This window comes from Lactuca saligna, chromosome 8 (assembly GCF_052625555.1).
Source record: "Lactuca saligna cultivar CGN05327 chromosome 8, ASM5262555v1, whole genome shotgun sequence".
NCBI classification, from domain to species: Eukaryota; Viridiplantae; Streptophyta; class Magnoliopsida; order Asterales; family Asteraceae; genus Lactuca; species Lactuca saligna.
In genome coordinates, this window is record NC_136424.1 from 133,979,971 (window position 1) to 134,052,059 (window position 72,089).

Genomic DNA, 72,089 nt, shown 5'->3' on the forward strand with positions numbered 1-72,089 from the left:
TGATGATGATGATGATGATGATGATGATGATGATGATGGTGACCAGAAACGAGGGGGTTTTTGGGTAACGTACATAGAGGACGGAAGGGAGGAAGAAGAAGCGAGAAGAACGATTCAGAGTTGATACTCGATTTGGATATTGGATCCCGCTAAAATGGAAGGGAGGCGGCCAAATAAATATAAAACCCTAAACTAAAAAGGCAAAAAAAAGGGAAACTGAAAGAGGCCAAAAAAAATTGAAAATAGGGGGGAAAATGGACTCGAACTCAGGTACATTATAAACATAATCATTGACTTCACCACTTGATTGGGAATGCCACATCCATAATCTTATGGTCCACTAAATGTTTTAACCACTTCGTCTACCGTTTTATTATTATTATTATTATTATTATTATTATTATTATTATCATCATCATCATCATCATCATCATCATCATCATTATTATTATTATTATTAATATTACAATTATAATTATTATTATTATTATTATTATTATTATTATTATTATTATTATTATTATTATTATTCATTATTCGAGTCTTAAATTTTTTTTTAGATAAATTTTCTAACATATTTAAGACACGAACAATTAACTTTCTAAAAAGGGTCAACATAGATCGATCCCAGCCAAGGGCTCTGCCCCTTGGACCCCATCAGGGGCTCCCGCCCCTGTGACCCCACTCTAGCAGGCGCTACCCTCAGATCCCCGTTTAGGGGCTTCTCCCCTAAATAATAATGGTGATGGTGAAATTGGTGGTGGTGATGGTGATGGTGATGGTGATAGTGATGGTGATAGTGATGGTGATGATGATGATGATGATGGTGATGGTGATGGTGGTGATGAGTATGATGATGATGATGATGATGACTATTGATAGTGTAATGGTGGTGGTGGTGGTGATGGTGATGGTGATGATGATGATGATGATGGTGGTGGTGGTGGTGGTGGTGGTGATGGAGATGGTGATGGTGATGGTGATGGTGACGGTCACGGTGATGGTGATGACCGTGATCGTGATGGTGGTGATGGCCATGGTGATAATGATGACGATACTGATGGTGATGGTGGTGATGGTGATGGTGTTGATGAGGATGATGATGATAATGATGATGAAGATGACTATTGATAGTGTAATGGTGATGGTGATGGTGGTGGTGGTGGTGATGGAGATGGTGATGGTGGTGATGGTGATGGTGATGGTGATGGAGATGGTGATGGTAATGGTGGTGATGGTGATGGTGATAGTGATGGTGATGGTGATGATGGTGGTGGTGATCATCACGATGATGGTGGTGATAGTGGTGGTGGTGGTGATGGTGATGGTGATGGTCGTGATGAGGATGATGATGATGATGATGACTATTAATAGTGTGATGGTGATGGTGGTGGTGGTGGTGGTGGTGATGGAGATGGTGATGGTGGTGATGGTGATGGTGATGGTAATGATGATGGAGATAGTGATGCTGATGGTGATGGAGTTGATGGTGATGGTGGTGATCGTGATGGTGATGGTGGTGATGGTGATGGTGATAATGATGGTGATAGTGATGGTGATGGTGATGGTGATGGTGATGGTGATGGTGATGGTGATGGTGATGGTGATGGTGATGATGATGGTGGTGGTGGTGATGATGGTTATGGTGGTGATGGTGATGGTGATGGTGGGGATGAGGATGATGATGATGATGATGATGACGATGACTATTGATAGTGTGATGGTGATGGTGATGGTAATGGTGATGGTGGTGTTGGTGGTGATGATGGAGATGGTGATGGTGGTGATGGAGATGATGATGGTGATTGTGGTGATCGTGATGGTGATGGTGGTGATGGTGATGGCTATGGTGATGGTGATGTGATGGTGATGGTGGTTATGGTGATGGTGATGGTGATGGTGATGGTGGTGATGAGAATGATGACGATGATGATAATGATGATGATGACGATGACTATTGATAGTGTGATGGTGATGGTGTTGGTGGTGGTGGTGGTGGTGATGGAGATGGTGATGGTGATGATGATAATGATGGTGATAGTGATGGTGATGGTGATGGTGATGATGATGGTGGTGATGGTGATGGTGATGGTGATGGTGATGGTGATGGTGATGGTGATGGTGATGGTGATGGTGATGGTGATGGTGGTGATGAGGATGATGATGATGATGATGATGACAATGACTATTGATAGTGTGATGGTGATGATGATGGTGGTGGTGGTGGTGATGGAGATGATGATGGTGGTGATGGTGATGGTGATGGAGATGGTGATGGAGATGGTGATGGTGATGGGGATGGTGGTGATGGTGATGGTGGTTATCGTGATGGTGATGGTGGTGATGGTGATGGTGATAATGATGGTGATAGTGATGGTGATGGTGATGGTAAAGTTTACGGGATTTCATTCTTCATTAGTTTTATTTTAATTAATAGAACTATTATACATTACACTGGAGGATTCCAAGGATGTGACATCCCCATTTTCACAGCCAGAAAAGACCGATTTTATTTATGCTTTATAAAAATCATAGTACCTCTTTTAATAAAAATGTTGCGGAATTTGTTCTCAGTGAAACATGATAAATATGTTATCAAAGCATTTCCGAAGAAAAGTATTTTTTTTTTTTCATTTTAAAACATTTGGGATGTCATTGTCAATATAGAAACATAAGCATAAACAGAACTTACATTCATTATCACTAGTGATTTATATCTCCTTAATCTCTCAGTGTAATGTGACTTCATATCAACACCTGTGATATAAATAAACAGAGTGGGTCAGGATGGGAAACCTGGTGAGTACATAGGGTTTTCAACCCACAATAAATAAGTTTATTAACTTTATCAAACCAAACAAACCCGATTTCCCGTTCCTGTTATCCTCACTTTACGTCCTTAAAACATCTAACACAAGGGACCTAGTCTAAGGGACTTTCATCGGTGTGACAACACATGTTTCGAGGGTTCCTCAGAAATTCATGTCAAATAAGGCAACCATGTGGGGGATGGAGTACTGCTGGTGAGCACACAGTTCAAATAAACACACAATTCAAATAAACACCTACAAGTTGTGAGCCTGCTAGCGTTCCACTAGACTGTCTAGAATAGTCTGTGGTCGTCATCTATACTCCGCTAGATGACTGGATCATCAATAACATCTATAACGAGGCCTCTTGTTATTTTAATTGGTCACACAACAACTATTACATTTACCCATGTTTTACCCAACATATTTTGTAGATATAAAATACATATACAATTTAAGTCAATTAAAACATACATAAATTTGTTCATCCGACATAGATAGAAAGTATACAGATAATAGGCTCACACAGCACGTAATTTATATAAAATACTTCATATCTATATGTAAGATGAAAGTAACTATGAACTCACTTGAAAAGGTGGTGAATGCAAACTCAGATAATGCTTCGCTTCTTAAAAATAATTTCCTTCAACGAAACCTAATATTATTATCACTAGAGTTTAGTCTATTATTCGTCGAAACTAATTAATAGTCTATATTTTATTACTATTATATAAGCATTAAACAATACTTATATAACCCATAATAATAGCCACATACTTATTATAAGTTCCTAATAACGTTACTATAATTAAATAAACGATATATTAAAAATAGCGTAGGCGTAGTTCACTTACAACGAGTTTTACAGAAAACCGGGATTTGCATGGAGTAGCATTCCTGAGCCGAAAATCTCTTCTTCTCGGAGCCGTCGAGCACTCCGCGGCTTCCGCCTCGTGCTAGAGAGGTTCCCTAGGCTTTTCGGGGTGTTTCGGGGCTAGAGAGAGGTTCTAGAGAGAGAGAGAGTAAAGAGAAGAAAGAATGTGAAATGTGTGAAAAAATGAGGGTGAGAGAGGTTCTATTTATAGGGTGAAAATTGTTGAATTTGGTGCCACATGTCACCATCTAGTGGCAAGACTTGGGGAGAAAGCAATGGCCGAGATTATGCCACATCACCCATTTTCGTACAACACACTTTCAGCTTCTAAAATCCGTAACTTTCTCATACGACCTCTATTTTTGACGTTATTTATATCCACACGTAGGTAAGAATAAGATCTACAACTTTCATTTTAACTCCGTCAGCTAATTCTTGACCGATCTTACATTTAACAGTACGAGGAGATTATATACTGTTAAACGTCCGCCTAAATTTCATAACTTCTACATACGGACTCTATTTTCGTCTGTCTTTTTACCATTGAGTTCCTATTAATGAGATCTTCAATTATCATTTAGGTCGCGTAGGCCAAAAACCGCTCGAACTAAAATTCAAGTTTCGGGTCGTGCACTGCTATGCTAAATCTTAGAAAAATCATAACTTCCTCATACGAAGTCAGATTTGTGCGTTCTTTTTATGGACGCTCTCAGATTATCATATTCTACGTCTTTTGTTTAGATTACTAAGGCTAAAAAGTCATCTACCGTAAATTCACAATTTACGTCTCCCGGTGCCATGCTGGTTTTGCTGTAAAACTTCAACGAGCTCGGATTTCGGTGTTCTTTATATGTATGGAACCCTTGAACATATACTACAACTTGGTTAAGATTAATCCTTCTAAATAATATTCCATCAAAAACTCATTTTTGATACTTATCATCTCTAAATTGACTAGCCCGAATTTGCGGGCGTTACAATTATCTCCCCATTAGGATGATTACGTCCCGGAATCATCAACGACACTAGGCTGTATAATGACTATATACGTTATCTCTTTATCCTAGGTAATAATTGTAACTTCTATGTTCCTTCGAATGAGTATCTAATTCTTGGACTTCTCGACTGCAAGCGGTGGTCAATCTTGCACTTGCTCCTTATCTCACGTTAGACTCAAATTATGACCGTCAAGTAACAATCTCAATCCTTACTGGATACGAACTTAAGATAAGTTCTTTTATTACTACAATGGAACGATGTGCCATATTCTAATGATCTATCATCGTATGTTGTAATTCTTAGACTCATGTCTCTTAGAGTCTTCCAGAACAGACTATACTTTCCTTCATGTTCTAATCTTTTCTTAAAGGTAACATTTCTAGCTACAAGCAACTATCGCGATACCTCTACCGATCGCTTTGATTATCTTTTATTTCAATCTTCCGGCTTAAGTCAGATGGTACATCAAACTTGGTTCTCTGAACCACGTAACATATTCATCGTAGTCGGACCCAATTCGATATGACCACTAGGGTTGGAATAACAATCATCCTTTTAGTCATTACCGAAACGATGGTAACGAAATATTTGAATAGAACTGAAACGACCTAAAAATTTTGTTTTTCAATATAATCAAAACCATAATCTGAGTATCATAACATAACAACATACACGATGTATCCCAAATCATAATAAAATACTGTGCGGAAAGCTGTATCATACTATATCAAATCAAAAAAACTAAAACCATCCCCAGGATAAAAGCTGGCTGTAGTGTGTGCGATGCTATCACCCTGAGCTCTTCCCTTTGCTTGCGGAAGTACCTGAAACCAAAACTGAAACTGTAAGCACGAAGCTTAGTGAGCTCCCCCAAACTACCACATACCATACAATAATATATAAACACATATTGGGCCTAGCCCACTACATCGGGCCGAAGCCCGGAAGCTGCATCGGACCGAAGGTCGGAACTGACTGGGACCTTGTCCCCTGCATCGGACCGAAGTCCGGGACTGACTGCATCAGACCGAGTCCGGAACTAACTGCATCGGACCAAAGTCCGGAACTAACTGCATCGGACCAAAGTCCGGAACTAACTGCATCGGACCTAAGTCCGGAACTAACTGCATCGGACCAAAGTCCGGAACCGACTGACTGAACATGGCATAGCATAACACATCAACTAACATGAACATATATATACTGCATACTACCTCGGGCCGTAGCCCGGAACACATAACACTTAGCACATAAAACATGGCACACAAAACCTGTCTGAGCCACGAAGGCATCAAACATACTAGATACTGCATCGGACCTAAGTCTGGAAACTACTGCTAACTGAACGGGCCGGCATTGTGGCCTTAGACCCGTTCCTACTGGAAGGAAACTCACCTCGTAAGCTGACTGCTGAGTGTGTGGCTCTGGAAGCTAACGGCTGCTGCTCCTGTACCTCCCCGGCTACAAGTCCATAAAAACACTCAATCAAATACTAAACACTGCACTTGGGGTAAAATGACACTTTTACCCTAGGTCAAAGTCAACTCTCTTTTGGGCTGACTCGCCGAGTTGGGCCGCCCAACTCGCCGAGTCCTACACTCACTTTTCAGTCCTACTCACTACTACTCGTCGAGTATGGCATCGACTCGACGAGTACCCTCTTGATCCAAGAACTCAGACAATCTTCATCCGACTCGCCGAGCCGTATGAACAAACTCAACGAGTTGTTCTTGATCTTAAGAAGATTGCCTTGGACTCGCCGAGTTGTATGAACAACTCGCCGAGTCCCTCCATCATTGAGTCTACCCTCAACTCGCTGAGTCCACTCTCTAACTCACTGGATCCACTCGACACTGCTAAAAAGGAAGGAATCGGGGACTCGCGACTCGACTCGCCGAGTCGTTCTCCCCGACTCGCCGAGTTGCCGCCATGCAACTGTTTTTCACTCGATTTTACTTGAATCCAACACATACAATTGATAGATCTGAGTCCAATAAGCTGATTTACCACGTAAAGTTTCCAACTTTACGTGTACAACCACATGAATAAGGGAAATAAGGCAAAAGGGTGCATAAAAGGGATAGATCTAGGGTTCATATGCAAAGTAACTCCGAAAAGGCAGTGGATCTAGGCTCTACAACACCCAATCATTCAGATCTAAAGATATCTCGACTTATTAGGGCCTTCATGCAAACATAAGGCTTGGAACAAGCATCAACTAGATCTTGGAAGAGTTCTAATGGAGGTTTAAAGCATATAACAAGAGGGGAAGTCCGAAAATACCTCAAATAACTCAGATTTGCCCTTGGATCTTTGCACAACTCTTCTTCTCCTTGCTCCTTTCTTATTCTCCTTCTTCAAGCCTTCACAAATCACACAAAAATCACTTATAAGCTCTCAAGGTGGATTAGGGTTCTTCCTTACAGTGTTCTCAGGGTGAGGGAGGCGAGAATGGGGCTATAAGGTGGCCTAATAGTGGGCAACCCGGGGATTTAGGGTTTCACCCAGACGGATGGACTCGCCGAGTCCGGGATATGGACTCGCCGAGTCCCCGGCTCACGCGTGCTCGAAGTCGCGACCCTACTCGGCGAGTCAGGCTATGAAATCGCCGAGTCCCTCTTGCAAAACTTAAAACAATTACTAATGAATTAACATACTGGGAACGGGTCGTTACAATTCTCCCCCACTTATCTCAGACTTCGTCCTCGAAGTCTGCTATGGCTGGTTCTGCAAATATCTCCGGGTAGTGCGCTCTCATCTCCTCCTCAGCCTCCCACGTCCATTCAGACCCCTTCCGGTGCTGCCACTGCACCTTCACTAGCTGAATTGCCTTGTTCTTCAAGGTCTTGATCTTCCGATCCAGAATCGCGACCGGCCTCTCAATATAATTCAGGCTGCTATCAACCTGAATATCCTCTAGGGGAACGACTGCTGACTCATCCACCAAACACTTCCTCAACTGCGACACGTGGAAGGTGTTGTGGATCTGACTAAGCTCCTCAGGAAGATCCAGTCGATAAGCAACCCGACCCACCCGGGCCAAAACCCTAAAAGGACCAATAAATCTGGGGCCCAACTTGCCCCTCTTCCGGAACCTGATGACACCCTTCCAAGGTGAGACCTTTAGAAGAACCATATCTCCCACCTGGAACTCCAAGTCCGAACGCCTCCTGTCAGCATAGCTCTTCTGCCGACTCTGCGCAGTCTGCAGCCTACTACGGACCTGCTGGATCAACTCAGTCGTCTTGAGCACCACTTATGTGCTCCCGATGACTCGCTGACCGACCTCGCCCCAACAAATCGGAGTCCTGCACTTCCTGCCATATAACATCTCAAAAGGAGGTCGATCAATGCTCGCATGATAACTGTTGTTATACGAGAATTCCGCTAACGGAAGATACGTATCCCAACTGCCCCCAAAATCTAGAACACATGCCCTCAGCATGTCCTCAAGATTCTGAATCGTCCTCTCGCTCTGCCCGTCAGTCTGAGGGTGGAAAGCGGTGCTGAAATGGAGACGAGTACCCATCTCGTCGTGGAACCGCTTCCAGAATCTAGACGTGAAACGAACATCTCGGTCCGACACCACGGATACCGGCACTCCATGACGTGCCACAATCTCACGCACATAGATATCGGCTAACTTTTCCGCCGATATACTCTCCTGAATCGGAATAAAATGGGCACTCTTCGTCAACCGATCCACTACTACCCATATCGAGTCCACTCCACGTGCGGTCCTGGGGAGTTTGGTGATAAAATCCATGGTGAAATCCTCCCATTTCCACACGGGAATGTCTAATGGTTGCATCTTGCCGTAAGGTCTCTGGTGCTCCGCCTTGACCTTCCGGCAGGTCAAGCATCTCTCAACATACCAAGCGACGTCCCGCTTCATGTAGGGCCACCAATAATCAGGTCGAAGGTCTCGATACATTTTCGTCGCCCCTGGGTGGATAGAAAATCGAGACTTATGAGCCTCGTCCATCAATATCTGCCGCACTCCACCCCAGTACGGTACCCACACTCTCCCGTGAAGCGTCAACAAACCCCGACTGTCGTAATCAAACGAAGCTATTCGGCCCACTATCCTCTCACACTTCTGTCTCTCCTCCTTGAGACCCTCCATCTAAGCCTCCTTGATCCGTTCCAACAACGGAGTGATCACTGTCATCCTCATACACAGATCCCTGATAGGGGCCGCCGACACTTTGTGGCTTAGGGCGTCGGCCACCACGTTGGCCTTCCCTGGATGATAAAGGATCTCATAATCATAATCCTTCAGTACGTCCAACCACCTCCTCTGCCTCATGTTCAGACTCGGCTGATCCATAAGATATCGCAAGCTCTTGTGATCCGTGTATATAGTACAGCGGACCCCATAAAGGTAATGTCTCCAAATCTTGAGGGCAAACACAACTGCCCCCAGCTCCAAATCGTGGGTAGGATAATTAGCCTCGTGAGGCTTCAACTGTCTCGAGGCATAAGCTACCACATGGCCTCGCTGCATCAATACTGCTCCCATACCTGTGATCGAAGCATCACAATAGACTACGAAGTCCTCTACTCCCTCTGGCAAGGTAAGGATCGGAGCCTCGCACAATTTCTGTCTGAGAGTCTCGAACGCCGCCTGCTGCTCAGGCCCTCAACGAAATACCCTGACTTCTTGGTTAGTCGGGTGAGCGGCACTGCTATCTTGGAGAAGTCCTGAATAAATCTCCGATAATACCCTGCCAACCCCAGGAAGCTCCGAATCTCAGATGGAGACTTCGGGACCTCCCACTGCATCACGGCCTCTATCTTGGCCGGATCTACCAAAATACCCTTCTGGTTGACGAGATGACCAAGGAACTGCACCTCGCGCAACCAAAACTCACACTTGGAGAACTTTGCGAAAAGTCTCTCCCTCCTCAAAGTCTCCAACACCTCCCGCAGGTGCTCCTCGTGCTGCCCCTATGTCTTGGAATATACCAAGATGTCGTCTATGAATACTATCACCGACCGATCCAGCATCGGTCTGCACACGCGGTTCATGAGGTCCATGAACGCGGCTGGGGCATTGGTGAGCCCAAATGGCATCACCACGAACTCATAATGACCATACCGGGTCCTGAAAGCAGTCTTCTGTACATCCTCATCTCTAACCCTCATCTGATGATAACCGGAGCGTAGATCGATCTTGGAGAACCAAGACGCTCCCTGAAGCTGATCAAACAAGTCATCTATCCTCGGAAGTGGGTAACGGTTCTTCACCGTTACCTTGTTCAACTCCCGATAATCAATGCACATACGATGCGACCCATCCTTCTTCCTCACAAATAAGATCGGCGCTCCCCAAGGCGAACTGCTCGGCTGAATGAAACCCTTGTCTAACAGCTCCTGAAGCTGTGTAGACAACTCCTGCATCTCAGGGGGAGCTAGTCGATACGGTGCCTTGGCTATCGGAGCCGCACCAGGAACTAGGTCGATCCTGAACTCAACCTGCCTCTCAGGAGGTATCCCCGGAAAATCCTCGGGAAACACATCTGGGTAGTCTCGAACAATAGGAACATCATCAACTGTCGTCTTGCCCTTCTCCCGGGCATCCAAGACGTAAGCTACAAAACCGGCGCAACCCTGCTGAACATAGCGCCTCGCCCTTGCGGCGGAACAAAAGATCGGTCCTCGCTGTGGCCTCTCGCCCAGAATCACTAACTCTCCCCCACTTGGAGTGCGAACCCTCACTAGCTGAAGCTCACAATCAATCACCGCCCCATTGGGGCTTAGCCAATCCATGCCCACAATAACTTTATTCCCTCGCAGGGGAATAGGAACCAGGTCTACTGAAAACTGCTCATCAAATATCTGAAGGGAACACCCTCTATGTACTCTGCCGACCCTCACAGTCCTATCATCTGCTATCTCGACCTTTAATGGACAATCCAGCTCCCCTGGAGCTCTGCTAAATCTCTTGCTAAGCGCAAGCGATACGAATGATCGGGTAGCCCCCGAATCGAACAATACCAAAGCAGAGATGCCGTTCACCGAGAACGACCCTAAATAAAACATATCATCAAGTAATATTCAAACGATAAAATAATGAAAAGATGAAGGAAAGATACATACCCGTCACCACATCCGGAGTCGCTCGCGCCTCCTCTGCTGTCATCTGAAACGCCCTGCTCTTCACCACTGGCGCATCAGATCGGCCCTGACGGCCATCTGTAATCCTCAAGGTGGCAGGGGCAGGTGCAACCACCTTCCCTGCTGCAGCTAAACTGGGACACTGGGACTTTTTATGTCCCTTCTGATTGCACTGAAAGCAAATCAGATCTGATGCTGTAACCGTAGTAGCAGGGGCCGTATAATCCCTACTCAAATGCCCAATCCGACCGCACTTGTAGCAGCCGGAACTCCCTGCCTTGCACGCCCCCTCGTGCAATCTCCCACACTTGCCACATCGACCGTGGCTCTGCTGACTCCTGGACCTGTGATCTGAAACCTTGGGCTTTTTGCCCACACTGCCTGAACCCGAAACCGCCTCCGGTTTCCTCTTCTTCTCCATCTCGAGATCAATCTCCCTCTCCCTAGCTCTAGCAATCATGTTGTCCAGCGTTTTACAACTGGACCGGCTCACAAACATGCGGATATCACTCCGCAACATCTCGTGATAACGGGCCTTCTTCATCTCCTCATCGGTTGCATACTGGGGAACAAGAAGGGCCCTCTCCCTGAACTTGGCGGTGATCTCCGCCACTGTCTCGGTAATCTGGGTAAGGTCCTGAAACTCCCTAGCTAGCTGCTGCACCTCAATGACCGGTGCAAACTCCGCCCTAAACCTAGTAGAGAAATCAGTCCAGGTCATGGCATCCAATGCTGCATCATCCCCGATGGCATGTCCAACCTCCTCCCACCAATCCCGTGCCCTATCCTTCAGAAGACAGGACGCCAATCTGACCTTGTCCCCCTCGGGACACCTGCTAGTGCGGAAAGCGTTGGCCATATCCGCCAACCATCTGGTACTTGCTATGGGGTCCCGCGCCCCATGATAGTCTGGAGCTCCGCATGCCCTGAACTCCCTGAACGTAAGTGTGCGCGACCCCATCATGGCCGCCATCTCAGCACGGAAACAACCCAATCTCTCATCCATCAGCTCTAAAATACCCTCCTTGATCGAACCGAAGATCACAGGAGTCTGCTCCAGTATGATGCGGGTAACCTCAGAAGAAAGGAACTCTCTGGTCTGCTCATCCATCTGCCCGACCTCCGGGCCTGATCCCGATCCTGATCCCCCTCCGGCATCTGAGCTGCCGACTGCTGGTCTCGGGCGCAAAACTACCATTCTGAAACATATCATAACAACATCAGAACACTGAAATATCTCAAGGGATCGTGATACTACTCCTAGCTTCCTGGTCTTGTCTTGGCCTTCCTTGATTCGAGTACGGATCCTCTGCTTTCAGTAGTACGGGCCCATACTACCTTCCACATCTATCCGTACTTTCCTCAAGAACTGCCTTGACTCCGCCAAGTCACTTCTACTACTGCTATTCTCTGCTACTCTCATCCTAGGCTTGCCCTAGGGAAACCTCAGACTTAACACAACTGGTCCTCAGCTGCTGAAGGTCTCCTCATAATGCCAATTAGCGACCACCTAAACACCATCACATGTGATGAGGATCAGATAATCCTTCAAGTAAAAGACCCGTCCCTATAACGGTTGGACTCAAACAAGAGCTGCGCAATAGAGCCAGTTCCAGCACTCTGGGATTATTCAACCCTGTCCACATGTGGTGTGACGTGTTCACCTAATGGCTAACTCCCATCACTCAGAACCCCACAAAGCACGAAGCAAGCAGCATTCGGACCAGGGAAACAGACTCAAGCAAAACTATTCTCGTAACAAGAAACGGCACTAGCATAGGATGCTAAGCTCCCACTATCAGGCATAACCTAATCAGGCTATCCTACTACTGTCTACCCAATTCTAGCATGCAATACTCATAAAGTTGTAACATATAAAGCAGGCACGTAAGGCATTCTCCTAGCTCCTTAGTCCTATACTAGCATGCTGTTCTACTGAAACTGAAACTGAACAAATAACTTGTATGGGTAATTTGGGAGTACTTACTTGAGCTCGGCTGACCGGATGCACACACCTCTATCTTGTTAAAAACAATTTCTTTCTTTCTAAGTGCTTTCAAAATTCTTTTTGTAAAACGTTTTTATTTAATAAAATCTTTTATTTCCCTTAGTTTGAGTTCAGATACACCCGGAAGTGAATCCGAATCCCTCAAACCAGGGCTCTGATACCAACTTGAAACGACCCAAAAATTTTGTTTTTCAATATAATCAAAACCATAATCTGAGTATCATAACATAACAACATACGCGATGTATCCCAAATCATAATAAAATACTGTGCGGAAAGCTGTATCATACTATATCAAATCAAAACAACTAAAACCATCCCCAGGATAAAAGCTGGATGTAGTGTGTGCGATGCTATCACCCCGAGCTCTTCCCTTTGCTTGCGGAAGTACCTGAAACCAAAACTGAAACTGTAAGCACGAAGCTTAGTGAGCTCCCCCAAACTAACACATACCATACAATAATATATAAACACATATTGGGCCTAGCCCACTACATCGGGCCGGAAGCCCGGAAGCCGCATCGGACCGAAGGCCGGAACTGACTAAGACCTTGTCCCCTGCATCGGACTGAAGTCCGGGACTGACTGCATCGGACCGAGTCCAGAACTAACTGCATCGGACCAAAGTCCGGAACTAACTGAATCGGACCTAAGTCCGGAACTAACTGCATCGGACCGAAGTCCGGAACCGACTGACTGAACATGGCATAGCATAACACATCAACTAACATGAACATATATATACTGCATACTACCTCGGGCCGTAGCCCGGAACGCATAACACTTAGCACATAAAACATGGCACACAAAACCTGTCTAAGCCACGAAGGCATCAAACATACTAGATACTACATCGGACCTAAGTCCGAAAACTACTGCTAACTGAACGGGCCGGCATTGTGGCCTTAGACCTGTTCCTACTGGAAGGAAACTCACCTCATAAGCTGACTGCTGAGTGTGTGGCTCTGGAAGCTAACGGCTGCTGCTCCTGTACCTCCCCGGCTACAAGTCCATAAACACACTCAATCAAATACTAAACATTGCACTTGGGGTAATATGACTCTTTTACCCTAGGTCAAAGTCAACTCTCTTTTGGGCTGACTCGCCGAGTTGGGCCGCCCAACTCGCCGAGTCCTACACTCACTTTTCAGTCCTACTCACTGCTACTCGTCGAGTATGGCATCGACTCGACGAGTACCCTCTTGATCCAAGAACTCAGACAATCTTCATCCGACTCGCCGAGCCGTATGAATAAACTCAACGAGTTGTTCTTGATCTTAAGAAGATTGCCTTGGACTCGCCGAGTTGTATGAACAACTCGCCGAGTCCCTCCATCACTGAGTCTACCCTAAACTCGCTGAGTCCACTCTCTAACTCACTGGATCCACTAGACACTGCTAAAAAGGAAGGAATCGGGGACTCGCGACTCGACTCGCCGAGTCGTTCTCCCCGACTCGCCGATTTGCCGCCATGCAACTGTTTTTCACTCGATTTTACTTGAATCCAACACATACAATTGATAGATATGAGTCCAATAAGCTGATTTACCACGTAAAGTTTCCAACTTTACGTGTACAACCACATGAATAAGGGAAATAAGGCAAAAAGGTGCATAAAAGGGATAGATCTAGGGTTCATATGCAAAGTAACTCCAAAAAGGCAGTGGATCTGGGCTCTACAACACCCAATCATTCAGATCTTAAGATATCTCGACTTATTAGGGCCTTCATGCAAACATAAGGCTTGGAATAAGCATCAACTAGATATTGGAAGAGTTCTAATGGAGGTTTAAAGCATATAACAAGAGGGGAAGTCCGAAAATACCTCAAATAACTCAGATTTGCCCTTGGATCTTTGCACAACTCTTCTTCTCCTTGCTCCTTTCTTATTCTCCTTCTTCAAGCCTTCACAAATCACACAAAAATCACTTATAAGCTCTCAAGGTGGATTAGGGTTCTTCCTTACAGTGTTCTCAGGGTGAGGGAGGCGAGAATGGGGCTATAAGGTGGCTTAAATAGTGGGCAACCCGGGGATTTAGGGTTTCACCCAGACGGATGGACTCGCCGAGTCCGGGATATGGACTCGCCGATTCCCCGGCTCACGTGTGCTCGAAGTCGCGACCCTACTCGGCGAGTCAGGCTATGAACTCGCCGAGTCCCTCTTGCAAAACTTAAAACAATTACTAATGAATTAACATACCGGGAACGGGTCGTTACAAGAACGGTATCAATTACTAGTTTCTTGGTAACCTTGTGACTTTCCCTGATCTAAGCGTGAGTCCTGTGCTTCCGGTAGTATAGGCCTCTACTACCTTTCACACCTACTCATACTTGTCCCAAGTATTGTTTCATAGTTCTCCAAGTCATTATCACATAAAAAATTTTAACAGATAAAAATGTGTCCAAGGAATCATATAATTTTCCCTAGACTCTACTAAGACTTCTTCCATGCGGATCTTCAATCATTAATTATGCTTCACTCGGTTGGTGATGGAAATGTTATACGATGGGATAACTTCATGGATTATACCAAAAATATTTCTTTCTACTAATCAAACATGTACTTCTCCCATACTAGACGTATTATATTTTAGAGGCATTCTAAAGGCATGATATCACTCTTACGATATCTTTTGCTAGGTACCATTCAGTATCGTAAGCCTTCTCATTTCCTCCATTCACTCAATTCACTACGAGTCTTCACCATGATGTTCAGTACACCAAAGCAGACGTTCGGTGTATCGAGACGAGAATATAGATAGAGGAAGATTTAGATACGTATTCCTCCTTATTACTCCAAAAAGTTACATGCCAGTTCTAACATCGTAATTAAACGTTTAGAAATCTGAACACATAAAATTTCCAGATCCGATCGGCAACAAACCATAGATCTGATCAAATAATAGCATAAAGCATAACAAATCATTTAGCATATAAAAACATTTAGGCATCTTCGCTAATTAAGCTAGTGCTTGTATCTATTTAGGTGTACTACCTAAAATATATTGGACACACTCCTCACGATCATCACTTAGCATTCTTAGTTTAAGTGTAGAAATGAATCCATATTCCGAGTTCGCCTAAACTAATGCTCTGATACCAACTGTGACATCCCCATTTTCTCGGCCAGAAAAGACCGATTTTGTTTATGCTTTATAAAAACCAGAGTATCTCTTTTAATAAAAACGTTATGGAATTTGTTCCCAGTAAAACATGATAAATATGTTATCAAAGCATTTCCGAAGAAAAGTATTTTTTATTTATTTTAAATCATTTGGGATGTCATCGTACAGAAACATAAGCATAAACATAACTTATATTCATTATCACTAGTGATTTATATCTCCTTGATCTCTCAGTGTAATGTGACTTCATATCAACACCTGTGATATAAATAAACTAAGTGGGTCAGGTTGAGAAACCTGGTGAGTACATAGGGTTTTCAACCCACAATAAATAAGTTTATTAACTTTATCAAACCAAACAAACCCGATTACCCATTCCTATTATCCTCACTTTGCGTCCCTAAAACATCTAACACAAGGGACCTATCCTAAGGGACTTTCATTAGTGTGACAACACATGCTTCGGAGGTTCCTCAGCAATTCATGTCAAATAAGGCAACCATGTGGGGGATGGAGTACTATTGGTGAGCACACAATTCAAATAAACACACAGTTCAAATAAACACCTTCAGGTTGCGAGTCTGCTAGCGTTCCACTAGACTGTATAGAATAGTCTGTGGTCATCATCTATACTCCGCTAGATGACTGGATCATCAATAACATCTATAACGAGGCCTCTCGTTATTTTATTTGGTCACACACCAACTATTACATCTACCCATGTTTTACCCAACATATTTTGTAGATAAAAAATACATATACAGTTTAAGTCAACTAAAACATGTATGAATTTGTTCATCCAGCATAGATAGGAAGTATACAGATAATATGCACACACAACATGTAATTTATATAAAATACTTCATATCTATATGTAAGATGAAAGTAACTATGCACTCACTTGAATAGGTGGTGAATGCAAACTCAGACAGCGCTTTGCTTCTTAAAAATAATTTCCTTCGACGAAACCTAGTATTATTACCACTAGAGTTTAGTCTATTATTCATCAAAACTAATTAATAATCTAGATTTTATTACTATTATATAAACATTAAACAATACTTATATCACCCATAATAATATCCACATACTTATTATAAGTTCCTAATAACGTTACTATAATTAAATAAACGATATATTAAAAATAGCGTAGGCGTAGCTCACTTACAACGGGTTTTATAGAAAACCGGGATTTGCTTGGAGTAACATTCCCGAGCTGAAAATCTCTTCTTCTCGGAGCCGTCGAGCACTCTGGGGCTTCTGCCTCGTGCTAGGGAGGTTCCCTAGGCTTTTCGGGGGGTTTTGGGGCTAGAGAGAGGTTCTAGAAAGAGAGTAAAGAAAAGAAAGAATGAGAAATATGTGAAGAAAATGAAGGGGAGAGAGGCTCTGTTTATAGGGTGAAAATAGATGAACTTGGTGCCACATGTTACCATCTAGTGGCAAGACTTGGAGAGAAAACAATGGCCAAGATTGTGCCACATCACCCATTTTCGCAAAGCACACTTCCGACTTCTAAAATCCGTAACTTTCACTTAAGATGTCCGTTTTTGACATTCTTTAAATCCGCACGTAGGTAAAAATAAGATCTATAACTTTCATTTTGACTCCGTCGGCTAGATCTCGATCGATCTTAAATTTAACAGTACGAGGAGATTATACTGTTTGATGTCTGCGTAAAATTCATGACTTCTACATACGGACTCTGTTTTTTTCTGTCTTTTTACCGTTGAGTTCCTATTAATGAGATCTTCAATTCTCATTTAGGCCGCGTAGGCCAAAAATCGCTCGAACTAAAATTCTAGTTTCGGGTCGTGCACTACTATGTTAAATCTTAGAAAAATCATAACTTCCTCATACGAAGTCAGATTTGGACGTTCTTTTTATGGACGCTCTCAGATTATCATATTCTACGGCTTTTGTTTAGATTACTAAGGCTAAAAAGTCATCTACCGTAAATTCACTATTTACGTCTCCCGGTGTCGTGCCGTAGGGTGAGCATTTGGACTGGACCGGACCGGCTCTTGGATCGAACCGGTTATGGAGAATTTTGTGGACCATGAACCGGACCAGATGAGTCGTGTCGGTGTCCTTGTCCAGGTCGAGGTCCGGGCTTCCGGTTTTTGGACCGGTTTGGACCGGTATAACTTTAATTGCATAAAGTATAAGTAATATACATTGATGCATAATATTATAACTTGCAGAATTAATACGTTTCCGTTTCATGCATAACTAATCTACATTGATGTATAATATTATAACTTGCAAAAATTAATTTTCTAAATAAAAGCAATTAACATATAAATCAAGTTTACCGACAAAAGTTATACAATTTTAAGACAAACATAAAAAAGTATTACCGTAACAACAAAAATCATAGTTTAAACTTTAAAATCAATCAAACTAACAAACTTCATAAACTCAATCTAATCTTCCATAAAAAATCTGAATTTTTTCAGCTTTGATAACTCTACTTTGAAGGATTGTAACTCAGTGAATATAATACCAAAATAAACAAAATTATAGTCTAAATTCATCTATAAACTATAAACTAAATTTTGGAAAAAAACGGAGGTCAATCCGACTTAAAACAAATTAGTTATGGGTGTTTAAAAATGTCACATATTACAAAATCTTGCTGAAAAGCTGAATTTTTTCAGCTTTGATAGCTCTACTTTGAAGGATTGTAACTCATTAAATATAATACCAAAATAAACAAAATTATAGTCTAAATTCATCTAAAAACTGTAAACTAAATGTTGGAAAAAACTGGAGGTCAATCCGCCTTAAAACGAATGAGTTATGGGTGTCTAAAAAACATCACATATTACAAAATCTTGCTGAAAAGCTGAATTTTTTCATCTTTGATAGCTCTATTTTGAAGGATTGTAAATCAGTGAACACAATACCAAAATAAACATATTTATAGTCTAAATTCATCTACAAACTTTCAACTAAATGTTGCAAAAAAACCAGAGATCAATCTAACTTAAAACGAATGATTTATGGGTGTTTAAAAAATGTCACAGATTACAAAATCTTACTAAAAAGCTGAATTTTTTCAGCTGTGATAGCTCTAATTTGAAGGATTGTAACTCAGTGAATATAATATCAAAATAAACAAAATTATAGTCTAAATTCATCTACAAACTGTAAAATAAATGTTGGAAAAGACCGGAGGTCAATCCGACTTAAAACGAATGAAGTATGGTTGTTTAAAAAACATCACATATTACGTGTCCAACCGGTTCTAAACCCAGTAATAACCGGACCGAACTGGGAAAAAAACCAGACTGGACCGGATAGAAATCTTAGAACCGAGAACCGGCCCGGGGGTCCGAAAAAACGGTCAGGTCTGGTCCGGTTCACCGGTCCGGTCCGGTCCACCGGTCCAAATGCTCACCCCTACCGTGTCGGTTTTGCCGTAAAACTTCGACGAGTCATAACTTCTTCGTTATAAATCGGATTTTGGTTTTCTTTATCTGTACGAAACCCTTGTAACATATACTACAACTTGGGTAAGATTAATCATTCTAAATAATATTCCATCAAAAACTCATTTTTGATGTTCATCGTCTCTAAATTGACTAGCCCGGATTTGCGGGCGTTACAAAGGATACAATACATGGTTTTATTTTAAGTGATAAAAATACTATACATACAGGTGGTAACCATTGTTTTCAAACAAAACATTCCATACATACTGGTGGTAACCAGGGGTTTCAAACAGAACATTCAATACATTACTGGTGATAGCCAGGGTTTTCCTTCAAGGGGTTTTCATACCAAACAACGATATACGATACAGCTGGTGGTAACCAGGCATACGAACTAGTACATTATACACTACTACATAACATAGTAACAAACACATTTGTTAGAAAATATTGGATTTTCTTGGAAAGCATACAAACATTTTTACCGATTCAATGGCAGGTTATCATTACAAAAACATTCTTATGCATTCACCAACTTAATGTTGATACTCTTTCAAAAATCGCTTGTTTTCTCCAGAAATCAGTAGATAGGTACTCCAGCAGGCTTTTAAGAAGACGGAGCGTATAGAGTCACATCTTTTATATTTTGTTATACTTTTGATGTATACAACTATGTATCAAACAGATGTAAATACCTATATTTTCAATGTAATGGTTGTATTTACTTTGGTTACTATGATGCAATTGTTGTGATACTGTACATGACATCCTCCACCCCTGAACGTTTCCGCTGTTTCAATTTGGGGGTGTGACAACTTATGCCATATCCAGATCTTTCTTTCGATCATCTCTATTGTCCATATCTATTCCTCTATCATAAGGCAACGACATAATGGTAGTGGTGGCAGACCGTAGTGATGGTCGCAAATGGTAGTGATAGGCTATGATGGTGGTGGTAGTGTCGGACGATGATGACAAATAGAAAATGTGTGTGTGTGTGTGTGTGTTTTGAAGAAAAACCTAAACCTATGAAGAGTATATTTGTTCATAAGTGTGTGTTCCTAAGTATGTTTGTGTGTGTGTTCTTGATGGATGAATAACAAGCATATTTCTTGACTCTGTGTGTTATGGGTGGCATTAGAAATGGATTAAACTTATTTGTGAAGCAATTCAATATATTTCTCAAATTAATTCTCAACGGATATACATTTATGGTTTGCATTATACTCTAAGACAAGTATTGAACTAATCATTTCATATGACATGATGATTTCGGGTAGGATACTTGGTACCAAGAACAAAATACCAATGTTTACAAGCCAATGAGGTTCTATGTCCTATCATTTTTCATGAAGGTCGTCTATTTCAAAGGCCAACAACGATTGTGATGTTATTGACCATCTCGTGGATACCACTTGGAATTTTGCCATCCAAAGTTAGAATTTACACCACCATATTTTTGGGTATATTTTTACCCAAAAATATTTCTTTCTATTATTGAATGATTCTTGGAATCAAGATACTCGTAAAGGGTAACCCTCCACCTCCTCCAAAACAAGGTGAAAGTGGGATACTTTTTGTATGTAACCATCGAACTACAGTGGACCCTGTTATCGTAAGAAGAAAAATCAGTTGTGTCACATATAGTATCATCAAATTATAAAAAAAATAATTTCTCCAGTAAAAGCAGTAGGGTTGTCAAGGGATAGAGAGGTAGACGCTACCTACATCAAGGAAATGCTTAAAGAAGGTGACCTAGTTGTATTCCCTGAGGGAACTACATGTAAGGAGCCATATTTTCTATGATTTAGTGCTCTCTTTGCAGAGCTCACTGAGAAGATTGTTCCGTAGCAGTTAATACAAAACAAAACTTATTTTATGGGACAACGGTTCGTGGATACAAGTTTTTGGACCCGTATTTTGTGTTCATGGATCATAGGCCTATTTACGAGATAACTTTATTGAACTAACTACCATTAGAGCTCACTTGTAAAGGTGGAAAGCCTGGAATCAGATTAGCAAATTATATTCAAAAGACAATAGGTGAGGCGTTGAGGTTTGAGTGCACTCGTTTGACTAGGAGGGACAAGTGTGAAATGTTGGCCAGAACGAATGGAAGTGTTGATAGGGACAAAGATCATTCTTGAGAGAAAAAAGTGGATCATCAATGCATATGCACCTTTTATCCATAGGTTTCTTGAATGTTATACTCCATTAATGGTTGTTTTTTTGCTAAAACTTTTTATATGTTCCTTTTTTGTTAAGTTTTTTACTCTTTTTGCTTCAAATTGTTCCAAATCTCACCTATGTATAAATGTATGTGTCCATCTCCATCTGTTTTCTAGTTTTGTAAGACGTATTGTTGAAATAATAACTAATGCTGCTCTTTTATTTCACCAATATATGTTTTTATTTATTAGGAACTTTGATATGGAAGTCCCTTAGTTTAGAAAACTTTGTTTGGTTTAGTCTTGACGATGAATTTTGGTGTGTTAATGCCCAACATTTGGGCTCTTTTTTTTTTTTTGTCAAAACGCCATTTAGCAAGTCATCCTATAACATCCGGTGACACATCTTTCATTAATTCCCATTCTCTTCTCTGTTTCTTTCATTTCATTGTCGTTAGACATCGAGAACACAAATACCCATCACCTTTACACCAAAACGGAAGTCTGCTCCATTTCTCCAGAAAGATCATCATTGTTACCCATATTTCTCTCCATTATCAAAGCTTTTTAGGGTTTCATTGTTATCAGAATATCGATTAAAGAAGAAGATGATAATCAGTATTGATAGTGTAAGTCGAATAAAGAAGAAAATCATCACAGATAAGGTATTTAGAGTTTTGGACTAGATTTTGAATTTTTTTCCTTTGATTTCTTAGTTGAAATGACTTTATGTAACCTTGATTTTATGTAGGAGTGAAGAATGGCCTCATCAGATGAAGAATGGAGTGACCCATTTGTTTCTTGGAATGAACCTTTCACTGGGTTAAACGAGATGGACTTTCAACTACATGGTATTTACATGGACCATGAACCAGAGGATGAGTTCATCACCACACTAGATAATTATTAGGAAAATTTCTTGAATGTATTACTTAATGATGGTAGACTACGTAATGCAAGTATGTCTGATTAAATGAGAGCACGATTATATCATGAAAATGACTGGGAAAGTGATAAAGATGATGATGAAGAAGTACAACCTAAGTATAGGGTTATTGATCCCAACATCAGGTGGGACAAGTTGGAACCAAAACTTGGTGATATATTTGAATCCTCCAATAAACTTAAATTCTATGATGCAAACTATTCTGTGTCCCATGGGTATCAAATATATTTTGCTAAGTATTATAATGTTCGAATTGTTATAATTTGTGAGAAAAGAAATGAAGACAACCATACCCCTTTCAGATTGCATGCTTCTTGGATGTACATGGAAAGGTCATTACAAATCAAACCTATGACTAGGATCCATAAATGCTATAGGTTATTCACATTTAGTTCAATTGTGTCTCCTGAATGGATTGGGAGACATTACATGACTGAGATTGCAAACAAGCCAAAGATTAAGCTTATGGAAATGATAAATGATATTTAACATACATTTAGATGTGATGTGTTTATTGGCTAATATAGGAGGGACAAATGGGCAAAAGATTTAACTGAAGGAAAGTTAACTGAACATTATGCAATAATATGGAACTACTCCTATGAGCTATTAAGATTAAACCGCGGGTCTACTTCCAAAGCTGGTGTCATCAACAACCCCGAGGGAAAGAGATATTTCCATAGATTTTATATATGTTTTAAGGCTTTAAGTAGTGCATGGAAAAATGATTGGTTTAGATGGATGCTTCTTGAAAGACGAGGTGAAAGGTGAACTGTTGACAACAATTGGAAGGGATGAAAAAAACAACTCTATCTAACAGCTTGGGTTGTCGTAGATGTGGAGAATAAGCCTAATTGGACTTGGTTTTTGAGGCTCATACATAATGATCTAATGTTAGATGGTGGTAGAGGTTTGGTTATCATATCAGATCAACATAAGGTACTATTATTTGCTATGTTTTGTATTAATATAAAATGTACTTATATGCTTCAGTGCTTGCTGGAAGATGTGAAAGAGATTTTGCCACATGTGGAGCACAAACAATGTGCTAGACATATTTATGTAACTTTAGGAAGGCTTACACCAGATTAGCATTCAAAAGACTTTTCTAGGCTTCAACAATGAGTTGCGTAGAAGTAGACTTCAAGAAACATATGGGTGAAATAAAGAAGCCTAGTCCTAGTACATATGAGTATTTGATGTCCAAACAACCTAGAACTTGGTGCAGATTTTACTTTACTCCAGGGTTTACATGTGAAGCAGTTAAGAATAGAATCTAAGAATGCTTCAACTCCATCATAAAAGTAGCTAGGAAAAAGCCTTTTATAACAATGTTTGGGGAGATAAGAATCTACATAATGGATAAGTTTGCTCATATGACTGATAAGTGTAACAAATGGAAATCCAATGTGTGCCCAAATGTGTTGAAAAAAATGAACCTTTGAAGGAAGTATATAAGGTATGTATTACTTAGCCAATTGCATTTGTATTTTATAAATCGATGCTCTTATGTTAATGTTATAAAATTTATGTGCCAATTTTAGGTTTTGGATGGTTATTCATAGCCAAGGTTTAGTGTTTGAAGCTAGGTTCAATTATGAAAGTTTCAAGGTAGACTTGGAAGCCAAGACTTGTACATGCATGATTTGGGATCTTTCTAGAATCCCTTGTGTTCATGAAAATGCTTCCATTAACTATATCCGTAAGACAACTGATGAATATGTTACTGAGTGCTTCTCAAAAGATAGGTTTATTGAATGTTACCAAACTAACATAATGCCTGTCAGTGGGAACAATTTGTGGGAACAAAATCCATTCCAAAATCCTTTGTCACCAATAGCTAGGAGAATGCCATGAAGACCTTCCACTAAAAGAAGAAGGCATTCATAACTGTGAGGTGTGGTAATTGCTTTGAATTGGGAAGTTACAAACAAAGTTGCACAAATGAAACAAGGCTAAGAGTTCCACAAGCACCCTAAAGTTGGGTAGGGCAAGAAAAAATCAGGAGGAACATGAAAGTGCCACAACTGAAATTCCAATGAATCAAAATGTAGATCCTAATCAAGCATTTGGTTTTAGGAGAAGTTGATGCTTGAAGAACGGACCACACTTTGAAAGTGATTCTTAGTAACATTATTTTTTTAGAATGTATTACTGTCTTTGTTACATTTTGATGTTTTTTTTCCTGGTTTGCTTTTTTTTTTTTTTTTTTTTTACTTTTATTCTTTAACAATAAATGTAATTCTTAACAATTGTTAACCGTGTTCTATAAGAATTAATGTAAATTTTTGTTTTTTATTCTTCAATTGATGATTCAAGAATTTGTTATTCAACAAGAAGTTTTTAAAGTCATGATCAAGAAATAGGTTCAATAATAATTTTTTTTTATTTTATGGTTCAAGAATATTTTTATTTTTGAATAAACTCATAAACATATTCTGTCAGAATGTTCGAATTAAAAGAATTATAATTTGTAAAATCAGATTTGTAAAATTAATAGAATCTATCATCCCTTAAAATATGTATTTTTTTATTAAATATATATTAATTGACTAAAATACCCTTGTAATTAAATTAGATGGTATTTTTTTAATTAGATTTAATTCATAATATATATTAATCACTTTCTTAAAATAAGTAAAATGATTGACCCACAATCATTCTTATATACATACAATCATTCTTATATACATACAATAATTAGTTAGAATATATATATATATATATATATATATATATATATATATATATATATATATATATATATATATATATACACACACAAACACAAAATTAATTTGACAAATTTGTGGTAAATCAATTGCCTAGCCTGCACGCTTGTTATATTTTCAAAATCCAATAGGTTAAGGCCATCTGGTATGGTAGAGAGAACCACGCTTAAAGGCTAATGTAACACCTCTATCCACACGTGAACACCACCCCCAATGCAGAGTGGGTGTGTTGTGGCGTGACTCCGACCATGGGAGAAGACGACGAAGCTGATTGGTTAGTGCTCTCTTTGCCTGTTCTTCTTTCTATGACCGTTGAAGATTTTTTTAAAGAGTGTATTAGATGTTTTAAATCTGTAGTTGTAGAGTAGAAATAGAGAAAAGAGTTGGACAATGTGTAGGGATGAAGAAGACAACAAAATAAAAGACTTGACAGCTTTGGTCCCTGAAGTCTTGGCTGATTACACCTTCCACCCTAAATCAAATATTTTATGCTTAAATAATGATTTTCAAAAATTACATATCATACCCTTTCAATTATCTGTTTTCAATTTCTAATATAACTTTAAATATTTATTGAATTTTAAAATTATGTTTTTATTTAATTTTAATTTACTTTATATAATTAAAATATTTATTTATGTTTAATAAGTGTGTTTTTATTTAATATAATGTGTTTTTAATTTTAAGGTAATGTGTGTTTTTTATTTAAATTGTGGTTTTATATTGTTTGATATTCAATATAATGTTAAAAAGATAAGAAAGTAAAAAAGAAAAAATTGAGTGGTAACCGTTTCCGATGTTTATTGTGTTGGTGGTGGATTGGTGGTAGAATTGATGCAGTGAATATGTGTCAGTATTTTTTTCGGTGGATTGAGTGTGACCACTCCACACAGACAGTGGGGGAACCAGTAATTTTAATATGGGTGTGTACAAACATTGTCAATATATTATATATAGTTATCCAATATTGGATATTAAAAAACATGTTATCATCCATTTAGTTGGGGTATAATAACATGAAACATGCTTACAAATTATAAATATATATATATATATATATATATATATATATATATATATATATATATATATATATATATATATATATATATATATAAAACAATGTTTTGGGGTACTGGAGTACCCTCAACGACCTATCTAGCTCTGCCACTACCAAGAGCGTAATGATTGAATGTATCAACATCAATCGTATTTTTGCTAATAATTTCACTTCTACCTCTTTGTTAATTCCGCTGACCCAATTCATACCCATTAACCACAATGTCATTTTTTTCTTCACTAATGTAATTCCCATTAAACTCAATCACGAGTCATATAAGTTGCCTTTATTTTTGATTTTTTTTTATTATTATTTATTATTTTTTTAAGCGCAAGTCACACATAAAAAATTATTTTCTATTTTTTCTTTGTTGGTCAACAAGTCTTAAATGCAATTGCTTTTTTCTCTAACCCAATTTTAATTTATGGACTTATCATAGTATTAAAAAAATTTCTTATATATTAAAAAGTTATATTTAAGGGTCCATTTTTATATTTCGTACGATGCCTTTAAAATCAAAGAGATGACCAATCATGACAAGAGTACTAAAATATTATTAATTTTATCAAATGTGACACATATCATTATTTATTATTAATAGGAAGGTGAATATAATTAAACGTGGAATATATTCTATTTTATATAATAGTATTAACTCATATATTACTTATCAGATAGAGATTAACTCATATGGCTATGAATAAAAACAACATAAACTAACAGCATACCAAAAACCTTACTTATGTCACACAAATTCAAATTTTATTAGACAAATTTAAAGTACATATCTCCACATATCCGTCCTCATGGCACTGCCATCAAGACCAATCAGCAAACTTCATAGGCAAAGACATAACCCAAACCAACAATAGGGAAGAAAACAACATAAACCCACAACATACTAAACATTATTTTTGTCATTAAACCTCACATTTTATTCAACAAACCTTAACAGATCTCACCCTACTGCACTGGCAGCAACAGTGACATCAAACTCCGTAGGCAACAAATCCCAACGCAAACTTGGTATCCAGTCAGCTTGAAAAATTGCTAGTCGTATCGCACTTGCCACTGTTGCGCTTGCAGCTGCTGTAAAATGTATCCCTTCTCTGTCATCATGAACACAATTATTAGACGATATATCAAGTGTTTGTATTCAATAAGCTATGTAACAAGAGTGAGGCCGCAAAAAAGATACTGATACTGATACTGATATTCGACGGGCTTTGGAACCGACTTTTGGTTCCAAAATCTGGTTCCCGTTCTTAATTTTATGATTAAGCGTTATTTTTTAATAAAATATTGTTTTTGTCATTGATATAATAAATAAATCAATTTAAATCATTGAATTACCCTTTCTTCAAATTCATGTTCTAACAAAAAGTTAATGTGAGTATGTTACTAGGATGGTTAAGCAAAACTTATGTACATATGGGCTTAATGGGACAATCTCATTTTTCTTATTTTTTCTATTAAGTCGTTTTTTTTAGTAATAAAGAAATACCATATATTAGGTCATGTCCATATGAAGTCCCTAAGATAACAAAAGAAGTAGGAACATACTTGTCTAAACACAGACTAATAAATGAAAAGATAAACTAAAATTTAGGAACAAATAAAACATATATACTTACAGAAAGCTGGTTGTCAACCAGTCAGGTCGTTGTTGAATTAAGTTGAAAAGATCAATAGCCTTTATATTCATTTCTTTGCATAAGCTTAGACAAGCATCAGAGTATATTCCGCACTTTTCGTTTTTACGATTCTCAATACTGGTTTTATAGAAGAACAGTTGTAAGATCAAACGAGAATTGATAATTAGAAGCAAGATTAAATAATTAAAAAAAACACTTATGATAGTAATATATAATCAGCCCAGAACTTCTTTCATCTGTTCCTCGTTCACTGGAGGGGCAGTAAGAAATATTAGGCGTGTGGTCTCTGAAAGGCTCTGGTAAGAAAGAGTTGGTTGTATTAAAATCAATTAACTTACGGATGTATACTAATGTGCGTTTGTATTAATACTAGTAAATGATAATTATATGTTAATATATCAAAATATATTAATTATGTGAAAATTTACCTGTAGATGGGTAGCAATGATCCTCATGTTTTGAACATATTCATCAAGTGGTACATGCGAACTTGGGACGTCTGGATCATAAAGTACTGAATCGTTACCTCCAAAATAAACAATCACCAGAGATGGTTTTACCGGATCATCCTAAAAACGAGAAAAAAAAATTAAAACAAGAATGCTATTTTCAAAAAAAAAAATAATGGGAAATAATAATATGAATTTGTTTTGAAGTTGACAACTAAACCGAAGAAATTACCATTGGGAAAACTTGCTCCACTACTTCACGAGCTTGCCTTGAATTCCAACCAGAATATCCTCGCATGAATACATCTGCCTATATATATCATTTGCAAGTGATCAAAGAGATTTAAATATGTACAGAAATTAACAAATACATGATACAAGTATCGAATAACTAATCACATTTAATGCGTCATAAGATTCTATAAAATAATGTAATTTAGTACTCTTTATAAGGTCATACGATTCTAAACCAACCCCAGATGCCATCTGATCATCCTAATGGATTATATATATATATCAACTTTTTAAGAGATGTGCTGAATTAATGACAAGTTTGAGCCTTAAGTTGTGAGCTACAAATAACTTCCATGCACTCCATCATGGTTTTGAGTTGATTATGAGGTTATTGGGCTAGTTTATAATATTATGGATAATTAAGTGGTTTATAAGAATATAAATATAAGAAATATAAATCAGATTTAAAATCCAACCTTGCGAGCGTAATAGTGTGAAAGATCCGCAGCCCAGCCTTCTTGAAAAAATCCCAATTGAACGATTGAAGAACCGAACAACACAAACTGTGGCCTCGCTGGTCCGACCATTGTTTCAAGCTCTACTAATTAACCTCGGATCACTTCCGCAGGTAACAAGTGTAAAGTGTTGTGTAGTACTGGGGGTATTGCGCTTGGATTTATAGGGTTGAAGTGCAGACCATATGCCACCTAACACCGACTGGTTGAAGAAGTATATTTGTTTTTTGAGCCAAGTCGTATGATTAATTCGATTATAATAAATGATTTTATTTAAAAAATGGATACCCATTTCATCGGTTTGATATTGTATTATGTATATAAAAATAGGGATAGTCGTTGAGAGAAAATAAGAAATGAGAAGTGTATACACAAAATGATCAATAAAATAATCAGTTATTTAATAGAATAATTTTAGGAAAATATATTAATTTGGAAAATAATATGTATTGTCTATTAGAGCTAGACATTATTTATCATTTTGGTTTACAAAATTAATCGTTTTCTAATCAGTACAAGAAAATTCCTTTTTAATGACCAATTATTAGTGACCACCTAAATTACAGTCATTAATATGATCATTTTTTTAACCGGCAAATTTTTTAAATAATACCACTGCTTAGCAAGTTGCTAGACGGACAGGAGAACAACAAAAATACAACTAGCGTTACAACATGATTAATGATCTCACACACAACTTAATGGGCATATACACCATTCAGCCCATACGTAACTATAACTTGTTCTCATATGCTTTAACCAGGTGTGCACTAAGGATTTAACGTCATTAAAATTCTTTAACGGGGAGGTGCTTACATTCTTAAACATCAAGTCGATCACATCTCGATCGATTTCCATAGTAGCCATATCGTACCATAGCAGATACTAATGAAATTATTTCTCCTTTTCCTACATCTTCCCCAGTTTTTAACAAAGTTGATAAGGTCTCTAATAGCATGAAACTGGGGTTGAGAGATGGCACACCACTTGAACACCAACTTCCATACTGTAACCGTCGCAGGACAGTGAAGTAAAATATGTGCAGCATCTTCGATTTCATGTGAGCATAGAAAACATCTCTCTTCTATCCCTAGCACTCCCTTTCTGATTAGTGCATTATTGGACGGAATTCGACCGAGATTAGCTCTCCATACAAAAGCTGAGACCTTGATTGGGATGTCATGTGTCCAAGGAATAATTACATCATTAATCGCCGGTTCCATATTATCTAATTTGGATATGATAAAGCCTACATAGTAGTCCCCATCTTTTGTTAAGGCGCACCTCCATATATCCTTACCTGCTGTTGGGCGAAAGTCTTCAAGGGCAGTTAAGAGCGTATGAAGGCTATGTATCTGATCATCAGTTGTAGGGGGCGATTTCCATTCCCACGTTGGACCTACCAATTGTACCCTCTCCTTAATCGCACATGATTTTCTTCTCTCCAATTGGAGGGGATTTAGCTTTAAAGGGTTCCCCACCACACCATGCGTCCATCCAAAAGAGAGTGTCATCACCTTCTTTAACCTATTTCTTGAAAATATCATTGAAGCTGAGTCCCGCCTTCTATAATTCCTGTATTACCCCTGCAAAGTTATTCCAAATGCTTAGGATAGTTCTTTTTTATAGTCTCTCAGCCAGTTTACCATTTAAATTATGAATACCCATGATTACTCTTCTCTAAAGTGATGTTGTGTTATTCTTCAAACACCACGACCATTTAACTATCATTCCAAGGTTAATAGCACGAAGAGAACCCAATCCCAAACCTCCTTTCTCCTTTGGTGTGATAACTTTTTCCCATGATATTGCAAGGTTAATATCATCATTCAGTGACCATTTATTAAGTTGTCATTGAATTTTTGTAATACTACAAGTTTAGTGACCAATTCTATGATGGTCGTCACTCACCGTTCACCAACCGTAGAAAAAAAGATCATATTTTAATATCATAATTAGTTTAGTGACCGAAAATAATGGTCATTGCATTGGAGACCAAATGAAAAAAAAAAGTGGTCACTTCATTAGAGGCTTACTGACCAAAAATAGTGGTCATTGATTACTCTTCTTTATTCAAACCCACCTAAACATCATGTGGAATAACTGTGACGAAACTATATGGTCATTGAAATACAAAATGAAAAATAGTTCAGTGACCACAAAAGTGATCACTAACTATATATAATTTTTATTTATAGCGCCTAACTTACCAAACCACAAGGGTAAAAATGTAACTTAGGTCTCGTTTGATAGTTTTTGTATGGAAAAGTGTTGTTTGGGAAAGTGTTGTCTAAGAAAGTTTTCTGACTGAGAAAGAAACAATGTTGTTTGATTGTACATCTGATTGACTGTGCTGAATGATGAAAAAAGTAATAATTCAATAAAAAAATAAATTAAAAAAAAGTTATTTAAAAAAATTAATAATCCAATAAATAAAGAAAAATGCGAGGTTTGTTGTATAATTGTCTTTCCAGCCCATTCAGCCAGAAAGATATGATTTTGGGGATTTCTGGGAAAGACATATCTGACCGGGAAAGACCCCTTCTTTTGTGCAAATCAAACAGTCTTTCCGGTCCATTCAACTAGAAAGATCTGTTTGGACCTGGAAAGATGCGTATCGAACGGGGCTTACTCTAAAATAGGAGTAACAATACAAGACACGCAGACCATTACACGTGTAAACGGATGCAAACCAATTTCTCCCATTGTTTTCACTATCATTCTCATTCACCATCTGTAAGCGCTAAAGCTTCCCCAATTTGCAATTCATCATTGCCAAATCAAATTTCTACTACCTAGGGGTTTTTGTCAGCTAAGAGTTTCAAGGATCCGAAAAATGGCAATTTCGGCTATCAACATTGTTTATACCCAATTCATCATGTTATCAACAAAGTCCAAGAAGAATTCATCAAAATCTGTGGTCCTGGTGAAAGCCTTACTGATTACTTACGATAATGTTTGTCCCCACATCTCCTTCCACGGACTGGCACTGTCACCTCCTTCCCCACATCCTCCTCTCTCTTTCTCTCTCTCTCTCTCTCTATATATATATATATATATATATATATATATATATATATATATATATATATATATATATATATATATATCCGGTAAGAAATTTTTTTTGGTAGGAAGGTAAGAAGTTTTTTTTTCTACATATTGTTTTGACGAACAAAATAAATGAATCACTACATGATTCATTTGTAAGATGATTCACAAGAAAAAAATCCCAAAAAAACATCTTTATGATTCATTTTTAAGTAAATTAAGAAAAAATTCATTTTTATGATAATTTTACTGAATAACAACAAAATCATTGTATAAATGAATCATCGAGATGTTTTTTGAGAAATTTTCTTGTTAATCATCTTACAAATGAATCATCTAATGATTCATTTTGTTTGTTCGCGAAAAAAAATATGTAGAAAAAAAACTTCTTACCTTCCTACCAAAAATTTCCTTTTTATTTGATCTCGACTATATATATATATATATATATATATATATATATATATATATATATATATATATATATATATATATATATATATATATATCTTAATCGGTTTTCCCCTTGTGATTTCATACATTTGTGAGATTTTGAAAGAAAGCTACATGGACAGTTGAATGTATGTTCTTGTGATCAACATCTACGGACACAATTCATCATCTCCCCCATTCAATAGAATGTACACAATAATTGTTCGAAGAAATGCTTACATGAATTGGGAGTGCATTTTGAGTATATCTATCTTCCTCTATTCATAATTGGTGAGATCTCTCTCTCTCTCTCTCTCTTCAATTTGTTTTACTCAGTCCAGGTGTAACAAACTCATCCTAATTGTACATTAGTCAAGTTTCTTACCATGTTATATATAATTCATTGGGTAAAGAAATTACAAATTACTGATTCTGTGAAGAAAGTTACAATGTAGAATCTTGGGAAGATGGGCATCTGATTCACATTTGTAGTTCTATGTGAACAAAATTTTTGCATGTTCAAACATCAGATGAACTATAAAAATCAACAAAATGTTGAATAGGCATAGGATCCATTGGATTTGGATCGTATTTTGATAAATTGATTGTGCATGATTAGGACGACATTGTTCCCACATTAAACGGATGATTTGTATGTGCTTGACATGATTAATGAAGCATACAAATGACACTTGTAACCTTTAGCTGCTTCTCTCTTTAATCATTACTATATTCTTCAGTTGTTTACTTGGTTTCTTGTTTGTGGTGTACAGACTTGTTATTGAGTCACATGGTCATGGCCCATGATATGATGGCTGATTTATGGACAGATGGGTACATTCTTGTAATCATAAACTTAAGCGTTGTTGGTCTAAGTGAGACTTAGGTCTGTCAACTATAAGTAATTTAAACTTATGTTGATTTTGTATCTGTTTATAGTTTTCCATTAAATTATGCAGAAGAGGAAGAAGAATCCAAAGGAAATGTCACTTTCTCCTTAAATAATGGACCAGAATATCATGTCTCCATGGTTTCTAGACTTCATCTTGTTGCTTTTCCTCTTTTTTGGATCTCTACTTAGATTGTTGATGCCTAAACAACTTCAAAGATTCATGTATGTAGGTCATAAGTCATAATTTATGTTTTTGTATTATCTCTAAAAAGAATTTCATTGTTTTCTTCATAATTTTTTCAGGTTCTTGGATGCAAATACCAAAATAAATTGCTTGAGATTATCGATTCCATGTAATCACATATGTTTTCTAATTATTTTGTAACATAAACATTTAAAAAATATTTCAATTCAAATATTATTTTTTTACAGTGAATTACCTGATTTTTTGGGTGGCGGTTGTCTTTATCTGATAAAGGGCCATGGAAGAATCCTGAAATCATGAAGGTTTTATTTTTATTTATTTATTTTTATTGTGTTTTATATTTTCTTATATAGTTTTCTTTTAACAGTGAAACAGGACGTGCAAGATAGGTGGTTAAAGTTTAAAACAATGAAAGAAATTTTGTAGCTTATGCTAAGCCTTAATTACCCATGGTTAGTTTTTTTAATCTTGTTAATGCTATTTTCCTAGAAAATGTTGAATTTATTTTTTATTGTTTTGAGCAGCTAAAAAGCGGTGATATGTTGACAGTTGAGTAAAGATCAAAATTTGAAGATATTGCACCCCCGAAAGCAATAATGAATTATTCCCATCTTAGGTTTGCTCCAGTTCGTGGAATTGGTGAACTTTGAATTGTAGATTATTTTATTATATGTATTATTGTTTATTAATTGGGTGTGTTTGTTTGGAAGTGAACTTGGTGATTGGAGGTTACTACTTACTCCTCATGTTCTCATATTTCACATTTCCAGGAACTATTTGGCTATTTGTTAGCAACTTTGTTGTCAATAACTTACTTAAAGCATCTTCCAGGAACTCTAGAGACATATATGGCATTTGAAAAGTTTGTAAAAAACCATTAAGTCTAGAAACATACTCCCCATATGTCAACATGAAAAAGAGCAAGATCGAACAAGATAACTCAATCGGATGCTTGGCCACTTATGGAACAATTGAGCTTCAACGAAATGTTCAAGAAGTGGTTGAGTCAATGGTTGACTGACTTAAAACCTTAAGTCACAAATTAGGTAGACAATTTGTAGCAGATGACTTGAGACTCGACATGTTAGATCACAAGGTTGTCAAGGATATATGGCACAAAAGATTGCATTTTTTTAAGAAAACTTGGTTTTGATAAGGATATTGCTATCTATTTGACTCTATCAAGATTGGATACCAGCCTTGATGCTTTGAAAGAACTCTTCCCTAAATCTTACACAAAGGTGAGACATAACATAAAAGAACATTTGAATTTCTTGATTTAATTTGAATTACTGATTGAATGATTGATTGATTTCAGGAGGGAATAATGTCAATGTATAAGAAGTCAAAGTTTGTTGAATCTGAATATGAGAAGGTGATTGAATACTTCTACATATGTTTATAGATTGATATAATCTTTTTATATTTTCATGGAAAAAAAGTGGCCGAATCCATCTTCTTTGAATATCATGTATAATCCTACTTAATACAAAGGTGAATATATGTGTTTTTACCTTTTAGTCATTTATGTATTATATATTATGGATTTTGTTTAAATTTGAGAACACTTTATGCTTATTATTTTACCTTTTAGTCATTTATGTATTTTATATATGTGAATATATGTGTTTTTACATTTTAGTCATTTAAATATTTCCATACCGATTACTCAAATGAGTTAAATGCAATAAATATCAAGTACAATCAGTGACACTTTTTTTATTGTCACTAAGTTGATATATCAGTGACCACTTTTTATGGTCACTGATTTGTTAAATCAGTGACGGACATATAGTGACGAAATGTGACGATTTGAAGTTTGGTCACTAAATCACTTAGTGACGATTCTTTCCATTGTTAGTGACCATTTCATTTTGGTCACTAATTGACATTTTTTTGTAATAAATTTTGCTCTTATCCAACGTAGAGAAAAAAAACATTTGGTAGCTTTTTATGTTCAAATGCTACTTAAATATTGGAAAACTAATTTAGAGTGTATTTGAAAAGAATGTTAAGTTAGGTTGTTTTTGGTAAAATTATATAGATGAGAGACTATCTGTTAATAATTAAATACTAACATTTATCTATTTTGTTTACCGCTTTTCAGTCATTTTTGGATTATTTTATCTGTTGACAAATTTTCAGTTATTTTTGGAGAGAAAATGATTAATTGTTTTTTCAATTATTTATAAACCATTATAACCTTTCACAAAAAGGTGATTATTTATAAACCATTATAACCTTTCACAAAAAGGTGCAGTCAATGGCTGCTCAACCAATTCAAGGGATATAAATATGAAGTTTGCTGGAATTTTGATCTCTCATCGATGTGGGACACAAAAGTAGAGTTAATATGAAGCAAGAGGATGGTCAAGCTTATATAAAGAGGAGAGTTGGTTGAGTTTCATCCGTGAGCAATGTGAGATACGTCTAAGTAGCTTTCAAAATAAAATGAGTAAAAGGTAAGCAAACATATTCAAACAAAATACCCTTAGTTTGATAACACAACGTTTTTACTGGCCAAGCTCCAACTTGTCTTTATAATCCAAGAAATATGTATATATACATATATAATTAATGAAATAAAATTTAAAATTAGAGGTCTATTAGAATTGGAGGCCCTAAACCTTTACTTAGTTTTGCATATTGTTGGAGTTTTGTGTTATAAATTTGTCTTTTAAGAAATACATATCGAAGTTTTAACACAAGGGAGTTAAATAAGAAAAATATAAATGTATAGACCAATTTATCTCTTTCAATTCCATAACCACGTTAACTGTCAAAATGAAAGGCACAAGTGCACAACTTCATATAGTATCAACTCGTGCATTTAAAAGTACCCATGATTTGCCTTTATGTGAAGAAGTCAAACCTGGAAGAAATTCCAAACGTGGTAGATCTAGCCCATTTTTTTAAGGAGAACTTTTTTTTTTTTCCAACGGAAATCTATTTAATTAATTTTGACACAATATAGTATTAGATCCACGCATAAAACGATATGATATGTTTATCTAGTTGTATCTAATAAGTTAAAATTTGCAATATGATTATCTTGTATAATAATAGAGTAGGTTAGGATAGAACTTTCTAACATTTTTTGTAATATGTTATAACTTGTATAATTCCTGTTATAAAAATAGAACTATTAATGTGGAAAAACAATATATATATATATATATATATATATATATATATATATATATATATATATATATATATATATATATATATATATATATATATATATAATCCTATGTTTTTAATGTGTAATTGGAAAAAATAATAATATTTTTTTTATTACTGTTATAGCCATAATTTTCTCACAGAATTATCATTCTAACTCACTTAACGAGTTTTATTATTATTATTATTATTATTATTATTATTATTATTATTATTATTATTATTATTGTTGTTATTTTTTTTTTACACAATCAGTCTTAAAATTGGTTTAGAGTTCAAACTTAGTCTTTATAGTTTGCAAAAAATTATATCATATGGTTTTTTTAACTTTATTTTTTTGATTTTATATATTTTATTTATTTTCGTTATATATATATATATATATATATATATATATATATATATATATATATATATATATATATATATATATATATATATATATATATATATATATATATATATACCAGTGTTGTAAATATCGGCCTAGGCGGCGCCTAGGCGCTTGGCGGTCTGCAACTAATTACGATTAGGGGTGTTTGGCGGAAATTGGTTATACTCGGTCTCGGCGGTCTTCGGTGGTCCTTGGCGGTCCTCGGCGGTTCTTGGCGCTCCTAGGCGGAAAAGTTTTCAAATTTTTAAATTTTTCAAAATTTCAAATATTACACAAAAATTACCAAAATTTTAAATTTTTAAATTTTTAAATATTCAAAATTTCAAATATTATACCAAATATTTAAAAGTTTCCAATTTTAAAAATTTTAAATATTCAAATACTAATTTTCTTAGGATGTATTAAATTTTAAAATATTTTTATTAGTAATTTAGGGTCTCCGATTAATCCCCGACAAATCGATTAATCGCTTGACCCAGTCAACCGCCGAGCGATTTTTACAACCATGATATATACACACACACTTTATTTAATATCATTTTTTAGCTTTATTTTTAAACAATCTGATTTATTTATTTTCTTTTTTATCTTTTGTTTTTTTTTTGTTTTTTTTTTTTGTTTTTTGTTTTGTTTTGTTTTTTTTTTTTTGTTTTTTGTTTTTTTTTTTTTTTGTCAATTTTAGTTACTTATGATTTTTCTAATCTTTTATTTATTTTGATATAAGTAAATAAACTTGAATTCAATTTAAAATATTATAACAAGTTTTTTTATAGAGACCGACTATTATTATTATTATTATAATTTTTGTTCTTTCTTTTAGTCTATTATTATCAATTGAAAAATATTATCTTGAGTTTAAACTATTGATATCATGTATAAAAATATGATTTAATTTGCAAGTTATATCACACATTGAAACATTAATTTTCAATAAACAAGTTGTTTGTTTTTTTTTCTTTGTAACATAAATATAATAGTACTAAATAGCAAAAAAATATAAAGAAAATAAGTTTCACCGAAATTACAAATATAAATATAATTTTTAAATTTACTTGCATAAAAATAAAAAATTACAGAAACTATAAATTACTAAAATTGTAATATACTCTAATGTGTTACATTTAACTTTTTAAAAAAAATATAATCATAACTTCTTATCTACGCCTCATGTAATTTATTAAAGGCTTGTTACGCCCTACGCAATCCAAAAATCCCAATTTCCACTTCAATTTCAAACAACCATAACTTCTTCGTTTTAGCTCTGTTTTCGGTGTTCTTTATATGTACGAAAAAGTATTGAAGTGCCCCACAGTCCTATCAAATTATTTTTGACTTAAAACATACCAAACTAAAATCCTTAATTCATGAAGGAAGATTGAAGCATCATTTTCTCATTTTACCCTTTGACTCCAAGACACAAACCAAAATCATGGATCACATAACCAAAATTATCCATATCTAGTGGGGTCTAAACCATATTCCCTTGAAGCCTAAGAGCTTTACTTGTTCCATTTGTTATCCATAATCCCAAAATAAGAACTTCTCAAAACAAGATGTTACAATTTCCCCTTACTTAGACTAGATTTCGTCCTTGAAAACCGTCTTGGTTAGGATCTCCGAAACAATGTCAACATATTCCATAAGCTCCCTCTAACCATCTTGACACCAAGGAATCTTATAAAGAAAACTTGAGAGACCACACAGGAACCTACAACTGTCAACCAACAACCCAATAACTTGAAAATGCTCAACCACAACAATTTTCTTTCTCTCCCTAACTGTAAGACCCCACTTCTATAGAAAATCACTCAATCAAATGATTACCCGGTCCCACCCATATGAATCATATAACCATTGGTTCATAAAACATCGTGACACCTTCTATGCACTAAAACTGTAACTTCACGATACTACGCTGATCTTGTCGTCATTCCATCACAGGCCTAAAGACTTACATCCTGTACCGTAGGGTCCTAAATATACAAAACCATCAAGCAACCGACTTGTAGGAACCCAATCAGCATCCCTCTCAATACTAAACAAACACCACAAGAGCCATACCCTTCTATAACACACCATTCCTATCACAAAACATGTTACGACCAACGCAAAATCAAACGAAAGCATGGTCACACACAACCAGAGAAAAAGATAGGTTGTTGTACTCTTGTTCTAATTCAAAGGCTATAACCCAAAACTAACCCTATTAGATATATTGTGTTCATTTTTCCTCATGACCTTACCTAAAGTGAAGTACCAGTAGATCTAATGAAATGAAGAACCTAAATCGTTAACAGAAAGATCCTCATAATTGACTGAAACAAGGAACTACCCCTTGACTGAAACTGAATGGATTCCACCAATATGTAACTATCTCGAAAGAACTTTCAAAGTTATCCAAAAATGATGCTAAAATGCTAGTCAGATCAATCCAAATATCAACCCTATCAATATCACATGCCAAAATTAGATTATGCGTAGATCCAAAGCCACGCCTGAAGAACTAAACAATACTGCCCCAACATCCGAACTTCCATTTTTTTGCTAAACTCAAACCTACTATGGACAATAATTCCACAACCAACAATTGGGGGTAAACATACCCAGAAGCCAAACTATGCAACATATAGAATTTGATGATAGGTTGGCATATCCATTGAATCTCCACTGATACAATTCAAAACTTTCGAAGAACCTTGTCTATTGACGATGAAAAAAGACCAACTATCGAGAATGCATTGACGACTACTCCACTGATCAAATACACTATTGAACAAAGCCCATGTGGAACTAAACATACCAAAATATGAAGTTGATTGACAGATCATCAACTGCTCACCCAAGAGTATAGATAGCAATTTACAAAACGACCTAACAGTCCATCAATAACCGATACTCAACCTGAGTGACCAAATGCCTCATGAAATGAAACCACTGGATTCAACGAGCTCCTTATCTAATAGCTTCCTACTGTGAAGACAATTCATGCATTTCCAAGCTGTAACATCCCCAAATTCACGGTCATTTTAAAAAAAATTATTTATGCTTATTTAAAAATAAGAGTATCCATTTTAAAGAAATTATGTTGTAGAATTTGTTTCCCAGAAAACATGATAAGTATATTATCAAAGAATTTCCGAAGAAATGTATTTTGTTTATATTAATACTTTGGGATGTCATTGTCAATACATAAACATACCTTACATTCTTTTACACTAATGATTACATCTCCTTTAATCTCTCAGTGTAATGTGACTTCGTACCGATACTTGTAAAACAAATAAAATGAGTGGGTTAGGTTAGAATACATGGAAAGTACACAGGGATTTCAATCCCACAATGTTATATATATATATATATATATATATATATATATATATATATATATATATTTATATTTATATATATATATATATATATATATATATATATATATATATATATATATATATATATATATCTCTTTTAGAACTCACAATATATACAATTTCACTTCATATAAGTAATTTTACCCCACCCCGTTGACCCTCACAACGACATGATCTATACTCTTGGATTTAAAATTAACATTTTTACCTAATCCATACTCCCAAATCTGGTATGTATAATTCATGCTCTCAGATTAATAACTATGTTCATTCCATACACTCGGACTAAGGACAATTGACTATGTCTAATCTATGCTTCCAGATTAATGACAAATAACTATGTCATCTCCATACTCTCATACTAAGGAAAAAAGAATATGTCTAATCCGTGCTCTCGGATCAATAGAAAATATTAAAGTTTGGCCCACCGTGTATATCTCACCCACACTCATAAGGAGAAACTACCCGATATCCATCTCAATTAATTTAGGTTTGTATTGTATCCTAAATCATCATATATTATCATATATATGCTCTTAACACGTATTTCAGGCAATGAAAAATATTTCACACACAAACATATATTTAATACTTTAATAACTACTTGTATTAAAATCATGTTCTTGAAAGGGACTATGCACTCACTTGTTAAAGTGATAACTCTAAACTCGGGCATCGCTTCACTTCTAATAATTTTATTTTTCTTCGACGAAACCTAGTATCATTACCACTAGATTTTAGTCTAATATTTATTGCGACTAATTCTTAGTCTAGAATTATGAGCGAGATTGTTTTATAAGTGTTAAACAATACTTTTCAACTACTATGTACAGGGGCCAGACATTAAACACCAGAGGGCATGACCATTTTGGCATTTAAGCTATTCTGAAATCCAACAACCCTATGCAGCCCTTCAAACCAGATTCCCCATACCGCAAGTAGTTAAAAGATATTATAATAACACTTTGTATATTATATTTTATAATACATATATTGTTTTAAAGTTCATAATAACGATATTGAACTTAACATAAGCTATACTTAAAGTAGGGTAAGCATAACTCACTTACTAGGAGGTTTGGCTAGGAACCGGGCTCTACGGGTGTAACACCCTAAATCCTGTATGAGAATTTAAGAGTTATAATGCACTTTTGGGAACCTAATCGACAAGTTGGTTGGTTCTGACTCGTCGTGTAGGGGCTTAGCTAGACACACGTGTTTTGAAGCCCACTCATCGAGTTAGGGGGGTCTGGACTTAACGGGTTGAGTCTGTATTGAGAAAACCCTAATTTTAGGGCTTGAACCCTATTTAAAGGCCCTTAATCCCTTATTTTCGCCTCCCTTGCCATTTGGACACACTTAAAGAAACCCTAAACTAGCTATAGTCATTTTGAGAGAGAGAAAGGCTAAAGATCTTGTGTTCAAGTGCATTTTTAGAAGGGGAATGAAGAGCAAACAGGTTTGGAATGAGAAGAAGCTTTGGGTCCAGTGTTCTTTCGGTCTAGCTATCAATTGGAGGTAAAAATCTATCTCCTTGATCATTCCTTTTGTTAGATCTCTTTCTAAAAAGTATTAGGGCTTTATTCCATCCATTTTTTGGTTTGGAGTTGTTTAGTTTGTCATGGGAGTTGAGATTACATATCTAAGCTATATGAGTCCCTATAAGCCCAAAGATTCAAGATTTATTAAGCTTTAGGCAAGTGTTCAAGCATAAAGACCTTTATGGAGCATGTTGTGGCATTTTGAGCCTATATGACATGCATGAACGTAAAGCTTGTAGCTTTACATGATGATTCACCCTTGGGAGGATAGATCTAGAGTATGAGACCTTATTTCTATCCAAAATCATTTGAATGAGAAATTAGAGAGATTCCACACGTGATTTATTGAGTCTCCAGTTTCCATCAAACTCATTAGGAGGTTGTTGTTGATTGATGCATCTAGAAGCTTGATTTCTCATGGTGGTGGGACCCATATTGGTTTTCTCACTCGTTAGAGAGATTTCCATACGCTGAGATGGTAAGTTCAATGAAAGTTTAATAAAAATTTTACCATCTTCGAGTCCCATAGTCAATGTCAGATGTTATGGATTGTCACATCCTTACTGTTAAAAGACTTTTTTTCTCAAGTTCCATAATTGAATTGTAGGTCGTGTCGTGTTTCTTGAAAAAGGAGGTGATGCTCAAGAGGATAGAGCGGAAATTAAGGGTGTCGGTTATTACTAAAGGATGAAAGGCAAACTATGAAGTTTGTTATTGATTGTTGTTGCGATCTTAATTTAACATTTAGATGATGGTCTCTTTATTTTTGCTTACATTTCTTGTTTCTTGACATTGTGAATTAGTGAGAGAAAGTGTACACAAAGTTGGGAAGAAAACAGGCATAGCAAAATGACACATTACTTTGCGAAGATTTTTTAGACTTTTGAGGAGTTGATTGAAGAGAGGTTAAAGATGAGCAGATCCAAGCATGATGATGTATTGGACGTATGTCTGAAAATCAATAAAGAGAATCCAGATGAGATCAATCAAGCACACATCAAAAGTTTATTTTTGGTACGTAAATTATTTAATTTTCTTGTATTTCAAATATAGGGTCAAATACTTATATACTAACATGGATTATATTTTCTCACATGCATATTCATGTATATCATCTGGTCTTCATATTTTTACCATTAATGAAATAGGATTTTTGTTAAAAACAAATAATCGGATGGTGCATTACTTATCAGCTAAATTCATTGCTAACATTCACTGTAAGTTCCTTTTTCACATAGCTTTTCAAATGCAAATTTCTTTCACTTTGATCTTTTAGGTGATTCATTTTATTCTTTGGTTTGCTAATATTCATTGTAAATTCCTTTTTCACATAGCTTTTCAAATGTTTATATGTTTATGTTATGCGTTTATGTTTATATGTATTTGTTGATATGCTTATGTATACCGGACTTCGGTCCGATGTTAGGCGGGGCCCGATGCCGGGCGAGACATGATGCCATACTGCGGGCGAGACACGATGCCATACTTTGGTCTGATACCAGGCGGGGGCCCGATGTAATGGGCTAGGCCCAAGTTATATGTTATGTGTTTATGTAATTATGTGTATGGTATGTGGTAGTTTAGGGAGACTCACTAAGCTTTGTGCTTACAGTTTTTAGCTTTGGTTTCAAGTACTTTCGCTAGTAAGGGAAAGAGCTCAGGATGACTGCATAGCACACATCATAGCGTTCAGTATGGGATGATTACTCTGATGTTTTGTCATATGATTTTGATATATTATAGTTATTATAATATTTTTTAGATACACAACTTATGATTTTATATGATGAATGATACTTACTGTTTTTATTAATGATTTAAAATGAAATTTTTAGATTGTATTTTGGGGATGTTTCAGAAATGTTATATATGTTATGTGGTGTGGTGGTAACTTAGGGGAACTCACTATGCTTTGGCTTACAGTTTTAGTTGATCGTTTTAGGTACTTCAGATTATCGTGCCAAGGCGAATGCGTGATCGTAGACTTCCCTCGATGATACGATTTTGGACATTTTATGTTATCCTTATCTTGGGAAGATTTATATCTAACATTTGATTTAATATGATTCTGGGTTGAAAACAATGGTTTCTTTTAAATAAAAAATAAAAATTTTATCGTGATTTTTAGGATGTTACATAGAAGCTTTTGGCACAATAAACATTTAAAACATTTTTAAACTTTTTTTCTTCTTAAGGTGGAGTTTGTTGAAGATGCTTTAAAGCCCTTTCTTGTATGACAATGTGTTGTGGGTGTAGCATTCTCTTGAAGTAGTGCATTTGACGGTGTTGTAGTAAAGTAATACTTTCCTTTTCTGCATCATTTTTCCATTGTTGATGCATATTTATTTTTAATGTGAATTACGAAAATATTATGTATTAAGTATTTATAGATGGTTATTAGGACTCCCATTTTGTTTAAGAATGTTTCCTGTATATAAGTGTTATTTGAGAATCATAGAAGATTTTATCAGACTATAACATGAAGTCACTTAAATGCCAGTTTTTATTTATTTTTTCATTTACTTTTTTCTCATTTTACTTGGTATTTTCATCCATATAACATATTTTCTTATAGTCGAGTTTCATTTACATATTAAGTTGTGCTCTGTGGTTTTTGCACATATAAGGGTTTCTAACTATATTTCTATTCTTGGTATTCTTATTTTTCTTATGGGAAAAACACACAAAAACCGTATGTATTATATTCGAATGCTTAAAAAAACCCTTATATAATTCTTTGGTACAAATTAACCATCATAGTGGGTAACAGGTAAGTGTTTATAGTGGGTAAAATGGAGGTATAAGGTGGTGAGGTTTATGAGGAAGATGATAAATAGCACTGGGTGTTACGTGTTCTTCATGCAGGAGGTTTTAATATGGTTTGATGGAAGTGGTTTACATGTTCACGGTGATAATAGGTGAAGTCTATGTGGGTTTGAAGTAATATAAGGTGTAAGTGTAATTGTGATTATATTCCCGTAAACCTTCTCCTGTAAGGTGGTGTTGATGAGGTTTTATGAAGAAGATAATGAATAGTATTGGGTGTTATATGTGTTCTTCAGTATTTATTGATCATCCTCTTTGTCTGTAGCTGCAACAAGAAAAACATAAAAATATAACCGAACACCCTCCTTTCTCTGTTTACACCACCTCCTCTATACCGTGACCACCGCAAATACCACTGTTTCACTTTAAGCCAAGACCACCTCAACCACCTCCGAAAACAAAACTGGTTGCAACTCCTTTCAACAACCCAAGCACATCCCTCTGTTAAATCAAACCAAGAGGAAAAGAAAAAGGTTATAGGTTTTTTTTTTTGCTACCTCTCTGAACCACCACATCACTGTTGACTTAATCCAGAAATTTTATATATGTTTTTACTTATTTTGCTGAAAGTTGTGGTCAAAAGTAGGTTTGAATACGTATACAACCATGTTGGCTTTAGTACCGAGTCTAGAGGGTAGTGTGAGTTAGTTTCCGTATTTTTCTGCAGTTGATTAGTTTAAAAGGGTGAAAGTGTATGATTGGTTGTGTGTCTTCTTTTTGTTTTACTGTGAAAGTGAATACTACAGTGAAACTTTTGCCCCATTTTGTCCCTGTCCTCTGTTTTTCTTTATCTCATAAAAGGTCTTCATACCACTTTACGTATTTTCCTGTATTTCCAACATTTGGTATCAGAACACAACCTGGTGCATGCCCAAGTATCAGCCACGAGTGATAGAAATGACAGGGAGCAACAATGGAAAAGATGGGCAGGTTACACTTCATTACCCCACACTGTCAAGAAGCAATTATGCTGCTTGGGCAATAAAGATGAGAGTGTTCATGCAAGCTCAAGGGGTTTGGGAAGCAGTTGAACCCAGAACAACAAATACTATTGTAGAAGTCAAGAATAACAAGATGGCATTGGCTGCCATCTATCAAGGTATACCAAAAGATTTACTATTGGCGTTAGCATAGAAGCAATCAGCCAAAGAAGCTTGGGAGGCCTTGAAGGTGATGTTCATGGGGGAGGAGCGAGTGAAGACAGCAAGGATTCAAACCTTAAAAGCAGAATTTGAGGCTTTGAACATGAAAGAGTTGGAGGTTGTTGATGAGTTCGCTGTGAAAGTGAGCAACATTGTGAGCACAATGCGCCCCTTGGGAGATACAGTAGAAGAATCGTATATGGTGAAAAAAATGCTAAGGGCGGTGCCATCCAAGTTCTTACAGATTGCTTTAACTCTTGAGCAGTTTGGAGACTTGGATGTGATGACAGTCGATGAGGTAGTAGGGAGATTGAAAGCTCAGAAAGAACGTATGAAGGGCCACGTTGAAAGTGAAGAAAGAAAACTTCTTCTCACTCATCAAGAGTGGACAGAAAGAAACAAGATGAAAAATAAAGAAGACTCCAAGAACAAAGGAAATTGTGGAGGTTGTAGTGGGTCAAGAGGAAGAGGCAGAGGTCGTGGAAGAGGTACCAACAGTAACCGCGGTGGTCATGGCGGTCGTGGTTCTCACCAACAGAAAATCTGTGAACCATCTGAAAGAAAAGACAAGAGAAAAGTGCAATGTTACAATTGCCAAGACTTTGGTCATTATGCGGCTGAATGTAGAAATCCAAGGCGTGAAAGAAACCAAGATTTAAACTTGGCTCAAGAGCATATCAACGAACCAACCTAACTATTATCGGTTCTTGATAAAATTGTTGAATTCCATTTAAATGAAGAGAATGTGAATCCGCGGTTAAAGACAGGTGATATGAAGCGAGCCAAACAAATTTGTGGTATCTAGATACAGGAGCTAGGAATCACATGACCGGAGACAGGAACAAGTTTCTTGATCTCAATCAAATGATACAGGGCTCAGTCAGTTTTGGAAATGGATCAAAAGTAAGAATTGGAGGGAAAGGCTCGATTATCTTTCAGTGCAAGAATGGTGAACAGAGAAAGCTCCAAGAAGTATACTATATACCAGACTTATGCTCTAATATAAGAAGTCTTGGTCATTTGGTAGAAGGAGGAGATCAGATTCGAATAAAGGACCCATTTTTATAGGTTAATGATGTTGCTGGAAAGTTGCTTATGAAGGTACAAAGATCTCAAAACCGACTTTATAAGATTACACTGAATGAAGTAAGATCAGGATGCTTGCTTGGTGAGATAATGGAGCCAATATGGCTCTGTGAAGACTGTATCGTAGGGAAGAAAACAAGTAAACTCTATCCAATGAAGACTTCTTATAAGTCAAAAAAGAAAGTTGAATTGATACATGGAGATCTATGTGGGCCCATCACACCTCCTACACCCTCCGGGAACAAGTATTTCATGTTGTTGGTCGACGATTATACAAGAGCCATGTGGGTCTATTTGATGAAGACCAAAGATGAAGCGTTCCATATTTTTAAGAACTTCACAACAACAGTAAAGAATGAAACAGGTGACAGAATGAAAGTATTCCGTACAGACCGAGGAGGGGAGTTCCTTTCGAACCAGTTCACCACGTATTGTGAGGAGAGTGGACTCAAGAGAAATTTCACAACACCATTCTCTCCACAACAGAACGGTGTTGTGGAGAGAAGAAACAGAATAGTCTTGAAGATGGTGAGATGCAATTTGAAGACGATGAAGGTACCAAATGTGTTGTGGGGAGAAGCGGTCAGTCACGTAGTGTATACTTTGAGCAAAGTAAACACAAAACCACTTAAGGAGGCCACACCATACGAATTGTGAACTGGAAAAAAGCCATGTGTAGAACATCTTAGGGTGTTTGGTTGTGTTGGTCATGTGAAGATTGCCAAGAGACATCTAAAGAAGTTAGAAGACAGAAGTAAGAAGATGGTTCATCTTGGAGTGGAGAAGGGGACAAAGGCGTACAGACTACTAGACCCAGATACAGAGTTAATCTGTGTGAGTAAATATGTGCTATTTGAAGAAAATAAAGAATGGGAGTGGGAAAAGGTAGTCAAGATAAAAGAAATACTAGGTATGAGCTTTACACTGGAAGGTTACGAAGTAAATGATTTAGATGAGGTTGGATCAATAATCACTCTTGAAGAAGATGGGCTGCCACAGTTTAATGATATGTGGACTGAAAGTGGGCTTGAGACTAATACACCTCAGATGGACTGTCACACAAACCCACATGATAGCCCATATACCGATTCCTTTAGACCGACTAGGTGTCCATCGCAACAACAATTGACGTCGAAGCAACAATCGATGTCACCAGCGACCCCAATTTCTTCTTTCGGTTCTTCAAGTACGACGTCAAGCTCCACTGGTGGTGGCACTCCTAAGCGATTTCGACTACTAACTGACCTGTATGGAAACATCGAGCGATTGTTGCTGGTTCACGATGAGGAAGAACCCACCTCATACGCAGAGGCAAGAAAGCGACCAGAGTGGGTTGAAGTAATGAAGACAGAGCTCAATTCAATTGAAAAAAATCAAACATGGGACTTGGTTGAACTTCCAAAAGGACGAAAAGCTATTGGATTGAAGTGGGTATTTAAGGTAAAAAGTGACCCAAATGGAAGAATTTTGAAGCACAAAGCAAGATTGGTGGCATGTGGTTATGTTCAAAAACCGGGAATCGATTACGAAGATGTTTTTGCACCGGTTTCCAGATTTGAGACGGTGCGTGTTTTGCTTGCCCTTGCAGGAACTCACGGATGGCTTGTACATCATTTAGATGTTAAGTCAGCTTTCATGAATGGAAAATCTGGAGGAAGAAGTGTATGTATGACAGCCTGAAGGCTTTAAGAAACCAGATCAAAAGCACAAAGTTGACAAGCTCTCAAAAGCTCTTAATGGGCTTAAGCAAGCGCCCAGAGCTTGGAATTTTTGTTTGGACAAGTACCTGAAGGATTTGGAGTTCAAAAGGTTCTCTCAAGAGTATTCATTGTATACTCGAAACAAGAAAGAGAAAGTCTTGATAGTAGCTGCGTATCTAGACGATTTGCTGGTAACAGGAGATTGCAAGTCAAAAATAACAAGCTTCAAGACACAAATGAACAAATAGTTTGAGATGAGTGTCTTGGGTCTTCTATCTCACTACCTGGGAATAGAGGTGAATCAGTTTGAAGGTGGGATCACCTTAAAGCAGGAGGCATATGCAAGAAATATTCTTGCAAAAACAAGAATGGAAGACTGCAACCCCACCAAGTGCCCAATTGATCAGAAAGTGCAGTTGAGAAAAGATGAAGATGGTGATTTGGTCAACCAAACTGAGTACAGAAACATTGTGGTAAGCCTGCGATATTTAACATGTACTCGTCCAGATCTTTCATTTGCAATTGGTGTTGTAAGCCGATTCACGGAAAAACCAACTGAAAAACACCTCCAGTTAGTAAAGGGTATCATAAGGTATGTGATTGGTACCTTAGACTATGGTCACATTTATTCAAAAGGTGAGAAAGAAATCAAGATTGATGGCTATTCAGACATTGATTTGGTGATGGATGTAGATGATAGGAAAAGCATATGTGGTGTGGCATTCTACATCAATGATAATCTAGTTACATAGGTATATAAAAAACAACGAAGTGTTGCTCTATCTTTATGTGAAGTGGAATTTATGGAAGCCACAATGGGTACATGTCAAGTTATTTGGATAAGGCACCTACTCACTGAAATAACCAGACAAACAATAGCACCTGCAACTCTTCACATTGATAACAAGTCAGCCTTAGACCTCATGAAAAACTTGGTCTTTCACGGGAGAAGCAAGCACATTGACATAAAATTCCACTTCATTAGAGAATGTGTGGAAAATGGTGAAGTAAAGGTGACTCATGTTTGCAGCAAGGAGAAAAGGGCAGACATTCTTACAAAAGTGATGGGAAAATTAATGCATAAAGAGATGAGGGAGCTGACTGGAGTCAAGCAGGTGACCAATTTTGTATTATGGGGGATATTGTTGACTTAATCCAGAAATTTTATATATGTTTTTATTTATTTTGCTCAAAGTTGTGGTCAAAAGTAGGTTTGAATAAGTATACAACCATGTTGGCTTTAGTACCGAGTCTAGAGGGTAGTGTGAGTTAGTTTCCTTATTTTTCTGCAGTTGATTAGTTTAAAAGGGTGAAAGTGTACGATTGGTTGTGAGTCTTCTTTTTGTTTACTGTGAAAGTGAATAATACAATGCAGCTTTGCCCATTTTGTCCTTGTCCTCTATTTTGCTTTATCTCATAAAAGGTCTTCATACCACTTTAAGTCTTTTCCTGTATTTCCAACAATCACCTCTCTGCTGCCATCGTGAATTAAAAAGAAAAAGGAAGAGGAAAATAAAACTGAACAGTAAAGAAAAATCAAATCAGGAACCAACAACTTACACCCTCTATTTACCTGTTTAACCTGCAACAACATAAAAAGGAAAGAAACATTTACCTGCTGCTTTTCGTCCTTTTTGTTCCAAACACCACCACCATCAAGACTTGCTGCTACTCTTTGTTTTTGTTCCAAACATCACAACCATTGAGACGTGCTGCTGCTCTTCATTTTTTTTGTTAAAAATAACATCACTATCAAGACCTTAAGCCATTTGCTGCTTCGTTTTCAATTTCCAGCATCCACCATCGAGATTGAAAGAAAAAGAATCAACACGGTTCATCATCCCCATCGAGAACCTGCAACAGCACAAAAAATTCTCGTTTTTTTATTAAATCCGAGAAACACCATTACCTGTTTCTGCTTCTGCTTAAATCCGAAAAACCGAGAACCTAACTCTCTTTCCAGAACCATCGACACCACAACTGCAAGAAACATCTCCAATAATCACCTTCAACCATCACCACGAAATCAACAATCGGTTAACCACCGTCACCTACTCAAAACATCACATGTGGAACCCGAGAACCAAATCAAAAACCGAATTGAAATATAAATCAGAATCAAAATCAAAATCAAAATTGAAAAAGTGTTGGGCTAAAGAGGGTCTTTTTTACATAAATGAATTTTGTTATAGGTTAAAAAGGAGGCCGATTTACTAAAGGGAAATCCACATCGATTGCTGAGAACATGTAGTAAAGGGTTACCGGATAAAGAAGGTATTTTAAACGGTTTTAGAAATAATAATGGTTAATTTCCACAAAAACATTAGAGAAATTAAATTTCTCCTACTTTTGTTTCTACAAATTCTCCTACCCAATTAAATCAAAACATGTGTCATATTAATATACTAAAATTTCATTAAATGGACATTAAATGTTACACATGTCACTATTTAATTGGGTATGAGGATTTGTAGGAACAAAAAATAGGAGGATATTTAATTTCTCAAAACATTATATAGGGGTTATTTTAAGTATTAGGGTATAATACATAGGGTTTTTTTTTTTTTTTTTTTTTTTTTTTTTTTTTTTTTGAGTTTTCCCTTTTCTTATTTTGATCATCATATCTATAATTACACCTGACAAATCCAGACACGATATATGAATCTATGAGTGACACGACACAATTACATCTTAAAATTTGAGATAACGCTTATTTCTCTTTGTGTATTTATATTGTGTCAAATTTGTGACTGACATATTTTTATGACACGAATTCACGAATTGTTAGGTCTATCTATCATAGTAGAGAACTTAAATATCTTCCTATATTTTCTTTCTACCTATCCTCTTATCCATATTAAATGATGATCAGGGACGGCACTGATGGGGTGCAATGTCTACAACCGCACACGGCGTCGAAAAAAATAACGACCGAGTTTTAGCAAAATTATATATATATATATATATATATATATATATATATATATATATATATATATATATATATATATATATATATATATATATATATATATATAGGTTGTCGTTCAATAAATAACCATAATTAACAAGAAACCAATGAACCATTACCGACCAAGGAAATAGACGCACACTTGTATATTGGATGCACAAATAACAAATTATACAATAAAATCCACCTCTTTACAAAACCAATATATTTATTTTCGTTTAAATTTTTTAGGCCACATTTTAATCGAAAAAACCGAATATACCGTTGTTCACGATTCTTCGTCTTCTTTCCATAGAGATCCATGTTGATATATATAAAAAATGATTTTTTTTTTCGAAAAAACTTATTTCATTTTGTTATTTTTTTCAATATTTAAATTTAATTAAAAAAAACAAAAGCAATTATACCAAAAATGTGAATTTTTTACACTCTATTAATAAACGTCAACACTGATTAAAAAAAAAATTCGATCAGTTCATATTCACAGTGTGAATCTAAACTGTAAATATTTCAATTTATAACATTGACAATGTGAAAAAAAAATCAGTCAGTTTAGATTCACATCGTAAATCTAAACTGTAAATATTTCAATTTGTAACATTCACAATGTGAATTTGACTTACTATTTAAACTCTTTGATCATTCGCAAATTAACTTAGTAAAATTTACATATGAATTGAAATATATTCCATGTAGTTTTTAAATATTTTAACGTTTTCATTACTCATAAATTAGTTTTGTAAAATCAACAAATGGATTTATTCACATTGTTAATATGACTTACTATTATTCACACCATGAGTCTGAACTGATTCACAATGTGAATCTGAACAGGTTCACAATGTGAAACTAAACAAGTTCAAAATATAAATTTGAACTGAAATTTTGATTTTTTTTAAACATCAATATGAATTTATTCCTAAAGAGTATCAAAAAAATATGAATTTTCATATATTTATTATTTTTTTTCTACAAAAAAATAGACATTAACTTTTCAATAAACAAAGAAAATAAAGTGGGTTTTTTAAAAAAAAGGTTCATTTTTTATATATCAATATAGATATTTATGGAAAGACGACGAAAAATTACGAACAATAGTATATTCGGTTTTTTTTCGATAAAAAATATGGCCTAAAAAATTAAACTAAAAAAGGAAGTCGGTTTTATTATAATCTAGTACATGTGCGTCCATTATAAAAGTCTACAACCCTTCTTTTTGTCGTTGATCATTTTAAAATTTGAAGCTTTGGATCGGTTCCTTGGTTCTTTAATTGATAATTGTTCTCTATTAAACTTATATATATATATATATATATATATATATATATATATATATATATATATATATATATATATATATATGTATATATATACACACACACACATAGGCTTAGGTTATTTTGTTTCTACTAATTATTGTGTGCCAGAAAGCACATATCTGGACCATCGAATGAAATAGAATCAAGGGTCATGATTTGAGGGTCTATGATAGTACAATAGGGTAACATGTACCATATAATCACACAAATTTTAGCATAATGACATTTTAGTTAATTGAGACAAATTTAAAAAAGGAAAAATCAAGATTTATGGGATAAATAATGGCTTTTATCTAAAAAATCTGATTTTTTTTTCAAATTAATTCAATTTCAAACGTAATTTGTAAACATAAACCGATTTTATTGTATCAGAATGGTATACAACTATGAAGATAATATTATAAACACATATTATCAAGACCAATAATTTTTAATGAATACAAATTTTATATAAAACGAAGTTTAATAGTTTAGAATAAGTAATTACATTAATTCTTAAAGAATACAACTATGAACATAAACTACATTCATTCTTGAAATCTCTTGCAAAAAAAAAAAATATTGGCATTCTTGAAAGAATCCTCATTCACTTTCTTGTTTTGTTTGTAGATGTCTTGTGTATGTTTATCCTCTAAGCCACTTCAAAATATACTAGCATTCTATGAGATTGACATTTTGTCAGAATTGTATTGCATGAGAATGATTTTATACAAGAAGCCTCTCCCATCAGATCTTCAAGCCATTTCCATCACAAATTCATTGCCAAATATTTTGTAGTGATACACTTGTAACAACTGCACATTAAACATATAATTAATTAACTCCAATTCTATCAGAATACAACAATAATATTTTTACAAAATAAGCTATTCTTGTAGAATGGTTTTGAATATTCTTAAAGAATTTGTATTATCAAGAATATAGCCAACAAAAAAAAGAAACCATTGTTGGTGCACACTTTACATAAGGCAACATTGGAATCGAAATGTTGTGCATTCCGCAAAAAAGAAATCAAAATAGTAGATTTAAGAAAAATCTTATCTAGAAGAAAGTATTAAGAAAAGGATGAATAAAGGATGTACCCTTTTGCGCTTTCCTGTGACCTTGATCTCACCTCTGTTGGATTTTCTGTAACGTCCGTAGATCAGGGCTAATCAATTAAAAGACGATAAACGTCAAAAACGAATTTTTGATAGAAGATTATTTATAATGAATAACCTTAACTAAGTTTTAGTATATGTCACAAGGTTTCTGTGCATATAAAGAACGCCGAAATCCGAGTTATAACAAAGAAGTTATGACGTGTCGAAGTTTCGCGACAAAACCAGCACGACACTGAATGGCGTAAAAAGTGAATTTATGTTAGATTGATATTTAGCCTTAGTGATCTAAACAAAAGTTGTAGAGTTCGTTAAACCATGAGCGTGCATAAAAAGAACGTCTGAATCTGACTTCGTATGAGGAAGTTATGATTTTTCTTAGTTTCGACTTAGCGGTATGCAGCCCGAATACTCGATTTGAGATCGAGCGGTTTTTAGCCGAAACAATCTAAACGAGAATTGAAGATCTTGTTGATAGTAGTCCAACGGTAAAAAGACAGACGAAACGGACGTCAGATGAAGAAGTTATGAATTTATAACGGAGTTTTCCTATCCCGACCTACTAAAAATAATATATTAAAAATAAAGTTAAAATTAGCCAACGAAGCCTAAATGAAAGTTGTAAAGCATAATCTCACCTACGCGTGGATATATAGAACATCAAAAACGATGCTCATATGCGATAATTATGGATTTTTGAGGATCGTGGCACACATACCAAAGCTTATCTGAAGCGTACGCCCAACGTACTTGGAAATTACACCCAGCGTAATCCCAGACCCAACAACCTATAAATAGAAACCGATATTATCCATTTGCCTTGCCATTTTTCTTCCTTTCTCTCTAATTTTTGCATCGTTTTGCGTGCCAATTATATCCCAAAGCCCCGGTATCATTCGCGAGCCCCGAAACAAGTTCCGAATCCTCGAGGATCCCGAGAAGTGAGATTCCCAAGCCAAAGCTCTGCCCGCGAGAAGCCCGTTTTTTTTGTGAAGATCTTCCAAATCTACCGAAGAATACAACTTTTACAAGCCATAGTGCTGTCTGGTCATCTTCTAATGAAGTGAGTGTATAGTTACTTTCTTCTACCGCATAGATATGAAGTATTTGTTATGAAATACTTGCTATGTGTTTATACTTTGTTTGTTTACTTGAGATTGATGTTGAACAAATGCTTTATACAGGTTTTTAAATAATTTAAATGATATATATGTAATTTATATCTACAAATGTGTTGGGTAGAACATGGGTAGATGAAATAGTTGGTGTGTGATGAAAGATGAGTTTGAGGATGAAACGAAAGATGATATAGAACGTGAGATGAGGGTGACAGGTGAAAAATGAGTGAAATCTTTAGCCAAACGATGGCCCCCGTCATTCAGCAGAGTAGGGATGACAACCACGGGCTATTCTAGACAGTCCAGTGGAACACTAGCAAGCTTGCAACTTGTAGGTGTTGTGGACTTGATGTTCACCGGTGTACTCTAAAAACCCTGGCAGATATAGATTTAGTGCCTCATAATAAAACGATGGTAGCTTTAGATTTAATACAGTGTACATGAACCATGGTAGCTATGGATTTAGTACTGTGTAAATGAACGATGGTAACTATGGATTTAGTCCTATGTACATTAACCTCAGGCAGCAATGGACTTCATGCGAATTCCTTAGGTCAATCCTTAGGAACAAATGAAGGAAGGATAGTCGATTCTTAGGGTAAAACCTTAGGAAATAAAGAAGAAAATGGGGATGGGTAATTGGGTTGATTGTTTGATGATTGAATATAATAATTATATTAGTGTGGGTTGAAAACCCTATATGCTCACCAGGCTCCCAAGCCTGACCCACTCAGTTTTCTTTGTATCACAGGTATCAATACGAAGACATATTTCACTAAGAGATTAAAGGAGATGTAAATCATTAGTGTAAATAAATGTAAGTTCTGTTTATGCTTATGTGTCTGTATCGGAACATGACATCCTGAGATTTTATTATATAATGAAAATACTTTTCTTTAAGAAATGCTTCGATAAATTCTTATCATATTTTGTTTTGGGGATAAATTCTGCAACAATTTTCTTTAAACGATTACTCTGATTTAAAAAAAAAAAAACAAAGCTTAAACAAATCGGTCTTTTCTGGCCGTGAAATTGGGGATGTCACAGTTGGTATCAGAGCATTAGTTTAAGCGAACTAGGAAATTGTAGAATTTCTAGACTTAAACTTAGAATGGTAAGTGAAGATTGTGAGATGTGTGTCTGTTATATTTTTAGACACGACCATTAGTTTATTTTAGAAAAGTTGTGTTGAAGATTATTGTGTTGCGTCTTGGGCCTTTTGTTTTACAACCATATTGGGCTTGTCAATCCATGTTTATCTAGATTAGCCTCCTTTTTCTCAGATAAACTGTTAGGGTTTTAATATAAATATATGCATGCATGTATGCGTATAACAAGAAGTTGTCGTCATTCTCATTGATTATTGTAAACCCTAAAATCCTCTACAGTTGATGTTCTTTATCGAGCTCTTCTGAGGATTGTTTATTAATCATTCGACACCTTTTGATCCATTTGCTTGTTCTTATTGTTTATCTAGTTATTTCTCAACCTGTTTTATAGATCTAATCGATCTTCAAGTTTAATTTTAAACTTATCAATTGGTATCAGAGCAGGAGGCTGTGTAATCGATACACTTCTTTTCTGTGAAAAAGCTTCGATTAGGGTTATTCCGCATTCATTGATATTTATTAAGCCGTCATCTCATAATTGACGTATCTCGATATTTATTGTTTTTGCCCTAATTTGATATATTACAAGTCTGATCTTTGAACAGGTTATTCGATCAATTATGGACGAGTCGCAATCCAATCCCATCAATATTTCAAACAGCATTGGATCAACAATGAAGATTCGCATCCTGTACACCCATGATTATGAAGTATGGGCGAATCACTTTGAAGATTATGTCATAGGATCTGAGGATAATGGATACCTCATCTGGGAAGCAATCATCTCTGGACCTTTTTCTCATTTAGCAACTTCAAGGATTATTAAAACTCAAAAGGAGTATAACGATCTTCTGAAAGATGTTAAAGATGTAGCGCAAGACGAAAAAGTTAAATTTCAGTGCAATATCAAAGCGTTAAGATTGATCAGATTTGCTCTTCAATCCGATACTTTTAGGCTGGTAAGTTCATGCACAACTGCAAAAGAGATATGGGACAGGCTACATGAACTGTACTCTACAGACGAAGATCTTGAACACTCCATTCAAACCTTACTCTTGTCTGAGTTTGGTGAGTTCAAGCAAGGAGCAGAAGAAACGGTGACTCAAACGTTCGATCGCTTTAATCATCTTCTCAGCAAGATGATCAAACATGACATCGAAAGGAAGCTTATTGAACAGAAGGTTACGTTTTTGAACGGACTCAGATCTGAGTGGAGAGCAATTGTGTCCACAGTTAAAGCGCACAAGCAATTCAAATCCTATTCTTTGGAAAAACTGGTGGGAATCCTAAAATCTCAAGAAAATATCGTATTACAGGAGAAAACCGTGGTTTCAAGTCTAGGTTCGTTAGCCCTCCTATCAAAAAGCAAAGTGGTGATAGAGGACGAAGATCTCAACTTGGATGATTATGATCTCATGTCTGAGGACTATGCAATGATGGTGTCAAACCCCAAGAGATTCATCAAGAAGAGATTCCCCACTAACAGGAACCGAAACTGGCAAGGGAGTTATAGCTCTGAAAAGGTCAAAGATGAACCGAAGGCTGAAGAGTCAAAGAAGGAACCGAAGGCTGAAGGAGATCCTGGAGTAAGTTGCTATTATTGTGGAGGAAAGAACCACTATGCAAAAGATTGCGTCCTCAAAAAGATGGCAGAAAAGGATGAGGAAAATGATGAAGAAGCCGCGTTGCTGAAAACGCTTGATGAATTAAGGAAGAAGAAATCTGCTGCTAACCCTCCTATGAATGCTTTAATTGTGCAGGGTTCGGTAGCTGATGATGAGTTCGGTGGCGTGGGGGTCTGGTCAACCGACTCCGAAGATGATGAAGTGAGGAAGCCTTCACATGGAAAGGCTTATGTGGTGAAAGAAGAAAGCAGTGGAGGAAGATGCTTAATGGTGTCCGACGTATCTCAGATGAGGGGATACAACACTGATGGTGGGAACAAAGACCCGAAGGAGAAACAGGACATGTGCTTTACAACAAAACCGCTCAGCGTGCAATTCAACGAGATGGATGAACTAATCAAGAAGGTACAATCCGTGTTTGTCTCATTTAAAGTCCCACAATGCTCATATGAAAAGAATTAAAAAGTGTTAATTCAAGAATCTCTCATCTAGATAGTAGTTTAACTCAAACTCGGGTCACCAATTCTAACCTAACTGACCAATTAAGCAGGGTGTCTTCGAAGAGTGAGGAACGGCGCATGTGGATCGAACTGAAGGAGTCAGAATTAATCAAAATAAAAGATGAAAACATTTATTTGCAAAGAGACAATTTAAAGCTTTTGAAACAGCGAAATGTTTTTTGTTTGATTGCCAAACGTCTTTATGCAAATATTACTCAGCTTCATTTGAATTGTGAAATAGGGCAAAAGATTCATCGCATGATTTTACCCTTTCTTGAGTTTAAGGAAGATGAAATTGATGCTGAAGCATATAATTGTGAGAGTATTATTTCGTCTGAGGATGTTAATCCAACATATATGTATGGACTGGACAAAATAGAATCTTTCATAAAATCCAAGGACCACAAGAACATGCTCAAAAACCTTTTGGATGAAAATGATAAACTGAAGTTAAGAACCGAAACCATACAAAAATTTATTGAATGTCAACTTAAGCTCAGAAAATAAAATTGATGTTGAAAATGCATCTGAGCTTAATGAGGACGATAATATGAGTGAAATTTATGTAGAGGACACAGTTGATTGTTCAGAATTTGTCAAGAACGAACCCGAGAACCACAAAAATCTCATTTCAGAAAATTCTGTGGAGTTCGCTCGGTTGTCCCAACAAAAGTCCCCGATTCTTGTAGAAAAGGCAGTCGTATACCAAAAAGTTAGAACCACTCCAAATCAGGTGTACAAAGTTACAGGTGTAACCGAACATCAGACTGCTGAACTCATAGCTATTGTGAACGAAGACAATGCTGATGGCTGTGACGAGTTCTTCTGGTCAGCTCCCATTGACAATGCTGATGAAACGGTAGGTCTGTCTGAAAGGACTTCATGGAAAAGCAAAGGCAGATACGTACCAGAACCTTTGAATAAACCTGATAGCTTCAACGTGACAAGTACCAGTGGTACAAAAGATGTCCCTCAAGAGAACGAAATTCCTGCAAAAGAAGTCACATCCCCAAGTGAAACTTCATCAGTTCAGAGTGGATCAGCCAACGAAAACCAAAAACATAAAGCCAACATCCGTCATCAACCAAAGCAGATGAGAAATCAAAAACGAGAAAGGAATCAGAGATATAGGAAGAATCTCTCAGAGAGAAAACAATTTTGGCAATCGCAAAATGCCTATTTCTCACATCAAGACAGGAATTTAAAACCAGAGAAAAATCCTGTTGGATCGACAGAGAGCAATGACAACCGGAAGCAGAGGCTCGGTTCTGAGCAAAACAATAACCGAAAGCAGAGGCTCGGTTCTGAGCAAAACAACAACCGAAAGCATAGGTTCGGTTCAGAAAATGATTTCAACCGAAAGTACAGGTTTGGTTCAGAAATCAAAAGAGATCAAAACTCAAGGGTTGGTCCTACTGTTGATCAAAAGCAAAAGAGTCACCCAGAATCTTCAACCAAAAAGTCATACCAATCTGAGCTATCTAATTCTAACTCTTCTAACTCTTCAAAATCCTCTATCTCTTCTCCACCTTTTCCTAAATTCCACTATGTTCCTTCTCAAAAATCTTAGTCATCAGCTGAACAAAAAGGAAAACAGAAGGTTTCAGACGTTGAACCAGAATCAATACCAAAAGCGTCAAATCCAAATAAAATCAAAGTTTTCACCATCAAAAGGAAAAATGAAACAACACTAATAAAAAGAACATATTTGGTTGACATCTCTCTTACTATTCATGTTCCTGTAAAAGGCTCACAAGGACCCAAGATGCTTTGGGTTCGTAAATCTGCTTAATTTTTGCAGGTTATCAGTGACGAGCAGTTTGACGAAGAATGGTACATCGATAGTGGCTGCTCGCGTCACATGACAGGAAGGAAGGAAGAGCTTAGGGAATTCAGATCTCTTTCAGACGGTGGAAATGTCAAGTTCGGGAACAACTCCTTCGGAACCATCAAAGGCTACGAGATGATTACAAATGGTGATTTCACAATCAGGAAGGTTGCATATGTAGAGGGACTACAACATAATCTCATCAGTGTATCTCAGCTTGTTGGAGGTACCGGTCTCAAGGTCTCATTCGATGATGAAGGTTCGGAAATTATTGAAAAGCAGACGAACAAAGTTATTCTCAAATCAGAGCGCAAAGGTGAAATGTTTCCCCTAAATCTCAAACCAATCAAAGGAAACCCAACCATCTGCTTGTTATCCAAAGCACAATCTGAAGAAAGCTGGCTATGGCACCGAAGACTCTCTCATCTCAACTTCAAAGATATCAACAAACTTGTTATTGGAGGTCACGTTAGAGGTCTTCCATTGCTCAAGTATGATAGAGATCATCTGTGTGCTGCATGTGAAATGGGGAAGCAGAGTCGTCAAAGTCATCCATCTATAATAAACACTAAAGTTGTTGAACCACTAGAATTACTTCATATTGAATTATGTGGTCCATCTTCTATCGAAAGCATTGGTGGTAGCAAGTATATTCTTGTTATTGTTGATGAATTTTCACGTTTTACATGAGTGTTCTTTCTGAAACTTAAATCTGAAGCGACTCACAAGCTAAAAGTGTTCATCAAGCAGATTGAAGTACAGCTGAAGAAGGTCATTCGCAACATCAGAAGCGACAATGGGTTGGAGTTCAAAAAAGAGGAATTTGAAGAATTCCTGGAAGAAAAGGGAATCAGTCACAACTTCTCAGCTCCCTACACACCTCAACAGAACGGGATTGTCGAAAGACGAAACCGATCCTTATGTGAAGCTGCCCGAACCATGCTAAGTTTTGCTTCCTTACCTTTATATTTTTGGGCTGATGCTATTTCTGCTGCTTGTTTTACACAGAACAGGTCGTATCTTAACAAGCGCTTCACTCTCACTCCTTATGAGATCATCAACAACAGGTTGCCAAATGTGAAGTTTTTCCATGTGTTTGGTTCCAGGTGTTTCATTTTCAATTCTAAAGAACACCGCAACAAGTTTGATGTCAAAGCTGACGAAGGGATATTTCTGGGCTATTCTCTTACTTCCAAAGCATACAGGGTGTTAAACAAGCGTTCAAGGAAAATAGAAGAAACTTACTACGTGACTTTTGATGATAACTATGTTAAAAAGCTAAAGGCCAACGAAGACACAGCTGGAGAAATCTTTCCTCAAACTGGCCAAGTCACAGCCTCGATCGCTAATCTATTCGAGAATTTCATGGAGCTTTTTGATGAACCAGAGAAGGCCACTCTTTCTGAAGCCAGTGCAACAGACAACAGAGTAGATCACTTGAAGCAACTTGTTGACAATGCTGCAAGAAGAATGAATGAAGAAGAATCAAGTTCAAAAGACTCTCCCCAACACAATGCGTCAGTCGAGGGGGAGTGTCCACCATCAGTCGAGGGGGAGTATCCACCATTAGTCGAGGGGGAGGATCCACCATCATCATCCCAGCCAAGTTCACAAGTTGAGGGGGAGCTAAGGTCTCAACCTTCAACCGAAAGCACATTGCCAACCGACAGCACCTCACCAACCAAAAGTGCCTTACCAACCGAAAGTACCTCACCAACCGAAAGTGCCTCACCATCCGAAAGTGCCTCACCAACCGAAGGTGTATCAACGCCCGAAAGCTCAACACCACAAGAAACCAAAGTAGCTCAAGATTCACAAGACATTCCTGTAAGATCATTTGTCGAGGAGGAGCATGCTGATATGTCATATGACTTCGACAGTCTGTCCGAACCAGAAGAAATGATAAATGTTGAATTAGATCCATCTTTTGATCCAAACTTCCCTCCTCTCACCAAATGGACTAGAGATCATCCTGTCTCTCAAGTTGTTGGTAATGTCTCAGAAACAGTTCTGACTCGATCACAATTCAAGGCAAAACAAGCTTCCTTGTTCTCAAAAGTCGAATTCTGCATGTTTAACTCATTCGTATCAAAAGTTGAACCAAAGATAGTTAACATTGCTCTTGATCACTCCGATTGGGTTCAAGCTATGCAAGACGAACTGAATGAATTTGAAAGGAACAAAGTTTGGCGTCTTATTCCAACTCCTCCAGATGCCTCGGTTGTTGGTCTCAAATGGGTCTTTAGGAACAAACTTGACAAGGAAGGGAACGTTATAAGAAACAAAGCACGTCTGGTCGTAAAAGGATACTGTCAGGAGGAAGGCATTGACTATGAAGAGACTTTCGCTCCCGTAGCTAGGCTGGAATCAGTAAGAATATTTCTCGCCTATGCTGCTCACAAAAACTTTGAGGTTTTTCAAATGGACGTCAAGCGTGCATTTCTCAAAGGCGAACTCGAAGAAACTGTGTATATGGAGCAACCTCCTGGATTCGTGAATGAAAAGTATCCCGATCATTGTTACATTTTGGATAAAGCCGTGTATGGTCTGAAACAAGCACCGAGGGCCTGGTATGAAACGCTGACTAAATTTTTATAGATGTCCAAATTCAAACAAGGTTCGGTTGACCCAACCTTCTTTCGCAAAAAGGAAGGTAACCACCCGATGATCGTTCAAATTTATGTCGATGATATCATCTTTGGCTCAACGAATCCTAGCCTAACAGCTGAATTCAGAAAGCTGATGGAGACTAAATTTGAAATGAGCTCGATGGGTCCCATTAACTTTTTCCTTGGTTTAAATATTAGATAGGGACCTGAAGGCATCTTTATCAACCAGGAAGCTTACACGAAAACTCTCTTAGCAAAATTTGGCATGATGGGAGATTCAAAGGTCAAAGTTCCAATGGCGTTTGGCACTAAACTCACTCCATCCCTGGATAAACCGGCTGTTGATCTTACGCTTTATCGTCAAATGATAGGCTCTCTGATGTATCTTACTGCTAGCAGGCTGGACATAATGTTTTCTATTTGTTACTGTGCTAGGTTTCAGGAAAATCCTAGGGAGCCTCACATGCTTGCAGTGAAGACCATATTAAGATATCTCAAGAGAACTACCTCTTTAGGTCTGTGGTACCCTTCTAACTCAGGCTTCTTCGTTCAAGCCTACTCAGATGCAGACCTTGGTGGATGTGGCCTCGACAGGAAAAGCACCACTGGCGGTTGCCAATTCCTCGATGGGAAGTTGGTTAGCTGACAGTCCAAGAAACAAACGTGCGTATCCTTGTCTACAGATGAAGCAGAATACATTGCCACTGCTTCCTGTACCTCTCAAGTGATTTGGATCCAGAGTCAACTCCGAGACTATGGACTCAATATGAAAAAGATCCCACTATATTGTGACTCTGAAAGTGCAATTAGGATTTGTCATAACCCAGTGCAACACTCCAAGACCAAGCACATAGCACTGAGGTATCACTTCATCAAAGATCACGTGGAAGATGGAAACGTTGAAGTAGACTTTGTTCGAACCACTGATCAGTTGGCCGATGTCTTTACCAAAGCTCTTCCTGAAGCGACTTTCAACAAAATTCTACAAGGCTTAGGTATGATGGTAGGAGAGTCGGTCCGGAATCCTCAAATCTCTAACTAAGATTTAATGGAACCGAAGCAGGCAGACCGCTCGGTCCCTCTCTGCTCTGGAAATTTAATGGAACCGAAGCAGGCAGACCGCTCAATCTCTCTCTGTTCTGGAATTTTAATGACACCGAAATAGACAGACCGCTCGGTCCCTCTCTGTTCTGGAGATTTAATGGAATCGAAATAGACAGACCGCTCGGTCCCTCTCTGTTTTGGAGATTTAATGGAACCGAAATAGACAGACCGCTCGGTCCCTCTCTGTTCTGGAATTTTAATGTCACCGAAATACACAAATCGCTCGGTCTATCTCTACTTCATCATTTTTTTTCTGTTGTACATTTTATCTTTCTGTTTTTATTTCTTTTTCAGAAAAATTTCAAAATCACAAAAACATTTTATCTTTCTGTTTTTATTTCTTTTTTAGAAAAATTTCAAAATCACAAAAACATTTTATCTTTCTGTTTTTTATTTCTTTTTCAGAAAAATTTCAAAATCACAAAAACATTTTATCTTTCTGTTTTTATTTGTTTTTCATAAAAATTTCAAAATCACAAAAACGTTTTATCTTTCTGTTTTTATTTCTTTTTCAGAAAAATTTCAAAATCACAAAAACATTTTATCTTTCTCTTTTAGAAAAATCTTAAAATACAAAAATATTTTCATTTTTATTTTTCTTCAGTTTCTTACTTATTTCCACTACTCGCTAGTTCTGGTTGGTGTAAGCTTTGCACAAGTAAATACAAGTATCACCTTCGATAGTGTTCAAGCAGGTATGTTTCCATTTTCTCTCAAACTAGTTAGAAGTCCCTAGAAGCATGCTGCTGTATGTTGTCACAAGCCTCTATGATCTTGAGTAAGCCTTAATGATTCGATCAATACCTATCGTTTCTTCCCAATCAGGCTATTTTCCAACACTCGGTCTAGAGCTACCTTACTCTTCTCATTTGAGACATGAGTTGCTCTGCTTTGTCACACTTCTATAGCAGAAGGTACATTCGGTTTCTTAACCACCTCCTACAATTCTCCATTTGCCTTCGATTCACTAAAGTAACCATTGATGCTTTTGGTCTTTACCACTGAAGCTTATGGTTACACCACATCTGTGTTTGTGATCTTGGATTCGATTACCACGTTCTAAGTGAAACCCAAAATCCAATACCTAAAATGAATTGACGGTGAGTGATATACTCAAGTTATAACTTGGAAATCTCATTTTGTTTTTGCGTGATCTTTTATGAAATCGTCTTTACCTCAGACATTTCTTCCCAAAAAGGTCCAGTTTATTTTTTTTGAGATTTCTGTTTATCCCATGCTTGTCACAAGATAATTCCCACCTACCTGTTCAACAGATCACATCGGTCTCACAGGTACCTCTGCCAATACTCAGTTTTATGTTGAGACTTGATGTTCGGTTAGAGGACAGCCATCCCACAGCCTATGATCAAAAGATGCCTTTCATTGTTTATTGACAGACAATTGATCGTATTTCTCGGGAAACCACACAAGCACTTCAAGTCTCTCTTGGCTTTGAAGGAAGTGATTCTTGCCCGGAATCCTCCGCCTTATGTCTTCTTCATAGACATCACTCACATCTCAAACACCTTTGATTTATTTCTTTATCTTTCACACTCTTATGCATGGAAATTAATTTTTGCAACATGCTTATTGCTGTTTGGTATGTGGTTTTAAGTTTCAGTTGTAACCAAACAAGGGCACAAGGAATTTCAAACGGTACAAAAATATGATTTGGGCGTGTGCAGTTGATTCGTTCACACCCACGTGTGCTGACGTTTTCCTGGGATACACCATAACATCCAATCGCGCTTTTTCAGGCGACGTTTTGGTTCCATAATCATCACGATTTTCTCTCTCCAGTGAACGGTATAAATAGGGGTGATTGTGTTCTTTGTCATTTACCACACACGTATCTTCTCTCTCTGAAAAAGTTTCCACTGTTCATCTTCTTCTTCGATTCAACAATGGCGACTTCTTCTTCTGCGCACGATCAAACTGCATCTTCATCTTTGCTTTCCATCAAGCCTAATCAGAATATGATTATCGAGATGACTCCTTTTTTGTATGATGCGTACATTCTCCATGTGGTGGAATGTCTGAAATATTCCCCATTGCTGTTGGCTCTCACGCAGGTGGAAGCGGTTCCGATGTCCCTGCTTTCTCAAGTTTACACATCAGCAAGCTATGATAAACACAAAGATCGTATCTACTTCACCATCCATGACAAGAAAACCTCCATCTCCAAAACCAAGTTTTGTTCTCTTTTAGGGCTTGCTGTCGATTCATCCGCCATCTCACCAGATTTTGTCTCGACTGCCCAGCTTTTCTCGATGATGTACGAGATGGGTTATACTGATGTCCTTACGACGATCGCAAAGGTCAAGAAGTCCTGTCTCCCCTCGCAGTGGAATGGCTTGCTTACCCTGTTAATCAAGGGTTTAGCAGAACGCTGTGGTGGTTCTGATACCACGAGCAAAGGATTTCTCACCATTCTCTATGGTCTTTACAATGACATCAACTTAGATTATGGCTCCATAATCTGGTCTCAAGTCGTTCAGAGTCTTAACACCACAACCCGGTACTCTGAGATCTCCTGCGGACGTTTCTGGACGCTCATCACGAAGAAAGCCATGGATTCTCTGGAAATCCCCGTGATGAAGGATGCTCTTCTGGCTTCAATAGCTTCTTTCCATACTTAGAAGATTATTGTCTCCAACCCGAGTAAGTTTCTACATTATGGATTAATTCCTGAATCCATGTACAGGTGTGTCACGCCTCATAGCAAGGTCATGGCCGATTACAGCACCAGAAATCCTTTGCCTCCAAGGGTTCTGACTGACGAACAGAAGGTTGCCTTGGAAGCCCTAGATCAACCCGCAAACCGTGGCAAGCGGGCTGCTAAAAAGGAAAAAGAGGAGAAGAAGGAAACAGAACCGAAAAAGGAGAGAAAGCCGCGATCCTCTAAGAGAAAACCTGATGCAGAAGCACCCTCTCAATCCAAGTCCAAGAAGATTAAGAAGATGGCTAGACGGGCCAAAGGATCCTCTTCTCCTGGATCTGCTCCAAATGAAACATCAGACGCAGAGGCTGCCGCTCCTCATGCTTCACCAAAAGATCCAACTCCTGCTCAGTCTCCTCCAAAACCATCCTCTCCTACAGATACAAATATTCCCTCTCCACCAATATCTCCCAAAGTTACAAAACTACCCACTCCTCCACCTTCTCCTAAAATCCCTACCCCACCCCCATCACTGAAACAGCAGGTTTCACTTTCTGTTCCTACATCTTTGATCCCCACTCCCATCATCACCAAATCCGTTACTACCACCTCTTCCCAACCACCAGTAATAGTCAATGTATCTGATACAGGGGCTACTACTGTGGTTGAAACACCTGTCATTCACATCCCACCATCACCTTCTCCATCCTCAATCTCTGGTGCTACTTTGGGTGGTGATGATGAAGAGTATGATTCTCTTTATTATAGCCCATACCGGATTCCCACTGATACCGATGCAGATACCCCCATTACCAGTCAGCAGCTTTTAGAAATTCATGAAAAACTCGATAGTTTGTTGGCTGATAATAAAGCCTATGGGGGTGTGGTGCTGAAAGCCTTTATCGAGTCTGCAATCAAGACGTATACTGATGCCCTGGATCGCTCCACTGATGCTATTGACAAATCAGCCGCTTCGTGCTCCAAAGCCACAAAGGAAGTCTCTGAGGTTGTTCACATAACTCAGATTTTTCTCGATTCTCTCAAAGCACATGCTGATGCTAATGCGGCCAAGTATCAAACATCTGTGGACTCCTTTTCGGCTACCCTTCAGGGTGAAACCTCCAAGTTTGAGGCTCTGCGTGCTGACCTCAAAACTGAATCCACCTCTTTTCTTCAATCTTTGGATTCACGTTTTGCTTCTCTAGCAGCAGAGAGTACTTTAAAAGAGGATCTTGTCAAGCATCAGGCAACTATTGAACTTCAGAAGATACAACTGGCCCAGGCACAACAAGAAATCTCTTTACTGAAAACTCAGCGGGCTGTTCTTCAAGGTTGTGCTGGTGATGTCAAGAACATGTTGACTAATGTCCTCGAAACTCATGATCCCTTTCTTACCCTTACCATCCGATAGCATCTCCAGGCCAAACTCCTTCCTGCGATTACTATTCTGAGCGAGATGAAGGGTGTCTTAGAGAAGCTTGTTCTTCCGAGACAAGGGGGAGAGGATAGTATACCAAAGACAGACCTGAAGGTTAATTTAGCTTCGGGTTCTGGAAAGCAATTACTTGTTGAGAGCGAGTTAGATACTGATGAAACTATTGATGAAGCTCTTCAACGAAAGAAAAGAGATAAAGAGCTGGATGAGACACTGAAAATTGCTCGAGAGGCAGAGGCCAAAGAAAGAAGAATCAAGGAGGATGAGGATGCTTTAAAGGCTAAGAAGACTCTGTTCCCAGAATGGGATAGAGACACAATCATTAATCAAGCGATTGAGTTTCCCTCCATGTATTGGTTGGAACCGATTGCATCTTTTGAGTGTGAGAATACCAAAGACTTGCAGTTTGACATGCCGATCACACGAAAGGCTTTTACATTTCATTGCTTCGATGTCACTGCTGATGTCCCTCATCTAAACTTGAATGTTGACAAAGAATTGATAGATTTTTATTTGAAGTATGGTCAACCACAGTACTTGACATGGAGTGCACAGAAGATTGTAAAGGTCAAGGTACTGAAACCAACACAGGCTGGGAAATTTGTGAACGTTAACTTCAAAGTCAACAGAGGAACGGCCAACACAGAACATTTTATTTCTCTGGCAGATCTTCCCAGTCTGAATCCTCATGATTGGATTCTGCTATACAACATTCTTCTCTCAAATCAAAGAGAGTATGAACCGATTCTTAAACATCTCAAAAGAATGTTGGCTTCCTATATCCATGAGCTTACCATTATGGATAAGGAAATAGCAAAAATAATGAACAAGAAACCGACCGTCAAGCCTACTTCCAAGACAGGAGATGTGCACAAAATGAAGTTAGGGCAAATTGACTCTTCAAATATGATGGTCATGTTCACAAGGGGCGATAAGCACAAGTTTCTGTTTGCTTTGGTAGACAAGCATCTGTTTTCAACAGATTGCCTGGAGCATATCATAAACATCATTCACCGATGCAAGCAGAACTCTACAGCAGACAAGAAGAATTTTACAGATATGCTTCGGTGGTATATCACTTTCAGGCATCACATTCTGGCCATTATACCGAGGATATTTGAAACGGTGAAGAAACCATCTGCTGTTAAAAGGGAATGAAGCCTCTGTGCCAAAGACGCAAAGGGGGAGATTGTTGAAGATTATTTTGTTGCGTCTTGGGCCTTTTGTTTTACAACCGGATTGGGCTTGTCAATCCATGTTTATCTAGATTAGCCTCCTTTTTCTTAGATAAACTGTTAGGGTTTTAATATAAATATATGCATGCATGTATGCGTATAACAAGAAGTTGTCGTCATTCTCATTGATTATTGTAAACCCTAAAATCCTCTACAGTTGATGTTCTTTATCGAGCTCTTCTAAGGATTGTTTATTAATCATTCGACACCTTTTGATCCATTTGCTTGTTCTTATTGTTTATCTGGTTATTTCTCAACCTGTTTTATAGATCTAATCGATCTTCAAGTTTAATTTTAAACTTATCAAGTTGCCTAAAATTCTTTTTGTGCTAAATGTTATATGTTGCTATATATGATATTATTTGTTCGGATCTATGGTTTGTTGCCAACAGGATCGGGAAACCTTATGTGTTTAGGATTCTAAGAGTGCGTCTACAATATTAGAGCGAGCATGAAAACATTTTGGAGTTATAAGGATGATTTAAATATCTATCTTGAATGAGGATCTAAATTCACCTTATTCGGCGTTTAGATCAAAATGGCAAGCGCACAAAGCGGAATGGAAAATGATACATCGCAGCCTGAGTCACAAGGGATTAGGAGTGCACCAGAAATAATAGATGCACCCGAGCCAATCACGATGGCAGGAGTATACAAAATGGTGCGGATGATGTTGGATCAACAGATGAAAGAAACAAGGTGTTTACTTCAACAAAGTAAGGACGAACTTGTTGTGCCAGTACGCCAGGCACCTACTCTTGAGGCAACTATCTGGGTTGCTAAGTCAGTTGAAGAAATGATCAACGACAGGACCACTGACATGGTTGAAATTGGAAAAAAGAGGAAATTTGAGGAGCCTTCGAGGCCCAACAAAAGCAACATGTTCTCGAAGTCTAGCAAAAAAGGAAGTAAGGAGAAATGGTGCAGGAAATGCAAAAAGAAAAACCCTGGAAATTGTGGCGAAGAGGTGACATGTTTTAAGTATGGAAAGCATGGGCATTACGCCAACGAATGTACATTCATCGAAAGGGTATGTTACGAATGTAATGAGGCAGGTCACTTCAAGCAGGATTTCCCAAAGAGGGAAGAAGCTACAAAGCCAAAGGTACCGCTGAAGCATTATGAGAGATACGATGAAGAGGTGACTTGCTACAAATGTGGAAGGAAAGGCCATTACGCCAACAAGTGCACATCCGCCAAGAAGGTATGCTACGGATGTAATAAAGAAGGGCACTTTTCTAGAAATTGCCCAAAGAAGAATGAACCAGCAAAGCCAAAGGCATTCCACATGATCCTCGATGAAGCAGAAATCAAACGCGAGGATTAAAGGATGAAGACTTCATATCTATATATAAAGTCTGTATCAGGAAGTGTTGCCTATTATAGGCGTAGTGTAGGGTGAACCTGAACCTTTGTGTGATCGTTTCAAGAAATAATATAAACTTCAGTTTTGCTATCTGATGTGTTGTATGATTGTGTGATTTTCTTGTATGGTGACTTGGTCGACTACGGGATAATACTTGGGACGAGTATGAGTAGGTGTGAAAGGTAGTAGATGCATATACTACCGGAAGCACAGGACTCGCACTTGGATCAGGAAAAGTCACAACATTACCAAGAAGCTAGTGATTTATTCCATTTTATTCGAGTATGCCATTACCCTTGGTTCGGTAATGACTAGTAAGATGGTTGTTATTCCGACCCTAGTGGTCATATCAAATTGAGTCCGACTACGGTGAGTATTTTACGTGGTTCAAAGAACCAATTTCGAGGTAACATCTGACATAAGTCAGAAGGTTGAAATTAATACGATCGATTGTATCACGCTCGTTCTTAATGAAGTTTGTAGCTAGAAATGCTACATGCTGAAATGTGATTATATCACATTAGAATATGAAGGAAGGTATATTCCATTCTAGAATTTAACTCTAAAAGACCTGAGTCTAAGCATTGCATCATGCGATGAGAGGTCATTAGAACATGACCCATCGATCTGTTACAATAGATAAAGGAAAGTACTTATCCTAAGAAGAAGAAGGAATCCTCAATAAGGACCTATTTTTTAACTCGAAGGTTACGATTGAAAGTCCAACATAGTACGAAGAGCAGGTGCAAGATTAAGCATCACGGTGATTACATATGATGGAAGGATGACGTATGGAATCATTATACAAGCCCTATTTTGTTGATGATTCCGGGACGTAATCATCCTAAGGGGGAGTTAATTGTAACGTCCGTAGATCAGGGCTAATCAATTAAGAGACGATAAGCATCAAAAAAGACTTTTTGATAGAAGATTATTTATAATGAATAACCTTAATTAAGTTGTAGTATATGTCACAAGGTTTTGGTGCATTTAAAGAACATCGAAATCCGAGTTATAACGAAGAAGTTATGACCTATCGAAGTTTCGCGACAGAAACGGCACGACACTGAATGACGTAAAAAGTGAATTTACATTAGATTGATATTTAGCCTTAGCGATCTAAACAAAAGTTGTAGATTTTGTTAAACCATGAGCTTGCA

The 72,089-nt window shown here is 37.1% G+C and overlaps 2 protein-coding genes across 2 annotated transcripts; both read right to left on the reverse strand.

Annotated features, from left to right (window-relative positions):
- Positions 1 to 27,071: 27,071 nt before the first annotated feature.
- On the reverse strand, positions 27,072 to 29,247 carry LOC145012388 (GDSL esterase/lipase CPRD49-like). The gene is made up of 5 exons (XM_078971185.1): positions 29,093 to 29,247; positions 28,615 to 28,692; positions 28,362 to 28,502; positions 27,913 to 28,229; positions 27,072 to 27,387 (listed from the first exon to the last, which is right to left on the reverse strand). The coding sequence occupies exons 1-4, from the start codon at positions 29,201 to 29,203 to the stop codon at positions 28,149 to 28,151; spliced, it is 411 nt and encodes a 136-aa protein (XP_078827311.1). The 5' UTR covers positions 29,204 to 29,247; the 3' UTR covers positions 27,072 to 27,387; positions 27,913 to 28,148.
- Positions 29,248 to 29,967: 720 nt separating this feature from the next.
- Positions 29,968 to 30,678, reverse strand: LOC145010118 (uncharacterized). Its single transcript, XM_078968700.1, has one exon. The coding sequence runs from the start codon at positions 30,676 to 30,678 to the stop codon at positions 29,968 to 29,970; it is 711 nt and encodes a 236-aa protein (XP_078824826.1).
- Positions 30,679 to 72,089: the final 41,411 nt, after the last annotated feature.

Bases quoted from the DNA above. Each gene is read 5' to 3' on its own strand.
- LOC145010118 (XM_078968700.1), bottom strand. From the start codon at position 30,678: ATGATATTTTCAAGAAATAGGTTAAAGAAGGTGATGACACTCTCTTTT.
- LOC145012388 (XM_078971185.1), bottom strand. From the start codon at position 29,203: ATGGTCGGACCAGCGAGGCCACAGTTTGTGTTGTTCGGTTCTTCAATC. The intron at 28,693-29,092 runs GTTGGATTTTAA...TGATATATATAG, and splicing joins CACACTATTACGCTCGCAAG to GCAGATGTATTCATGCGAGG. The intron at 28,503-28,614 runs GTAATTTCTTCG...TCTCGTTTTTAG, and splicing joins TGGAGCAAGTTTTCCCAATG to GATGATCCGGTAAAACCATC.